General features: G+C 44.3%; 2 protein-coding genes across 5 annotated transcripts; one reads left to right on the top strand and one right to left on the bottom strand.

Moving 5' to 3' along the window:
• Positions 1 to 10,739: 10,739 nt before the first annotated feature.
• On the top strand, positions 10,740 to 50,938 carry tab2 (TGF-beta activated kinase 1 (MAP3K7) binding protein 2). 3 transcript variants are annotated; one of them, XM_069705794.1, is made up of 7 exons: positions 10,740 to 11,120; positions 36,259 to 36,446; positions 38,102 to 39,836; positions 41,916 to 42,076; positions 43,267 to 43,360; positions 44,548 to 44,643; positions 45,589 to 50,938. In XM_069705794.1, the coding sequence occupies exons 2-7, from the start codon at positions 36,345 to 36,347 to the stop codon at positions 45,726 to 45,728; spliced, it is 2,328 nt and encodes a 775-aa protein (XP_069561895.1). In that variant the 5' UTR covers positions 10,740 to 11,120; positions 36,259 to 36,344; the 3' UTR covers positions 45,729 to 50,938. The 3 variants fall into 3 exon arrangements, with proteins under 3 accessions (XP_069561895.1, XP_069561896.1, XP_069561894.1); XM_069705795.1 differs by having other exon boundaries at positions 36,256 to 36,446; positions 44,548 to 44,628; XM_069705793.1 differs by having other exon boundaries at positions 36,256 to 36,446.
• Positions 50,939 to 51,216: 278 nt separating this feature from the next.
• Positions 51,217 to 59,568, bottom strand: LOC138625099 (probable ribonuclease ZC3H12D). 2 transcript variants are annotated; one of them, XM_069705799.1, is made up of 7 exons: positions 59,513 to 59,568; positions 59,298 to 59,350; positions 57,776 to 58,158; positions 55,383 to 55,522; positions 53,861 to 54,095; positions 53,435 to 53,541; positions 51,217 to 52,481 (listed from the first exon to the last, which is right to left on the bottom strand). In XM_069705799.1, the coding sequence occupies exons 3-7, from the start codon at positions 58,135 to 58,137 to the stop codon at positions 51,598 to 51,600; spliced, it is 1,728 nt and encodes a 575-aa protein (XP_069561900.1). In that variant the 5' UTR covers positions 58,138 to 58,158; positions 59,298 to 59,350; positions 59,513 to 59,568; the 3' UTR covers positions 51,217 to 51,597. The 2 variants fall into 2 exon arrangements, with proteins under 2 accessions (XP_069561900.1, XP_069561901.1); XM_069705800.1 differs by lacking the exons at positions 59,298 to 59,350; positions 59,513 to 59,568 and adding an exon at positions 59,050 to 59,105.
• Between the last annotated feature and the right edge of the window lie 6,333 nt (positions 59,569 to 65,901).

Below are 65,901 nucleotides of genomic sequence, written 5' to 3'. Positions count from 1 at the left end.
AGATAAGGTACTGAAATGTACAAATTTAAATTCAAATTTGGAGAACTGAAGACAAACGTATTGCTGTCACTGTCCCACTGATGTTCTGATGTTACACACACACACACACACACACACACACACACACACACACACACACACACACACACACACACTGCAGAGGGAAGGTCTCAGGATGATCTGAGCGCTTGTATCAACCATCAAGACATTCCTGAAGATGCGTCAACTGAGCGCTACATTCAGGTCTGTTTATGGGCTGCTGGAGGGACAAGTGAGACTAGTGCAGGCAAGCTGAGACTTGGCATGGACCTCACGAGTCCTGGCAGAGGTGCTGGATCGACGGATCAGCCTGCGGTATTGCTGCCACCACTTGAGGGAAATTTATGTCTTGACTTCTCAGAGCTCAGCAGAATGTGTTCTTCGAGATGATCCCATTTCCTGCTTCAGGTGCTGCTGCTGCTGCTGCTGCTGAGGAACGAGCTCAACTCACACATGGAGACTGGATTCCTAACATGGGCACTGCTGCACTTCTGGAGCCTCGGCATGTCAAGAGTTTGCAGCTGATTGACATGTGATGTGAGGGCCCAGCAGGAGGTGGGAGGAGTCCTTTGGTCTGATTGGAATTAACAGCATCAACTTGTTTGGTAGCTTTTGTCCTGAACTCGATGCAGGAGCTCGGATCTCTACGTGCAGGTACATGCAACTGACAGAGACAAGACACGTTGCACAACCCCGTCTGGAACCAGGCCTGATGGAAACATGATCGATATACAACACAGTTTGGCATTAAATAAGCATAAAATACTTCAACTTCAACTCAACACTGAAAGATCAGTTCATCAAATAGTCCAAACCAGTCAATAACTAACAAAACCACCAGAAGAGCTGTTTTCTTTTATTGAAAATGATTTTGATTTAAAAGATGTTAGTCCATTTGAAAGGGCTTCTGATTAAAACATTGACCAGCTTCAGCTGCTCATTTTAACTTCAAGCTTTTTACTTTAGACTTTTTACAGTTGCTAATATGAATTTTAACAAGTTATCCATTACTTTGTTGTTCATTAGCTAATTAAAGTTTTTTTCTTCTTTTGAAATTATCATACAATCGCAAAACAAACTTGTGTCAACATTTCAGTCAAATTAATATTTATATTATTTATACCTCTGCAATGGCCACAGCCGGAGTCATCGCGTTGTTGTCTGTCTGTCTGTTTGTCTGCCTGTCTGTCTATTTTGTAAGTTTGCCCACTGACAAAGAAATGAACGGTCTATAATTGTAATGGAGGTTTATTTGAACAGAGACAGATTATTTTAAAAAAAAGATCCCAAAAATCACATCATATAAAAGTTATAAATTGATTTGCATTTGATTGTGTGAAATAAGTATTTGATCTCCGACCAACCAGCAAGAATTCTGTCTACTACAGACGGTTAGAATCGTCCTCTCGCTTTAAGAAAGTTCTCAGAAACTCGTTACCTGTATAAAAGACACTCATCTCAACTGGTCACCTGTATAAAAGACACTCGTCTCAACTGGTCACCTGTATAAAAGACACCCGTCTCAACTGGTCACCTGTATAAAAGACACCCGTCTCAACTGGTCACCTGTATAAAAGACACCCGTCTCAACTGGTCACCTGTATAAAAGACACTCGTCTCAACTGGTCACCTGTATAAAAGACACCCGTCTCAACTGGTCACCTGTATAAAAGACACCCGTCTCAACTGGTTACCTGTATAAAAGACACCCGTCTCAACTGGTCACCTGTATAAAAGACACCCGTCTCAACTGGTCACCTGTATAAAACCGTCTCAACTGGTCACCTGTATAAAAGACACCCGTCTCAACTCCTTACCTGTGTAAAAGACACCCGTCTCAACTCCTTACCTGTATAAAAGACGCCCGTCTCAACTCCTTACCTGTATAAAAGACACCTGTCCACAGAATCAATCAATCAGATTCTAACCTGTCCACCATGGAGACCAAAGAGCTGTCTCAGGACGTCAGGGACAGATCGTAGACCTGCACGAGGCTGGAATGGACTACAAGACCATCGGCCAGCAGCTCGGTGAGAAGGAGACAACTGTTGGTACGATTATTGGAAAATGGAAGAAACACTAAATGACATGGATCTCCTCGGCCTGGATCTCCTCGGTCTGGATCTCCTCGGAGATCTGGCCTGGTGAGGTATCGATGATCATGAGGAAGGTGAGGGTTCAGCCCAGAACTACACGGGAGGAACTTGTTCATGATCTCCAGACAGCTGGGACCACAGTCACCATGGAAACCATCGATAACACACGACGCCGTCAAGGATTAAAATCCTGCAGCGCTGCGAGGTCCCCCGGCTGAAGAAGACACATGGACAGGCCCGTCTGAAGTTTACCAACGAACACCTGAAGGATTCAGAGAAGGCTTGGAGAAGGTGATGTGGTCAGAGGAGACCAACATCCAGCTCTTTGACATCAACTGGACTCGCTGTGTTTGGAGGAAGAGAAACGCTGACTAGAACCCGAGAACACCGTCCCACCGTCCAGCATGGAGCTGGAGACATTCTGCTTTGGGGGTGTTTCTGTGCTGAGGGGACAGGACGACTTCACCACATCGAGGGGAGGACGGACGGGGCCGCGTACCGGGACATCTTGGGGGACGACCTCCTTCCCTCAGCCGGGACACTGAAGACGGGTCGTGGACGGGTCTTCAGCACCACAATGACCCAAAACATACGGCGAGGCAACGAAGGAGCGGCTCAAGAAGAAGCACATGAAGGTCACGGAGAGGTCGAGCCGGTCTCCTGACCTTCATCCCAGAGAACATCTGTGGAGGGAGCTGAAGCTTCCTGTTGCTGAGCGACAGCCTGGAAACCTTCAGGATTTGGAGGATCTGCAAAGAGGAGTGAACAACATCCCTCCTGAGATGTTCAAACCTGGAGACCAACTACAATAATGTCTGACCTCTGTGCTCGCCAACAACGCTTTCTCCACCAAGTACTTATTTCACGAAATCAAATACAAATCAATTTATAACTTTTATATGATGTGATTTTCTGGATTTAAATTTTTTTTTTTTTTTTTTTTTAATATTCTTTCTCTCACTGTTAAGATAAACCTCCATTACAATTATAGACCGTTTCTTCATCAGTGGGCAAATTAAAAAAAATCGGCAAGAGATCAAATAATTATTTCCTCCACTGTAAACTGTTTAATCTCTGCTGGTTGGTGAAGGCACACAGCCACAAGGCGGTAACCCAGTTTTACATGAATTGAACTTGTGTCCCACAAAAATCCTGGTATCTGCTGTCGTAGTCTCCCCCAAAAACATCATGTCTGCTGCTGTCGTAGTCTCCCCCACAAACATGCTGGATTCTGCTTTCGAAGTCTCCCCCCACAAAGATCCTGGCTTCTGCTGTCGAAATCTCCCCCACAAACATTCTGGCTTCTGTTCTCGATGTCTCCACCCCATAAATCCTGGCTTCTGATGTCGTAGTCTCCCCCACAAACATCCTGACTTCTGATGTCGTAGTCTCCCCCACAAACATCCTGGCTTCTGATGTCGTAGTCTCCCCCACAAACATCCTGGCTTCTGCTGTCGTAGTCTCCCCCACAAACATCCTGGCTTCTGCTGTCGTAGTCTCCCTCCCAAACATCCTGGCTTCTGCTGTCGTAGTCTCCACCACAAAACAAAACACCTCAAAAAGACACCATCTCTCCATTTTTAACACATCAGCAGCATTAAAGTGACTTGCACTGTATCTGACAGACAGACGCCACCATGATAACAGAATATCCTGCATATCATATGTTTACCTCACAAGACATGAATATGGGTATTTGTACTGATGTATGGGATATTTTCTGCCCAGTTTCATTCCAGAATAAAAATTTGCACAAATTATGACAATGTCAGTGTTTTATATTACGTAATGAAAGATTCACGTGGATCAACTTAAATTTAAATTGTGTTATTTTGAGCTGGATTCACACTGAATAACTCTTGTGTCTGTAAAGACCGGATTACTTCCCGGGTCATCAGTTACTCTGGCTTTGATGTGTCTTTACAGAGACACAAAACCAGCAGCCAACTCAGCCTTTGCATCCACTGACTGCTGCCTGGTGTAGGATGTTTGGTTGATGTCTGAGTGCTCTTCCTCCCCCTCCTCTTCCTCCCCCTCCTCTTCCTCCTCTTCCTCCTCTTTCTCGTCTTCCTCCACCTCCTCCACCTCTTTCTCCTCCCCATTGAGGGAGGAGAACTACAGAAACAGAATAAATAGACTGATCTAGTCATTGTGTACTCACTGTAATGTCACACATTCTTTCATTTCAATTTCTTTATTTCTATTAGGTGTTGGAATTAAAGAGGTTGGTTTTTTTTCCAACCTTGTAGTGACCTTGTAGTGACCTTTACTTTATCATACTGCAACACTAAGATAGTTTAAATAAAGGATTTAGGAAATGTGAAACATAAGCAGTTAGCTTCAACAATTTGATTGGGGAGGCAAAACAAGAAGGCTCATTCATTAGGAGTTTAAATGATGTGGTGGTGAGTGGAGTTTTCATAGTAAATATTACTTTGAAGGATTATTGAGCATTAAAGTGATACAGTCGATAAGAAACAAGCGTCTCGAGCCACACTAACAGCTTTATGAGGCTGTAACAAGACACCGCTATGGTTTAAGCCAAATGCCAACATCAGCATACATGGGCTGAGATGTTAGCAGGTAGTTTATCATGGTCATGATACTAATTAATTTCTCTCTCTGCTCTCCTCTCACCCTAACCGGTTGAGGCAGATGCTCCGCCCACCTCTGAGTCTGGTTCTGTTTACAGAAGCTCCGCCCACCTCTCAGTCTGGTTCTGTTAACAGATGCTCCGCCCACCTCTGAGTCTGGTTCTGTTAACAGAAGCTCCGCCCACCTCTGAGCCTGGTTCTGTCGGAGGTTTCTTCCTGTTAAAGGTTGGACCAAAGTACTCACAGGTTCAAGCTTTGATTTGGTAGTGCTCCATAAAAGGTCATAAAAAAAAGATCACCAAAGTTATTATAATTTCATCCTGAATGGGACACGAATGTCTTTCCCAAATTTAATAGAAACATAAATTAATATTTTTTTAAATGAGCTATTAGCCATTTAATAGCTGTTATTGCATTATTCTAGAATGCATTTGTTAATCTAATGGTGGCGCTACAGTCGACACCAGGGGACCATCAATGTCACTACTGGAAAGGGCTGCGGAGAATCTTTAAACTTTAACTTTAAAATGACTGTGAAGACATTTTCCTGATAAAATTTCTTGATAGGGCGGCACGGTGGTGCAGTGGTTAGCACTGTCGCCTCACAGCAAAAAGGTTCTGGGTTCGAATCCGGTCCTGGGCCTTTCTGTGCGGAGTTTGCATGTTCTCCCTGTGCTTGCGTGGGTTCTCTCCGGGTTCTCCGGCTTCCTCCCATCATCCAAAAACATGCACTTCAGGTCAGGTTACCTGGCGCCGCGGTCGTGGCAGCCTGCTGCAGCATCTCCCCCCTGAGAGCCCCCCTGCTGTAGTGAAGAAATTTCCCCTCGGGGATTAATAAAGTGTATGAAAAAAAAAAAAAAAAAAAAAAACATTTGATACAATAAGTCTCATTAAACAGAAAATTCAAAAATTCAGATTTCCATGTGGCTCTCTGTAAATGTGATTGGCTAACTCATTTGAGATTAGCATCAATTCAGAGATGTTTCTGGCCAATTTAACACAATTTTGCTCCTTTTAGAACTATTTGGTTTCTAACGTCTGAATATAAATATCCGTCTCTTTAACTGCGAAATTTTTCAGTCTGTGCAGAAGCTAGCTGCTAATGGTTTTACCCTGACAGCTAGGTTAAAGTGGGTTTATGAGTCCTCTCAATGACAATTGGTGGGCTGGAAAACCAAAGCACTGAACTAAAAGCGATGTATCTCTATAGAAAATCCCTTAAATCTGACACAGTTATTAGAGCCATTATACTAATATTGATTAGTGCAGACAAGTTTTTAATATACTCTCATATAAAGCTCATAGCAGCCGTCTTAGCTCTGCCTCGGTATAAAGCTGCGCTGCGTATCCTTTCTATTCACTACAGTTCTGGTTGGAAAGTTCTGGGCCCATCCACAGTGTCAGTTTGACCTTAAGGGTAGGAGATCGGTGTCTGGAGCGCCGCCATCACACCACTCACTCCCAGTCTGCTCTCAGAGCAGCCTCCAACCACAGCTCCACAGACCTTGACATTTCACTTGCCTCTCTGTAAAAAAAAAAAAAAAAAAACCTCTCCACTGTGCTCGAAAAGGGCCGGGTTGCCTGTCTGTTGTTATCTGTTACCTCCTACTGAGTTCTGTGCAGTGTTTGGATTTTCAGAGCTAAATATGCAGAAAAATGGATCTAAAGGCTAACTTTTTAATAACATGTGATGCTTTCTTTAGTCTTCCAAGTTTTCATGAAGTTCATTCAGCTTATCGTCCTAGACTCATTTATTTTCAGATTAAAAAACCTTCTATTTCCAATCAAACGTTGTCTCTTTTCCAGCAGCAGTCGATAGGCTGAAGGAGAGTCTGGGACTCTGTACTTGTCTGTTGTTTTTTTTTTAATTATTATTTCTCAAAAACCCTACATCTTTTGAAGTTGAGAAATACGTAAGTAGCCCAATACTTGATCCGTAGCTGTTTAATCAATACACATTTCTTTCTGAAGACCCCATACAATATAATTCCTTTATAGAGTATAGACTGAAACTAAAGGAAGTTACATTCTTTACAGTGATGAGACAGCTATTTTTGAGGACCTCAGCCCTGCTAACACAAGCAATATAACGTCCTGCAGCTTAACAGTGACAAAACAAAAACTCTTGCAGGATTTTGCCTGTTTGTTGCTCCCTGAAACATTTGATCCAGTTCCCTGTATCAGGCGCATTCATTACATTACATTACATTTAGCTGACTCTTTTATCCAAAGCGACTTACAATAAGTGCATTTCAACCATGAGGGTACAAAACCCAGAACAACAGGAATCAAGAAAATACTATTTCTTCAAGAAAGCCAAACTACAAAGTTCTATCAGTAAGTGTCATTCTAAGTGCTACTAAAGTTCTACTGTTCAAGGTAAAGTCTGAAGAGGTGTGTTTTTAGTTTGTGGCGGACATTCATGTGGCATTCAAAAACATCTATTCAGTTTCAAATCAATTTCAAGAAATGTTTTGGGAACACGACAGGTAGTGTTGATGAAGGGGGACATAAGCTCAACTGATTGGGCAGTGAGGGGTGGACAATAGTTTGTCTCCACTGCAGGAGATTTCCCAGGAAGACAAACCTTTTAAATAACTAAAATTAAGCTCTTATAGCAGTTCTTGCTAACGGGCTAAAACTTTCCATAATTTTCAAGTTGAGACTTGCAGCACTGAATGTTACTGACTGGTAAAACATTTTTTTAAAACCTATAATTGCAAACAGGTTGTTTTGCTTTTAGTTTTAATCAGAATTTGTTGTCTGAGCTTTTGAGACCGTCTTCCTTTTGGGACATCAGCTAAAAGTAAAGTTATGGCAGCTTTTGATCTAAAGGTACCTAAAGTTCCTCTTACTGATCTACCTAAAAACAAATGGGGGCCAAATGCAGCTAATTCAAAATGCCGGAGTCCCAACAGCAAAGAACAAATCTGATCACATCACACAACCCGCTATCACGGCAAAACGTGAAATAGAGAAGCCGGTCCACTACAGCAAAATGTGAAATAGACACGCTTTGGCCTGCCTAGTCTTGACAGTATATAGGATGCAGTGTCTTGCACCTGTGAATAATCAAAATTGGACTATTAAATGTCCCTTTTATACATTTGAGAGGAAAACAACTTCCTGCTGCCTCTGCTCCCCCTGTCCCTGACAGCATTGCGTCGAACTCGTTAGCACCGGAGCGGCTGCGTGACCGTCTCCAAGTGGCAAGTGGACAAGCACAGCAGTTTGCTTAAGAGGAGAATAATGACTGGAGACCCACTGCAGAGCTAAATCTAAACTGCTGACCCATGACAAGCTGTCCTCAGACCGTGAGAAACGGGCCTCTTTCCATGCCAAGAATGTGGGTGGCCGGCTTTCTTGCTCCAAAAAGCCTATCAGAGGAGTGTGGCCATGTGCAGCAGCACATTTCTCCCAGGCTGCGGCTGCTATGTGCACATGTTATCCTTTTTAAAAGTTGTGCACCTTCGTTGTTGTAATCTGGGTCCAAGTACAGCGTGTACGCACACAGGGAAACGGAGCTGGTGCAGTGTATGCGGTTGAGTCCACTTCCACTTGTTAGGCAGCTCCTGAAATGAGACTGAAATCTAAGAAGAAATAAATTACAGACACACTCAGGAGGTTACTTTTTTGCTTATTCACTGGCCTGACACAAAGCCCTCCAACACAGCAGCAGCAGCAGAGTGTGGAAGGCATTGTGTAAAGTAATGAGAGCAGTGGACAGAGAAGATAAGAGGCTGTACTGTGCTGTCAGCTCGCTGCTCGTACTGAAGGGGATTTCAGCTACCCGGGCTTCAAACCCGGAGTCAAGAGGTCGCGGTCTGTGCGAGATAGCAGGGCCACAGTTTTGTGTGTGCGCTAGTGAGTCACTACATTACGCCGACACGAGATGCCATATGTTTCCACCCAGTTCACTGAAGAACAAATGCGCCGTCTTTTTCACGAGGGTTCCCACAAGCGTCTGTTTTCTCACTCACCCCATGTGTGGGTCAGAGGCAGCGAGCAAGAGGACGTGGTCCACGTCAATTATGTTGTAAAAGAGAAATGAAATGGGCCACCTGTTTCTGGTGTCCACGCAAAACGATTAAAAGTTTCTAATTTACAAAAAGAGGAGGGAACGCTGCAAGACAGAAGTGGAGGGCTGTTCATGGAGGACATGACGGTTTCTTTGAAGTAACAAACGGTCATTTGAAACAAATGGAATCCCATAAAGCCCTGAAGGGATGGTGGAGCACTTTCTCATTAAAACACAATATGTTTAGTTTATGAAAATGTTTCACAAATTCTGTTTTTACACACAGATTCCCACTGTGGCAGCGTGACTCTTGTATCTTATAACAAAATGGTGATGATGGGACTTCGATGTTGACTGATTCACATCATCCTTAATTTGTTGCGCCATGTATTTTAAATATAATATGCAATAACATTTAAAACGTAAAACAAAATTGGCTCATTTGATTTTGAAAGTTAAATGTTGAGCTTGGAAATCTTGAAAAGTAGTTTCACAAGAAAAATTTAAACTCAAGGTCCACCAACTAGTTTTTTTTTTTTTGTCTTACATTCACAAATCTCATCTATTTTCTGAGCAGATAAGAGTTATAATGGAGTGTTGAATGGCAAATTAACAAAATTAATATAAAAGTAACATGACAAAGAGTCTAAAGTCATGTATGACTGGTTTTGGGAAGGTTACTTTTGAAATATAAAAGATCACAGATTACTTCATAAGAGTAAATAAAATAAATTAAGCAACACGGATTAAAGTCACACTTTTATCAAAAGTATTTTAAAATAACCTGAAGCAAGATAAACATCAAAATAAATCACAAGTATCACAAGCACTGAAGGAAACATTTAGTAATAAACTCAAACCGAGTCCATGCTGAGTGATGAATCAACAGTTCCTGAATGACTCTTATTGAGATGTTTTACTCAGAACCAAAGCAGTGAACCAGCAGCGTGACTTCAACACCAGATGATGCACCTCTAAAAACACCCTCAGCGGGTTGGCAGGCCTCCAGGAGGCCCGTTAGCTCTCCACAGGACCAGTTTAACGTTCAGCTTTTTGTCCCATCGGTCCTTCACACAAGCGTATCTGTGTGACCGTTTACACTATTGGATCGATGAAAAGTTATCTAAAAAAAAAAGCCTTTCCACTCATCCCCTGCCCTTTTTCCACAGTTGGGTTTTAGTTTCAGATCTTTAATTTGGGGCACTCAACACAACACGTGCTTGTGTTTTATTGTTGACTTTTCTTTTTTTTTGCGTAAAAATTTGCACTAATCTTCTGCTGCAGCTGAGAGCTGTTGTCTGTCGTTCGCACTCGAGTGTGAAACGTGAGGTTTCCACTGGGTAGAAGTGTTCATGCCTGCCACCCAAAAATGTATGTGAGCAAATTGAGCAAATGTACAGTGTTGTCAATAAGGGATACGAGGAAGCTGCTGTGTGTTTGGGCTGCTGAGAACCAAACGAAGAGGTCCAAACTAGATGGTTCCAGCTTTCCCCTGATTAACCAGGGGGACAGTTTGTCCTGTCAGATCCTGCAGAAAAAGAACTGTTCACGCTATTTAAATAAAACGACATCACTTTCCTGTTCAGGCTGTAAGAATGAATCAGGTGGAAAAGCCCATCTTTGCTCAGAGCTGCTTTGCATCGGATCCTCCAGAGTTCAGTCATCGACACGTCCTTCAGCAGGACAATGAACCACTACAGCTCTCCCTATGAATAAAGATCAATGAAGATGAGATTTATTATATCACTCATATTATTGTCACGGTCTCATTTCATTTAAGAGTCGAATAAAAAAAAACGCAATTCTTCAGCTCTACTCCACTTTTCTTGCATAATAGTTATTCATTCCAGAAACCTTGAAACCATCCAAACGGTGTTTTCTTTCTCCGCTCGCATCTTCTGCAGAAGCAGCTCGGGCTATTTTGCAATCACAACTTTCTCCTCCCTCCCTACAGCTCGACTTTGGGAAACTGAAAAAAGAAAAAAAGAAAAACAAGTGTTCGTCTCGCGATAGTAGCTCGCTCAAGCAGCCGCCATATTCTGTGACAGTATTTTGATTCGTATCTGCTGGAAGTGAGGAAAAAGAGAAAAGTGCAGGGCCGTCGAGGGGAGGGGGGCCACGAAGAGGAGCTGTCAAAGAGCTGTTCCCGAGTCTCTGTCACAGACGCAGGCCGCGGCTCGCTATCCCTCCCCGGCGCTCCTTCGAGGACACAGCAGGCCCGGGGCCTCGGCGCAGCGGCTCCTCGTCTCCCCGGTCGTAGCGGGACCCCTCGCGGCTTCTCCTCTCCCAGCTCCGCGGCCCTGCGGAGGTCCGGCGGTGGTCTCGGGTGCTGAAGGCGGCCCGGGGAGCGGCGGCGGCGGCGGAGCCCGGACGGTAGGTTACACTTAATTAACACGGCTTTTTTTTTTTTTTTTTTTTTTTTTCTTTTTTTTTTTTTAGCAGTTAAGCTACAGCCGGAAGAAATCGCGTTTTAACGGCGTTACCGTGAAACGAAAAGGCGTCTGAGCGTTTCGTGCTTCTGGACGCGAGCTCGGTCTGTTTGGGAGAAAATGGAGAGAAAAACTGTTCAGATGTGGAAAAAGTTTTTTGTCTCCAGAAAGAAGCTAACTGGGTTAGCTGAAGTTGGTGTTTGGAGGATGTTCACATCCCGGCCGACTCAGCAAATCTCTCTCTAAAGTTTCCAGCCAGCTCGTTACCGTCTCCTGGTCATCTTCCTTCACATCGCGGCCTGGAGGACTTATGGAAGTCTTTTTTTTTTTTTTTTTTTTTTTTTTTTTTTTAATTTCAGCACCATGCAGGCTGCCGTTGCATGTTTCGTAGCCCGGGCTAGCTCGGGCTAGCTCGGGCTACTTTTTCCATTGAGCTCCGTTGAACCGTCGGATGGAAACGTTAAATCATGAAGCTCCTCTGGACGGTTCAGTCTCAACATGCAGCTGCACCGGAGCAGCACTTTGTTCCCCTGCAACACTCAAACCTCTCTGTGCTTCATGACTTTTAATTAATACATATATATACATATATATATATATATATATATGTATATATATATATGTATATATATATATTAATATATATATTAATAAACCAAATGGAGCTCCTGAGGAGCAGTGGCTGGTTTCAGTGTTAAACTGAAGCAGACACGTTCAACATTGAGTGACTTACCTGTTTCATAACTACCTGTTTTCAACATTTTCCCCAGTGATGTGATGAAGGGGATGAAGGGGATGAAGGGGGCTGAGCCTCCTGGTTCCTGTAGTTCCTGTGTCCATCCGGAGTCAGCTGGACTGTCAGGACGTTAACTTTCTGTCTGTATTATTGAACCTGTGAAGCCTCCTGAATGATGGACGGCCTGCTGCGTCTCGCACGTTTTGAAAAAGTTGTTGAAGTTGTTTCAAAGTTGGGCGTGGAAGTGAAAATCTTATGTTTTCGCAGCAGATCTCTTGACGCGGTGTCCTCGTTGGTTGTTTTCACGCAGCTCAGACCTCTTTTAATTTGCGGTGATTGCGTCCAAACGTAAAAGAAGTTTTGCTGTTCGGTGACAGGAGGTCCAGCGGTGTTGTTGTTGTTGTTGTTGTTGGTTTTTTTTTTCTCGGACATCGTACCGTTTGTGGACGTCTGCTCATGAAACCTCCTCCGGGTGTGTTCGGACGCTCCACTTCTCCACGTTGTGCTCCTCCAGGCTGGACTTCATATTAACATCAGCCACCAGTCAAATGGTGCAAAATGTTGGTTGTGGCTGGAAAGTCTGCCGGCTCTCTCAGCCGTTTGGAGGTAATCAATCTGTGTCCAATTAGTGTTTTTATTCCACAACTGGCAGCTAAGAAATGAAATTCCCCTCTGAAATCCTAAATCGACTTTGTGACTTGGAAGTTTTGATTTTTCTTTCTGCTGTTGTTGAGTCGGAGCACAAGCCCACCTGACTGCTTCTCATTATCCGGGCTTCTTATTTTACTCTGGTTGACTGGATCTTTTACTTCACTGCTTTGAAACGTTTACATTTATTCAAAACTCCTAAAGAGCTCCGAATCACTTTTCTGTCGCTATCTAAACCTCCCCGATGTGACCCGTGTTGTCAGCTTGTCTGTCAGAGTCTATCATTCATTAGCAGCTTGTGCCTGTCTTGACTTGCAGTCAACATTGCACTTCCTGACCAATAAGCTGCCATGGCCAACTGTTTATAGGTGCAGACCCCTAACTGAAACCATGTGTGCCTGTAGCTGGGCAAACATGTTGCTGGGAGACCTTGCTGATTTGCCACTCTTTGGAGACTCGGCAATGAACTCTCCAAGCCTGTATGATAAGTGCTAAACCAGGATTTCGGTCCAGATCGTGTACTTGTACAGAACGGCAGGCTGCTAATTGCTTCATTTGGATGTCACCAGCGATATATGCTGACAGAGGGAAATGTGCAGATTGGGATGTACATTCGGGGAGCCTCGTTTACTGTTGATGGAGCTGAAGATTGAGGCTCTTTCTTTGTGTTTGCTTCTGTACAAGAAGCCAGCAGAATGACCAGTCGTGTTGGAGAACTTTTACAACCAGCTGAGGTTGTGGCGTGTTGTCGCGAAGTCTCTGCCAGCACTTAAATCTTCTTTCCTGAAAAACCTGTTTCGTGATTTATCATTTGCAGTTTGCACAACAAGTTATCACCACAGAGCAAAGGGGTGGGGGAGCGTAGTTTTCCCCTCTGAAGGAGGAAGGATAATTACTGCACCAGTACAAATGCTGGTTGTTTGGATCAACAGTTCAGTGTGAGTTTAATCCGGGACATGAGATGGGCTCGCCTCCCTCTGCTGAACTGAACTGTGTGGCTATAACCTGACATGTTCTCCCACCTGGCTCTCTGCTGCGTCCTCACTGCTTATTATTAATACAATAATAATAATAATAATATTATTATTATTATTATAGCGTGTGTGTGTGTGTTTTTATCAGTTAGTTACGTGTCCGTGTGTAGTAAGTAAAAGAGAAGGATCCATCACATTATGCCCACTGCTGCCGACTCAGGAAGAGGGCTTGGTGTTTCCAACCCTCCCCCTCTCCAGGAAGACCCCCACCCCACCCAACCCAACCCAAACACCCCCCATCCTGCAGCTCACGGTCCTCTCCGGTTCAAGGGTTAAATAGCATGCAGGTTGACATGGCACAGTCCACGACACCTTTCACTGCTCACTTCTCGGCACATGCTCATTTTTGCAGCGTGAATTTTGCCGCAGCAGTTTGTAGCTGCGCGTGATCGGGCTTTGTTTTGGTATCGTAAGCTTTTGTTCTTTCGGTTTTGTCTGCTCATTTGGGCAGAAGAGCTTCGTGAAATGACGAATCCACAGCTTTTACAAATGTACACATCCAGCAGACGCTTTCCTGTGGAGTTTAGTTTTTCCAGTATTAAGTCCTCTAAGCTCTCAACTGGTCTCCATCAACCCTGTGAGGAACATCGGGGTCTGTAGTTGCTGTTTGTTTGACCAGCTGGTCACCAGCCTAGTTTACCCATGCAAGTTGCTGCTCTGATATGACCGATACTTTTGGTTTGTTTGCTCCATGAAGCTGCAGAGTTTAGTGATGATAATGTCAAATCTTGACATTATGAGCAACACGGCCATTAGTTTATCTGCAAGAGAGCTATTTCAGAAAGGGAGCGACTTCGTCGATGTGGAGAAGAGTCGGTCACCAAAGATCAGATTTACAACAAGCCATGGTTATTAAGTTAAATCTGTTTTTACTGAATATTTGATGGCAAACTGTTTTGACTAAGTGAATATATACTGACTATAACCCTTATTTTGCTGCAATTGTATTTTCTTGAAATGAATAATAAAATACATGTCAGTACTTTATCATATTGTCAAGAATCTCATTATTTCAAAAATACCCTGAAATAATGATATTATTTTAAAACCATATCCCTACCTTTTATCCTACAATTATATTACTTTTGAATATTGTACTAAAATTCATATAGTTTATACCGATGTCAAAATAATACTTTTTTTCAATACTTTGCTTCACTACCTGCCAGAAAATGTGGACACAAGTAAAGTTCACAAAATAATAATGCCTCAGACTTTTGTGTCGCGTTATGAGGTAACTTTAATTTGCGCTTGAATAAAAAATACTTACAATGAATAAAGTGATATAAAACAGGCAAAAAAGTGATTAAGACTATAAGCAACGATTCATCAACTGTTTTCATGAGCAGTTGTGATGCGGTCCCGTATGACTGCTGTTAGGTCTGTTTCCAGAAGTGGTGCAGCTCTCCACCCGCCTTTTAAATCGCACACTCGTTCAGTGAATCGGATTATGAGCCAAGTTTTACATGTCAGACTGACTCGCTGCATAGGTGTGCACGCTGATAAGAAAATGAAGATACGTGAAGTTTAGGTAATGTCAACAAATGTTAAGTGTTAGCTAGCTGTGACAGATGCGGAGTGCTATAAATGACAGCAGTGATTTTTTTTTTTTTTTAATTTTTACCATCGCCGTTAGAGCTGAAACTGACCTCCTGAAAACATGTGAACAGTCTTCCAGTCCTGCGATGTGCGTTTCCATTTGATCTGGAAAACTAAGATAAGTGCCACTGACAGTTTCCATTTTAGTTTCTGGGCACGTTGTTGTTTCCCCAGAGCTCTTAGTGCCTTTGTTTGCTGCCATTTAGGGCTTTTCTGACATACGTCTAAATGTTGTGGCTCATATCATGAAATGACTGTTTGAGCTGCGGCTCACTCGGAGGGATGTGGTGCCGCCGCCCGGCTTCATGTCGTTTGACAGATCCACAGCTGATTATTTGTTTGTGCTTTGGTTGCCGTTTTCTGATTTGTCAGCACTTTTATAGCTGCGATTAGTAGATCCTTTGTGGTAAATCTATCTGGAGCGCGTTTGTTCATTTAAAATGTCAACTCCTTGTGACGTTTCATGGTGAACTTTGCCACACTTTCACACTTCAAGTGAAAGTTGCTTCTGGCAGCTTCACCTGACGCTGCTGTCGTTCCTTGTTTTTGTTCAGTGCTGCGCACTCCAGATTCAGTTCCACTTTGTTGGTCCTCTGAAGCCTTCAAACGCACACATCTCAAAGGCTTCAGAGGTGTTGTTGCCGTGTCATTGTTTCTGTTGTTCCCTGCATTAGTAAAGGACCTGCACCCGAACCGTCGGCCTCCTCCGTCCCGCTGCTGTTCACCTGCTTTCCGGCTTTCATCTCTCAATGTCTTTCTATTCCTCGACAATCACCGCTTCCCTAAACTTGCGCGCTGTGTCGCAAGCCGCACAAACTTTGAACGACTTAGGTGTGTCTAGTTCCGCAAAACTTGTCTAGAACTTTATTTTAACACACTTATAAAAAAAATTTTTAAAAAGTGGAGATGAATTGACATGCGTGTCGAGCAGTAGAGGGTTAAATGCTCCGTTCACCTGGGGGGGGGAGAGAGGGGGTGACAGGACTTACCTGGAAGCCTCCTGCTCCTCCGATCTCCATGTCCTCCAGATATTTACCAGAAACATCAGGAAGTAAAACGTACATGTACTCCTGTTTATTCAGGTCATTATTATGAGTTGGTGAACTCCAAAGCGTGCAACATGAGCAATGTAATTCAGCTGGGGAGATATTTTAAAGTGACTGTTATTCATTAGAACTTAGTGGAAGCTTGTCACTGGCTATAACTCCTCAGTGGTGAGAGTAAGAAGAACAGATCTTTAAATGCAAAAGCTTTCCCATGTCAATGGTATGAAGGAATGAAAAATGGTCGTCTAAAATTGCTAATGTCATAATTCATTAGCTTTCAGCGACGACAGTACTTAACTCCAGCGTCACCAAAATTTACAAACTGATGAATTGTTCAGCAAAATAAATGAACTCAAAATAGATATCCCGTGTAATAGCTCCTGTAAATCAGACTCGAGCGCGGTGGAATAATTAAAGAGGAGCTTTTCATGCTAATGAAGTGTTTTTCAAGTTTCCTTTGCTGAAACTCAGCTATGAAATAGGAGAGTAGCACAACCATCAATTAAAGGAATATAGTGGAGCTCCTCTGCTGGCTCCCTTTGGATGGAGCATTTAAACTAATTGGAACCAGAACCGCTGGTGTGTTAAACAGGCATGTTTGGAAAGACAGCCGTGTAACTCTTGAGACACTTTTGCATTGTTAGTGGGATCAGTGTTGTGCTTGAAGCGTTCATTTCCACCCATGGTTCTGTTTTATGATTTATTGGTCAATAGAAGCAGCAGGCCAGTAGGATTAAGTTGCCTTTTGTTCTGAATAACAAGACAATGTGTTGTTACAACAGCATCATATTAGCATGCAATCAGTTATGCCCACAGAAAACTTGTTTACTATGTTTTTGTTGTGATTTACTTTTATGAAATACCAGGTGCGAAAATCAACCAGTTCTAGGATTCAGTTTGACATGAGGGATTCAGAAAATGGCGCATTATCATCCGGTAACTTTGGTACAAGAATGATACGTGCATTGCTGTGCAGTTGTACATTTATTATTCAGTATCTTTAAAATCTAGCTATTTTGGTCTATAAGCCTGTTTAAGTTGTTGACGGACATCTCAAAGTTTTCAAATTAACCCTCCCGACTTTTCTATATTAATATTAGTATCCTCTTCAATTGTTTACTTTCTCTTTGATTCATAAATCACTCGGCCTCTCTTTTGGTTACGTGTCAGTAAAGTTCCCCATGAGCTGTGCTGTTTGAACCCTGGATGCTTTCTGAGTGGCAGCACACAGGAAGACGGTTGAGTGGTTATCTTGGCCGGTGTGCTCGGAGTCGTGCAGACGGTAACCTCTGAAGCAGGATATGTGTGTGACACAAACACTTCCTCTCGGTGTACATCGCTTTGAAAAAAAAACACCTCCGTTTACATTTTCACATCTGGCTCTGCTTAGTTTTACATTTTGGTGGTGGAAAGGAATAAAGAAAAAGTGTGCAGAACTAAATGCACTTCACACCATAGTTGTCAAGTGTCACGACAGACGTGATCACGTCACACTGCCCATCATATCGTTTATAGTCTACGGGAGCTTTTGGTGGGGAGACACAGAAAAGAGGAAACACTCAGTCAGCTGATCCGCCTGTAGATGAGCATATAGAGTCTCCTTAAGGTGTGTGACCGTGGGTTTATTTTGAAGGACTGATAGGATCTATTAAGACAGCCAACTTCTAATTGATGTACCTGCTATTGCAAGAGTGTCGGCCTAGTTTGGTCTCCTGCTGTGACTCCCCTTTAATCTTTATTATGGTCTTTACATTACTGTGAAATAAATAAGTGATTAAAACTGCACTGATTCCTGTCCCGGATTTCCCTGCAGCTCGTCTGTGAAACGCACTCCACCCCGCCAAAGTTAAAGCTTCCGACAATGGTGCATACATCCAGTTAAAGGGATTCCTCCAATTGTTTTTCCTCTCATTAGTTGCTGGCCACAATATATGGAAAACCTCATCTTTTTATTACACTTTTATTATATTATTTTGAACAAAACTAAAATGTTGTTGACTGCCTGAGCTCCTGAAAATAGTGTTACAGAATAAACTACTGTGGTTGAGTTGATATGAATGAAAGAATATGTTGGGCAAGTTCCCAGTCATGTCTTTTAACATTAAAGCAACATCACAGGTGCCAAACTCCCCTTGTACATTAATTGCCCTTAAAAAGTGCATTTAAATCAAACTTGACACTTTTCTGAGGTTGCTTCACATTTTCAACAAATGAAGAGCTTTTTGCTGCAAACTTTTGACTACACTGATGCTTCAGGTCGTGTTGTTAATTATTCGGATAACGGAGGAGTTCTCTGGCATGCAGGCAAGTTATTTCAGACTGTGGCTGCATGGACAACCCAGTCGGATAAATCTGGTTTTGATTTGGTGTCTTCAGCAGATGGGGCTCTGTGAATACCAATTTTGCAGTACATGCATGAAATTGATGTGTTGTGAGGAAGCAGATTGTAAGTTGACTTCTCGGCTGCTTGTTTTGTGCAGTGTTATCACTCGCTGCTCATCCTGTGGGCAGGTTCTGGCCCACGTCCCCTCCGACTCCTCCAACCTTTACTTGCAGAACCGGCACAGAAAGCTGGTGTTATTCCGTGCTGTTTGTAAATGCCATACTTGGACGGTCCTTCCTCATCCCCCACAGTCTGCTGATGGTCTTTCATCTCTCTCAGGTTTTTTTGTACTCGCTAACGATGGCAGAGGGCTTTGATCTGGTGTCCTATCAGTAATAGCGTGGGCCTTGGGCTCTTCTACTCCCTCGCTGTCTCACTCTGAAAGCATATTGTCGGGGTGTGGTGGACAGCCGAGTCCACCCAGCTGAAGCCTTTGTTTGTTGTGGTTCGCTGTAGCTTTGCCAAGGGCAACTGCCTGTGTGGCTCTCTATGAAATTCTTCGACTTGTAGTGGTCTATTAATTTAGACCCCATATTTGCCAGGGCCCGAATTTCACTGCAGGATTGTGGGTATTGCGCATAATTTCACCACTTCCCGCAAATCTAACTTTTTTTTAATACGGAAAATTCCCGCAGACATTTATGGTGATTCCTTCTAAGGTTCAGCCAACATTTGCTCCGGTGTGGATTCAAGAGCAGAGTAGGGATGGGTCCTTCAATCACCACTACTATCTGAATTCACTCTGAACTATTCCATTTTTTCTTTGAATATTCGCCCCTGACCGCGCACGCACACGCACACACACACACACACACACACACACACACACACACACACACACACACACACACACACACACACACACACACACACACACACGTACGTAAAGAGATAGGCGGTTTGCTCAGTGTTGAGGCTTGTACGCCAGCTTTACCTGCATGGTTGCACCTCCTCTTCATTAATGTCCTGAAGGAGTTCGTTGTGACGCCTGTAGTTGTCTTTGCATGTTTCCCATGTTCGCACCGGGACATCGAGCTGTTTGCAGGAGTCTTCATACAGAATCTCCACCACCAGTGTTGCGTGCATTTACGCACAACCCACAACATGACTTCATGAAGAGCCTAAACATACGTGAGATGGAGAGTGGATGAAGATCTATCGGTGGGCTGGAGTCACAGGTTATCGGCTCCAGTTACATTATGGATCCGCAGCGTCCGTCCTCAGCTTGAGGCGGAGTAGCCTATTATTACAGCTGTTGGGATATTTGTTATTTTACTAATGTAAGAATCTGATCTGTTTACTGAAGCCCAGCATATCTTCCTGTCACGTCAAATGTTTTATTCCAGAGGAATTCAGATACTGTCTCCACCACAGGTGGTGGGGAAAGAAAACCTTTTTTTAGGGGAAATATTCATCCTTTTTTGCCAACTGTACGGTACATATTAATAAAGCTTGTGGATCCATTGCATCTGTAAAATTCAAATCCATCCGTTTTCTAAATACAGAGGCAGATTTTGTGTAGCTAACCAACGATCCGGCGCCAAGTGAGGAGCATGTCAGATAAAAGCTTGTAAAAGAGACCTTTGCACCTTCTGGAAGAGACTCCGTCTCTCTTTGCTGAATATGTCTGATAGTTTCCCTCTTAGTTACTGATCTCTGGAAACTCCCCTTCAGGGGAGGAAGGAGGTGGAGAGCTCAGTGCAGGGACTCGCTGGGTTACCCGAGTCCACTCCTCACTCTGTTCTCTCTCTCTCTCTCCCCCCCCCCCCGCACCCTTTCTTTCCCTTCCTCCTCCATGGTGCCCTTTGACCCCCCCCCCCCAAACCTACCGGCCTGCGTCTGCTGCTGGAGGTCAGAACAGAGCCGCTCTGCTGAGGTGCTCCTGAGAGGAAGCTTCTGCCTGGCTTCTGGTGTGAGAGTGAGAGAGAGGGTGTGAGAGAGAGAGAGAGTGTGTGTGTGAGAGAGAGAGAGTGTGTGTGTGAGTGTGTGAGAGAGTGTATGTGTGAGAGAGCGTGTGTGAGAGAGTGTATGTGTGAGAGTGTGAGAGAGGGTGTGAGTGTGAGAGAGAGTGCGTGAGAGAGACTGTGAGAGATTGTGGGAGACTGTGTGTGTGTGTGTGTGTGTGTGTGTGTGTGTGTGTGTGTGTGTGTGTGTGTGTGTGTGTGTGTGTGTGTGTGTGTGTGTGTGTGTGTGTGTGTGTGTGTGTGTGAGAGAGAGAGAGAGAGAGAGAGAGGTGTGTGTGTGTGTGTGTGTGTGTGTGTGTATGGGAGAGGGAGAGAGAGTGTGTGTGTGTTGTGTGCTGTCTGTGCAGCAGATCAGGCCCCCACCTGTTGATGCCGGTGTCAGTAGGACCAGCGCTGTGTTGACCTTCTCTTCCTACTTGTAGGATCCTTACTGGTTGTGTGGGTCCAGAGAGCCATTCGTCCATTAAAGCTGGCGTTGTGCTGCACAGTTCAAATGATCCTTCAAACAGCAGAACGAGATGTCGTAGAACGAGATGGTGCAACATCCCTGAGATGAGCAGGATCTGTGGAGAATTTAGAGGAACCAGTGACTTGATGAGCTTTTGAGCAGTTGCTGAGATGTCTGGCTTCCAGTTCTCATTTTGCAGACAACATTTTTTTTTTTTTTTTTTTTTTAGGAACAAAACCTTGAAATCTTTTTTATCATTTGCATTTTCAGAGATACAAATGATTAAATCCTTCTTAAAGACGCAGCAAAAAAAGGAGTATTGTTACATCATTTTAATGATACAAGATTTAGAAAGAGTTCTAGTGAAGTGCTGCTAACAAATTCTGACCCTCCAGCTTTGGGTTCAACATATCACATGAGTGCAGCACTCTTAAAATGAATCCACAATTCATGATGGAACTACTTGACCAATGCCTGCTGTTCCTGAAACCAAAGTGTCTATAGCAAAAATATTTGTGATGTGCATCATGCTTACTATTATAGATAGTATTACATATTACTTTGTATGATTGAAAATGCTTCTTTTTTTTCTCTCTCTCTCTCTCGTCTTGCAATTTTTGCTAATTCCTGCAATTTCTCTGCTAAAAACTCACTTAAAACTGCAAATTCCATCCCAATATCTACGAACACTGCTTCTGAATCAGGTAGTTTTTGACTGCAACAAACACCAAAAACCTGCAAAATCCTGCAGGGACTAATATAGGCATTAGAAACAGACCACCAAGGCTTAAGCTACCTATCTGTGATAGTTATGACGGTATTAAATGGCTTTTATTACAAGTCAATTACCCTGATATAGGTGAAGAGAGCTCAGTGAAGGAGACAAGTATGACTTGAATGTTGAAGAGGGCTGCAATAAGACCGAATGGCATCTGAGCAGCAGAGGAGTCACGTGACTTGGCTGCTATTTGTCTTTTGGTTGGCCTCAAGGTGGGGAATGATACTCCTAACAGCTGCGGGAAGCATTTCCGGTGGAGGGTTTTCTCCTCAGCCGAGCAGAGGTCCAGCAATGCACTGAAGCAGGGATGCATATACAGGAACAGTCGTGAATTTGTTAGTACCCCGAACAGTTCATTAAAACAATACTTCGCTCCTCCAGAACGGTGATGAAATTTGAAGCATTCATTTCTTATATTTGTGCCTTATATCGTAAAGTAAAGCAAACAAAGTGAGAAAAAGGTTGTTATTGCTTCTCCTACAAAGATCACTGTAAAATGGCCTTAACGGATTTGTGGGTCCCCCGAGAAAAGACTGAATAACTGGACTATCAAAGTGGTCACTGCTGTTTGATAGCATCGAGTGAACACGCTGAACATGGACCAGAAAAAGCAGATAGCTGTTGGGACGAGCATGTTGAAGGTGACGGCTAGAAGATAGTCGGCAGGCTGCTTCGTTTCAGCGTGACCACTGCTGTAAGTGTTGTTGAGAGGTTTAAAGTGCGTGGGACTGCAGCCAGCCTCTTTGGACACAGACACGTGAGGAAAATTGACCCCAGATTTGGAATAGGAGCTCGAGAGTCGAGGCAAACTTTCAGAGACCGACTGAAATTTCAGCCCAAGGTACATCAGTGTGTGATTGCACCATGCGTGGCTTTCTCCACTCTAAACAATGGACTCTCAAGACTATCGAGGAGCCAAACTTGCTGCCCAGTGTCAGAAAGTTCTGTCTCAGTCACAGGTCCTGGGTCCTCTAACAGGATAATGAACTGAAACACCCGAGAATGGCTCGGAACAAAACGTTGAAGTGACCTTCTATGAGCCCGAAACCGAATCCAGCTGAACATCTAGAAAAGAGCTGAAACATGCAATAATGCACCCTTCAAACCTGAGAGTGGATGGACGTACCTTCGGGCAGGTGTCTCACTGAGAGCTATAGAAATATTGCCCATGCCATTTTCAATTTATTAGTATTAATATTATTTTGTTGAATAAAAATCAAACGCAAAGTCCGATTTTGATTAAATATGGAATAAACAATAATGGATGGCAGGTACTTTTGTGAGTTTTAAAATATTTCAAAGATAATTGCCTGTTTCTCCTTTTTTTTTTTAAATGGAAGAGTAGTTTGTGTTTGTTCTGTGAGGGAGGGGGTTTCCTTGGAGGAACCCGGCCCGTCACGCCATGAAGGAGGAACAGTGGAAATGTACCGACAGCGACTGCACATGGTGCCTACTGGTTGTTGGTGGCACTCTGGAAAATGGATCCATACATTTTATTCCTCCTCAAGGAAATCTGAAGTCTTCATGCTTTTGGAAAAGCCAACGGAGGCTGTCTAACCTTCCATCCTACATTACAGATTTGCTCTTGTTTTAGCAGGTGTAAGTATGCGATGCCCCGTTTTGGCCTTAATGATAATCTGATGCAGCATCTGTAATAAGAGCCGATTGGAGGTTAAAAAGGCTTCAGCCGGGCCTTTTCCCTGTCTTAAGGACCCAACAACACCACCAGTGGTGGAGTGAAGTGATGGAATGAGCTGACCAAAGACAGAAGTGCTGCTAATGTCCTTCTGTCTGGGCTTCAAAGAGCATGATGACATACAGTAAGTGCATTTGGTAAGGTAATAAAGGGGGAAGATTTGGCGGTGCATACTTGGCATGTCATCACTAAGTGCCTGAGTGCCAGCAGGCTCATTGTGTTCAATTGCCTTGCAGCGAGTGTTGAGAGACGGCGCTGCCACCCAGCTGGCTGCAGTGGACCGGGAGGTCACGGGTTTGAATCCCCGACCAGCTGAGCCTGGGAGGGAGAAGTGGATGAGAAGTGTTTTCCTCCTCCAAGACGTGGATGGACCTTTTCACACGGCCCTGCCCGGGTTCTCCCCAGAGTTCTGCAGGGCCGGGTGGTCAAACAAAGCTGACAGTAAATGGCCTTCTCCATTGGTCAGGTTAAAGTTTGGTTTTATCACCTGCTCTGAACGATGGCGGCCGACAGAATAAACGTTTGTGGTTATTCTTTACTGCGGTCGATGCTGACAATGACCCCGTTTCCATTTGGCTACATCCATCCGGACATATGCGACCTGGCCGGGATCCACATTTGGAGGTGGTCTGGCAGCATGTGGCCACTTTTGTTTAGCAGTGCGAACACATTGAAAGACCGCCTGCTCAGCTGATGTCCTCTGAATATCAATACAAATAAAAGCAGCTCCACGTTCCTGTGTTCATATCCGACGTTCATATCCAGGGGAGTTTCCGTCACGGTACAGCAGGTCCGTTAGTTTTGGATTTTTGTTTTCCTCCATTCAGTCTTTCACCTGATCTGATCTCTGCCTGCTCTTCTTTTATTTTGATTTAATGTCCTGTGTGATTCTGCTAAGTCAGCTGACCTGCAGCCGACTGACAGCAGGAGGAACTTTCTGCAGACTGACGTCATGAAGCAGCTGATCAATGAATTAAAACACATGACGCTGGTTTCACTGACGCCTCCTCTGGGTTTATCTTTTTATCTTTGAGTAAATATTGTGTTATTCCGACATGCATCCCCCACAGCAGTGGGAGAGAGGCGCTGTGGATCAATAATGACTTAATAATCAATTCATCTAAGGAGCCGAACGTTTCTGGCTCAGACGCGAGTTCAGACATTTTCCACCGTGACATCAGTCCTCGTCCTATATTTCTAACAGACGGCGCATTAAACAGCTGACCCGTTAAACTCCTCTTCTCATCCATCTGTTTGTCTTGTAGTTTATCTCCTCTTACTTCTGTCACACATCAGACCCACAGCTGAGAGGCCCCGCCCCCTGGGATCCACAGCCCCGCCCCCTTTGTTCCACTGCAGCGGAGACACACTGGAACAATTAATTAATCTGACCCGGATCATTGCGGTTCTGGTGTTCAGGTTCCTGTTCTTCTGCTTATTTACTTGTCTATTTTTGTAACGTAGCCAACATGTTCATTTGCAGAAACAGCAGGTGAAGTGAGATCTGATCTCAGGTGGTCACTCAGGACGCATGTTGATGGAAACACTCGGCCTAAAGCTGGCCACTTGTGATGTGATGAGGGCCACATGTCTGTTGAAGTAGCCAAATGGAAACGGCCTCAATGTTCGGTGCTGCAGGTACTGCAGGTCTTTTGCATGTAAACGCTGAAACACGATCAATCTGTCCAGACATCCAGTGAAGGTCTATTGCAAAGTGTCCAACAGCCGAGCTCAGAGTTCCTCTGTCGTGCTCCAGCATGCTGGAAGGTAAGCGTTGACGAGCTGGCAGCTGTGGGTGTGAACATTATTCAACCTGAAATGGTCAGAGTCGTCCCGTTTCAGATCACAGAGCGGATCTTTAGTGATGGGGAGGCAGTAAAAACCGTCAAGGAAAATGTCCTGTTTAAAATAATGCTGTTGCAGTTTGCTACTCAAGAATATGGATTTATATACAGTACATGATGTGGCGTTATTTTCTTTTCAAACAAAACCCAAAATGAACCAATTAGAGTGCCATATTGGATCGATAAGCAGTGCAAGTAAGAGCAGCAGTTTCATTAACATCTTGACAACATCCATCCCTGTTTCTCCTTAACCGTGTTTACAGGAAACTCCAGAAGCAATTACACTTCTTTCACTTATTTAATTGTTGAATCTGAGCACATCATTTCATGTTATGGCTTTATTTTTTGCACCAAATTATTAAGAGAAATATCAACAAAGAGTATGAATACGTATCAGTTTCGATCAGTATCAAAGACACGTTATCGGTGTTGATAATATCGAACAATACCGATCTAATAGTAGCAATGAAATGACTCATTCATTTTGCTAAAACGCTTTTAGTCACCTTTTGCTATTTTTAGTTGTTCTCAATGGGAAAAGCATAAATATGTGTTAGATGTTCAAAAAGTGAAGGAAAAATGATTGTATAATTTAAAGATGACTTCAGATTTTGAAATAGAAGTGACAAATATCTGCTGCGTTGTTTTGCAGGAAATATTGGGTGTGATCTTAGAGGGGGGTGCCAGGCTCTGTTTGACTGGTGTCTGCATTGTTGCACCACAGTAGGACGTGTGTGTGTGTGTGTGTGTGTGCGTGCGTGCGTGAGAGAGACTTCCTGTTGAAGGCGGGGCTTTGGAATGGGATTGATGTGGAAGTTGTGTGTTGTATTTATGGCCTTTTGTTTGTATCTGTTATCTCGAGGACAGGGCACCAAGGGCTGTTAAGGTGCTCGACTATAAACCAGGTATCAGTCAGAGTGCAGCCAATACCTGACTCATACCTTTGTAGCTGATGAATTGAAAGCAAACCTATCAAGACACACAATTTCACCAATTTCATGGGCGCATAACTGTTGCTGTCCATATGTAAATACTTACTGCAGTGCCAAAGCTCCAGCTGATAACTTCTGTCAGATGCAGATTTGTGCGTGTTTGATGTTAAGCTAAAGATAACCCAATGAGTTCCCGAGCCCCCTAATGAGGCAGCCAGCAGCAGACATGTTATGAGAGGTTGTTACTGTGGCTCTTAAACTGACAAATAATCTGTAATTGTGAATCGTGTAGTACAGGAACCTGCTGCCATGCAGCTGGACAGCAAAAAAAAAAAAAAAAAACTAAGTGGTCTTTGAAACTTCTGGCAGAAAATCTATCAGAACCAAGTGTTTGCGAACCTTTCTTTAGCCCAACCCCCCACTGCAGTCCATGCAGTCGCAGCTCCCTCTGCTATCAGATCAGTTTCACATAACTTGGGTTTCTGTAGGTTCACTGCTGTCTGTGTTGTGTGACTAAAAGCAGCAGTCGTGCTGTCTGGAGGGGAACAGCGGTCGCCTCTCCTGTCGTCTACCTGGTGAATGTAGTTCACCGGCTGCTGGTCCACCGAACAGCTCAGCTGGTATTTAGTTGTTTTTAGCAGCGGCCAGCAGGTTGTCGGCCACATGTCCATGAGTCACTGATGACTCCTTGTTGTGGACTGAAGACTGAAGAGCTCCTCTTCGGTGAAAACAGAGCTGCTCTGTGCTTCTCTGGGCACCGTCAACCTTCCTCTGTTCCACCACTGGCTTACTGCCCGTTTCATCTCAATTTAATTCAATTCAATGTTATTTATACAGCACCATGTGATAACACAAGTGATCAGGGAACTTCTTCCAGTGAGACTTTACGATGTAGAATCCATCAGTATCCAGCAACACACGCAGCGCTTTCTTTGTGATTGTTGTCGTCAAAAATGTTTGATTTTGTGGCAGATTTTCTCAAACATTGTGATGTCACTTGCTGAGTTTTAAGCAAGTTTTTTGTGTAAAATTTCGGGAATTAGAAAAAAAAATGTAGTCGAGAAAGAAGAAAGGGAGTTCTTTTATATTTATTTTATAAAGCGAGTTTTGTTACGAAAGACCTACTTTTTGCCGTTATTACTTTCAGCACAGCTTGTGCTGATGACAAAAATTGCAAGCTCCCCAAATATTGCAGATTTTGCTTGAATTTGTGTTAATTATGGCAATCGCAAGACCCTGATTTCCTGGAGGGACTCTAGAAATACGGTAAAAGTCTACAGCTTAGAAGTTGCTCCGAAATAAATGTTCCTTCGTGTATAATCACACACAGGCTACTGAAGGGATCCTGATGTTCAGGTTTTGATGAATTATGTTTTTCTGGCATTTTTCAAGGCTGTGTTTCCATTGAAGAGCTTCTGTAATCTCTCCCATCCTCTGTATGTCAACACATCGTCTTCAGAATCGCTATATAGTAGGTGTTTGTTGGCTTTGTTTTTGGCAAGTAGATGTCAATCACCGTGAAGACTAACCTGCCTTCATGTGTTATAAATGTGTATATATATGTATATATATGTGTGTGTATATATATATATATATGTATATATTTACTACTTACTATTATTAGATATTACTACTTATTATATATATACACCTACAATGACCTAAATTTACCAACAGGCAGGTTTTGTCTGGTCAGCTTCTCTCACTTTAAGATTTGAGTCAGGCCTGTGATTTAAACTCCTCAAAAGAAGTTTGTAATCTAAAATGATGTTAATGATGAAAACTACAATTTATTATCTTTAATATTCAGTTTTCAAGTAATCATGTTGGAATATGAACGTTGTCTTGATAATATACTGCCCCAACTAGGAGTTGAAATGATTGGTGAATAGACAGAAAATGAGTTGTCCAACACTTGTGAAGTGTTTTGTTCTGTGTTTAGTGTTCACGGTGTGCAGCGGTCGGGTCGGGTAGAACAGACCTGGGAACCGTTGGGCTTAAAGCGAGAGGAAGAACGGGGGCTTTTTGTGACCGAGTTGCATCGGCCTTCTCGGAAGAGACAGGAAAAGGCATTTATCTGTGCTGTCACTCCTTCCTGATGCTCAGCAACAGAGATGTCCCCTCGGCATCCTGCACTCACACTCCTCCAGCCTTTTGCTGCTCCACACCTTGTTGTTGCAGCTCGTTGTTTTGGAAGAACAGCTGACGGGTTTTAAGGTGACTCAGCGGTTGACACGGAGTGATGGGAATAATGCAACCCGTTAATTCATTTGGAGCAGAAAATAACAATGTGCTGATCTTGGTCCGACCAGAGCTTCGGTGCTGTAGTCTGCTGGATCTGGGCTCTCCTGTGAAACAGAAAGTGTTCAAACATGCATCCAACAGCTTTATATACCCGTTTTAAAGGTTTGCATTGCTGTGTTTTTTGGTGGGTTTTTTTCTCCCATCATCTCCGCTGTGATTGGTTGGTTAAAGTCTCCACCCTTCTCTTGGCCTGTGGCAGTATTTGGATGAAAACTGCACTTCTCGCACTGAGTGCCAACAGTTTGTGAAGCGTTCGCCTCCTTCCAAGCACGCTTTCCCAATAAGGTGCGAAAGTAACGTACATGGTCACGTGGTTTGGACTGAAGGGTTTCTGGGTGGAAAAATAATCCCTATCACACCCTACCTTTCCCAAGACGAGGGTTGGAACGTTTAGCTTATAGATTATGCCATACCTGTTCAATGAGAGTCTGTGTTGAGGCTTGTCTGTCAGCTGGCAACGGATGTTTCCACAATGTAAGGAAAAGCACTGCACGGTGCCCTGCTGGCACGTCATTATTTCACAACCTTTATCCTCTTTTTGGCTCATGAACTTTTGCTTTGCACCGTCCTTATTAATTCACACTCTCTTGGAGCAAACCAAACAGAAAGATTCGTTTTGTAAGATAAGGCTCTTCATGCAGTTGAGGTTTCTGTGCCCCAGGAGAGTAAAACGAGGAGCTTCCTCGGGGAAACCGTCTCAGCCTCACTAAACACCTGCACCTTCGGGGAAATTCAAACCTTTGAAAAAATTGTGATCAAGAATGTAAATCCTGATTTTGCAAATATTTTCCAGCGTTCACTTTTTATTTACATACTGTGTTCTTGAAAGGACTAAAAACAAATAGTCAGCTAGAGATTGTTAACTAGCCCACAGAAACTCACCGAGGGATATGTGGCTATCTGGCTATTGGCACACAGTCGACACGGCTCCAGTGAAACCGTTTTTGTTGCACATGCAAACAAAAGTTTGTCTAGTGCAACTAAACAATTTTATTTGTTGCACCTGAAATTTGGCAGATCTGCGTGTGCAGACATTTGCCTTTGAACAAATCTTCTAACATATTTTCTGACATTATTTGAGGTGAATCACAACACAGATAGAGAGCAGGTCAGGACTCCAGGTGTGTTTGACATTAAGTTGAAGACAGAAAGTTTGGTTTGCAGTTGTGTTGAAGAACAAGAACTCCCCCATTCATGCAGTCTTGTCAGTTACAGGGACCACAAGCGTTTTAGCTGCAGCATGCAGGCTAACAAGCCGATAGAGTGAGTGGGCGAGCGAGAGTGAGGGAGCTCCATTTATTAATAGCGTGAATCTTAAATAACAGTTTACCTACACAAAAGTCTACAAAGTGGCTGTGACTCGTTCTTCAAATAGCTCAATGTTCATCTCTGATCTGCAGGCTGCAGCCTTTTAGCAGCACAATCTTATGATGAGAAAAACTGCTGTTACCAGCAATATAGTCATAGTTTTGCTGAACTGTTTATAAAAATGAAATTATAATTTTGGTAAGTGAAATGTATTGTTTTTTTTAAATTAAATATACAAAAAGATAGGCAGACACCCAATGAAAAGAATATTCTGCTGCCCTGTTAGGCCTCCATTAAGAAGAAATCCATCCATCCTTTCATTATCTATTCACTTTATCCTACACAGGGGGACAGGGACACGGGGATAGAGAGACAGGGGGATAGGGACACGGGGTCACATGGGGACAGGGGGACAGGGACACGGGGTCACACGGGGACATGGTCACAGGGGGACAAGGGGACAGGGTCACAGGGACACGGTGTCGGAGCCTGTCCCTGCTGCCACTGGCTGAAGGTGTGGTGTACCTTGGACAGGTCGCCAGTACAAGACATGCAAACCAGGAAAAATGTTGTCTGTGTATCGGGCAACAGTTCAGTTCCAGCATCAGTGTTAAAAGCTGTAAATATTGTGAAAGCTCTTGCTAATTACCTTGGTCAGTGGTTTCTTATCTTTCTTTTTCTTTCGATGTCTCCACAAACCCCTTAGTCTCAGGTTGCATCATGAGTGTGAGTATTGTGCTCATGGTCGAGGTGGCTGCAGGTGAAACCAGCGGTCAGGACGCCTGATGGAAAACACACATTTGTACTTGCTGGTAAATGAGCTGGGTATGTGGTTCACAGTAATTCTGTGTCGAAGGAGTGGAGGAGACCTGAAGGTAGGAGGGAGGTCAGAGTCAACTAGTGTCTGAGCTAAGCACGTATTCTCACAAATAGTTTTCTCACCTATGCAGCTCTTTTAAATACTTCTTCCCTTTCTATTTGCCAGAGATAGGCACAGCCAGCCAAGCAGCTTTTTCAGCCTTTATTTAATGTGTTTACAGAGGAAAACAAAAAGTTGGAAAAAGCTGGCAGTCCATTGATTGCACGGAGAGGCCTGGAAAGAGGCGCTTCTCTGTTTCGGAGACCTCCCAGTTTCCCACAGTGCCTTGGGAGGGGTTGGTCAACCTGGGGAGCTGGTGCCCTCGCCTGCTTCCAATCATCTACCATCTGCAGGCTGCGGTGCTGAAGAATTTTTGATTTCCTGCACACACACTCCCCCACCAGGCACACGCACATGCACGCTCGCACACGCACACGCTCGCACACGCTTTTCAAAACTGGGCAACGAGAAACCGAGCAGGCCGTCTTAGTGAGTTGATCCCAGCTCTGCGTGCTCTGAGGCTTCATGGCCCAGTTGAGTGCAGTTTGGGTTCTGCACATAATGTGTGGCTTGTTTCTGTTGTGGAGCCTGGAACAAAAGATCGGCCTCATCCTGCTACAGCTCGTGTGCAAGCCTCACACACTTAAAGTCAATGTGTTGTCTCGTAGTTTTGGCATTAATACGATGAATTTAGACTGAAGAAGGGAAAATATTGTCGAATACAATTTGATGTCAATAATTTGGTAAATCTTTCATTCTGAGTACATAAACTGGTAATAACTTTCTGACATTTCAACATGAAGTTTCAGGATGTTTTAAGATGCACAACTGTTTAAAGTTTCCATTGATGACACAACTGCAGTTTATCTTAAAGTTTGTTTTAGTCAGTCTCGTAACATTTATTATGGTGAAATGGCAATGATTTAGTGGGTCATCACTTTAGTGATGACTTGTCTCCACAGTAAAATGTTCATGTGTTCCTGCGCTCTGTGGGGGCCTGTGGTTCTTCACACTCATTGAATCTGAATTAAATGTACGAAAAGAGAATATGAATCAGAATTCATTCTTTACGAATGACAAGTTTATGAATAATTGAGGAAAGAAAATGAAGACAGATGACTTGTGGCAGTCTGCAAGTTGCACCGCTGAAGCAGTCTCCATTACATCTTAGCAAAATGATCAGTATTACAACAAATTACATCTATTGAAATATAAACAGCTTTGTGTTTGGTGCATTCTTTGGATTCTTTGGTGAAATTAATCCACTGGTATTTTGAATTATCTTTAAGAGCTCTATGTTGCAAACACTGGTGCAACATCACCCTCTTTTAAGTTATTAAGTAAGCAAGTAGCTTCATTTCCTGTTGTGCAAATATGACCTCTTGATTTTGATTGTCTATTGGTCCTTTAAATACTTTCAGCAGTAGCTGGTTGTGCATGCTGCTAAACAGTGCAGCATTCTTGTGAGTGTGCACGTGTGTGCAATCAACGCACATGCATACATGTGCGTTGATTGCTTGGAGGCGTGGGGCGCCGGCCAGCAGCCTTTAACGGCATCCTCTGCCAATTAGGCCCTTCATTGGTTTCAATTGTGATGCAGCATCAGTTCAGTGGTTCATGCAGGGCTGCTGGACGCCTCCTTAAAGCTGCACAGGATGTTTCTGATGAAGTGTAGACGGGACCCCTGCTGTTTCCACTGGATTTAATGGCTTTCGTATTTGAACTATCATTTTCTGCACAACACAGATTATTTGAAGATTTGGTTTGAAGAGATCAGCGCTGTCCCAAACAATCATGGTCAGACATTCCACTCTCTAGAAGCTGAAGAATGGAATGACATTTTGAGTGTGTGTGTGTGTGTGTGTGTGTGTGTGTGTGTGTGTGTGTGTGTGTGTGTGTGTGTGTGTGTGTGTGTGTGTGTGTGTGTGTGTGTGTGTGTGTGTGTTCGTTCGTTGCCATGTGTAGCCTCTTTGTTTGCATCCACTGGTTGTGTCACACCAACCAGTGTATCACACCAGCTACAGCATCAGGTACTGGGCAGATATTTCTGCCTAATGCTCCTGTTGATTACTTATTCCCATTTTATTTAGGCTTTAATTGGTTGGGACGTTTTTAGGTGCATTCGCTCGGGCAGAGTGAATAAGTCCATTGATGGAGCATGGCAGGCGTGCTACCTCCAGAAGTGAGTGTGAGGCTGTGGGTCAATGCTTTGGCCCGTTGAATAACAGCCTCAGCAATGGAAGCTTTGTCTCTATCTGTGCTGGCAGCGCTGCACAGCCTGCGGCCCCGTTTCCACCACCTTCTTCAGGGACAGCCAGGACTGCTCTGCCCCCTTCGAGCCACCCCCACACATGGGCGAGCTGCAGACCTATAATTACCGACAGTGAAGAGGTGCGGATCTTTTTGTTTTTGAAGCGGGGAAACAATCTAACCACACTGTTGACCTGTAACTGGGTCGGCCGCCAAGCACCGAGTTCCCTTTCCCACCACGGTGCAGCTGCCCAGCCCTCAAAATGTCTGTGTCTGGCCTGTAAATCAGACAGGTACATGTAAACCGATAATGTATTAGGCTCCAGAGTGGTGTGTGGAGTTGGACACTTAAAAGGCTTCATTTTCTGACAGCTTTATTCGCTTAATCTGCTGCAGGAGATGGAAAACATTTTTACTGGGAGCAGCAGGGCTTTACTCAGAACATGTAATCTGAGATATGGATGCTGTTTTCCTCTGTGATGCATTTACAGGCTCTTTAAGCTGCATTTTTGTGCTTCTATTTTTGATGCACTCAAACTGAATGTCTTGTCATTGTAAAACTTAGGATTTTCTTATATTTCAAAAGACGATGGAACTTTTTAGAGCCTCATTTATTAGACGCTTCTGAGGTTTTATTATACAGAAATTGAATGTCATTAAATGGTTAAATTCTTTTTATGTTAACTTGTGACTGAATCTATTTTGGCAGCCCAGAATATAAAATCCATCTCCTCTGTTCCACGTTCAGTCACTGAAAGCTTCCTTGCGCTGTTCCTCCCCACCGATGTTGTTGACAAGCTCTTTAGCGCAGAGCTCATCTGACTTTAGGCTCCTCCCCCGCTGGCAACCTGCTATTGACAGTAGCCCAGTAGCTCCTCCCCCTGTTATCAGCTGTAGACGGATGTTTTGCACCTGATTTACAACTTTTCAGTTATTACATTACACATCCTCATGACTTGGATAAGACAGACACTGTTGCTCAGATAAATACTTAGTTTTTTTTTGGGCAGAAATACGAGTCCAGTGAGATTTAAAGGGCACTCTTGAATTCCCTCATCATTAAATAAGTGTGTTTAAGTGTCTGTGAATGTTGTTCTGGATTATTTCCCCTCCTCAAAACTCACTTACTCTGTGTAAGTATTAAGATCTGTGTCAGGAGACTTGTTCCTTTCCTCTGCATCGCAGCATTGATCAGTGCAGAGCAGAACAGGGTGGGTTTCGTGTCACACAATGTTTTGATTGGCATGTTTGAACCTCCCACAGGAAGATGTTTCGAAAGAATGCGGTTAGAAGAAAAGTGTTGGATAACACAGAACATGGCTGTCATGCACTTACACGTACAAATTCTCCTGACTGATGTGTTGCACGACGCTTTTGTCTGTTTCTAGTTCCTTCACGCAGAGGCAACGTTTGGAGGAGATCAGATCAGTTCCTGGACTCGCTGTTTAAAACCTGGATCGATGCAGCGAAGGAGACACGACTCCACCGTGCTTTGACTGATCTTGTGAAGTTGCACAGTGGCAAGTAGTAAAACTGTGGTTGCCTTGGCCAGCTCCCCCGGTATGAGTATAGCTTATGCTGAGAATGAGAAGAGGAAACAGCCGAGCACTGTTGGTGAACGAACACCCCTCCGGCCAACGCGCTTCTCTCACCTGCCAGCATTTATAACCGAGTCCGTGGCCAGTTCACTCAAATCAGCTAAAGCCAACGCAGTCTAACACCTCCGCTCCGCAATACATCAACAAGGTTCTAATGTTTCGCTTCTGATAAATGTTTTTAAAAAGGTTTCTTTTCAGTTTTATTGCCATTTTGGAACGTGAAGCCTGTGGTGGTGTTGAGTCTAATTGTGAGAAATACAGAAGTGTTTCTATGGCAACTCAACAAATCAGAAGGCTATTTTCCACTTTCCCGTCTCGGACACTTCTTCTTTAATGAATCGCATTATTTAAAGTCGATGCCTCATCTCCACCGGCTGCACCGCGGTCCGTCTCGCCACAACCGGGTCGCCGAGGAGCAACCGGTCTGTTTCTGACCGAAGACGCTCGCAGACCGCCGCAAGCTCAGCAGCTGCATTAACTTTTACTGGAGGCTGCAGCACAAAGTAGGAAACAACAATAACCACGAAACGGACAAAAAGAAAAACCCATCCAGTCAACAACATTTACTCACCGTAGAAGCACAAAACTACGGAAACGTGAGCAGATCAGGAAGACAACAGGTTCTGCTCCCGGGACACGAAGCCGTGTAGAGGACGGATTAAAGCTGCACACGGTGCCAGACCGTCCAGGAGAACATGCTCCTCCAGAGACCTCACGATGTGGGAGCGGGATCATTTATGGTTTCTCAGCCAGTTTACACGGAACCTGGTTTCAACAGTTCAGCGATTAATAGCTGTTTAAATCAAATTGATAATAAGAGCATAAACATCAGAAGTCATCTGTTTTGGGTTTGGTTTTCATATATCATTGCAATGAGAATCTATAACTAAGCATTTTGGAGAACCTGAAAGAGAAATGTTTTGTTATTTTATGCTGCTGTTCCACGTAAGAAATGAGCATCATCTTAAATATGGAGCACACGAAGCTGACGTGGCCTTGTGGGTTCATTCAGGGTTAATCAACAAATAAAGAGTCCCTTAGATTTGTGTGTCATTGACAAACAGTGTATGGGGCCCTGCTGCTTCATGTCTTTAAACAGCAGCGGGATTCGCAGGAATCAAGTTCTGCAGAGCTGCCTCACGTAGGAACGTACCAGACCTTCATGAGGAGATTTGAGTGGAGACCAGACTGCTGCTCGGCCCTCTGCTTTCCTAAAGAAGTGAACGTTGACGTTGGGATCAGTTGGAGAGGCTGGTTTCCTCCCTCGGCTGCTCTTGTTTTCGGGAGCTTTGTGGTGAGGAGGCTTCTGAAATGAATCCCATCTCTTCTCATTGAGGACCTCTGAAATTTTGTTTTGAAAGCTCCCAGGCATAATGAAATGGACAACCTGAAACGGCTGAGGGATGTTTGGTCGAGCAGAGCTGCAGTACACCACATTGGCTCCCTCGCTGCCTCTTGGACCTGCTTATTCCTACATTGAATGTTAACAAAACACACTTCAAACACTTAAACGGCTCGTATGACGAAGTGTAGATTTCCCTCCAAGTAGACCGAGATGGGATTCTTCATGTATCTTTATTTCTGTACAACAGTCACATTGAGACAGCATTGTTTTTCTTACCGGACGTTTTGTTTTCTTTGTTTCATTTCAGAAGATGTTCAAAATGAAGGCGGTTTTCTGCCACGATTGACGCCCGAGAGCGCTGAACAGAACACACAGTCCTGACCTGGCAACATACGAATGGCACAAGGAAGCCACCAGATTAACATTCAGGTTTTGCATGACCTGCGCCAAAAGTTCCCTGAAGTCCCCGAGGGTGTTGTCTCCCAGTGTGTCCTACAGGTGAGCAGCTTTACACCTCTGACGCTAAAGAAGTACTGAAGTGTGATTGATAAGTAACAGGAAATTCCAGTAGAGATGTCAGAAATATGTTTGTGGTCATGTAGAAACCGTCTTCGTTACATCCTTTATTGGTTAGTTGCTGTAAAAGGTCTTTAACAACATAAATCTAATGGAAAATTTCAGGGATCAAAAATTCCACCTTATGTTCATGTAAAAAAAAAATATATATATATAGACATCGGTGTCAGCCTTAAAAGAAATCCAGTGTTGGCGAGGCTCCACTTCTAAGCATCTTATAATAAATATAAATTACCTCACAGATGTTACTACTGGAGAGACAGAAATTAATCTACACAGATTTACAATTAAATACACGATCATGAGAAACAAGCTTAAGGAAATATGTGAAGGGAAAATTATAAATCGGTGTTAACTGAACATAAATTTAGCAGTGTTGTGTTTCAGGTCGGCCTGTTTTGTGTTAGCTGTCATTACCTCTGTGTATTAATGTCTCAATGGCTGGTGCACCAAATTAAACAGCCATAACTTTAGCTGCTTGCTATGTTTCCTAAATCATAAGGATTTGTCAGTAAGACAAAATGTCTCTGATATGAGCTGTACACTTGATAAAGAAGCTACTTAAGAATGTTTTGGTTGAAGCATGCAATAAAACAGTACACTGAAAAACAGGATTATACAACCAGTAGCTCCGCCCCAGAGATCTGATTGGTCAACTGAGCATGCGGAACAAATCATGATGACATCACACCCTGCTCATCACTAGAAACCTCCCACCTCCTCAATAGGAATATATAATTAGAGTTGAGTTTCATATAATACAAGTAGTTCCTACTTGTGGTAGATCTATTAAATGACCCATTTGGTGAAGTCGGGTCTCTTTTGGTCCTTTTTGTTCGCTCCAAGCACCCGTACCGTAACACCACGGATAGTCACGCACTTACAATCCTAGCGGCGGCTAGCTGGACCGGTTTGGTTTGAACACATGACACGCTGCTAAAATGTTAAAAACACATGAGTCCATGGATATCTTTGTTCATCAGATATCTTTGTTCATCAGATATCTTTGTTCATCAGATATTTTTGTTCATCTGATATCTTACTTCATCTGATATCTTTGTTCATCAGATATCTTTGTTCCAACCAGACTGAGCAGTTTAGTGTTTCCATGTTCTGTATTTATTCAGTTGGAGACTAGAAATCCTCTCTGTTGCTAGGTGGTTGCTAAGGGTCGGACTACTTCCTGGAGTAATAAACATTACATACGTTACATAAGTCTACTGATTTTTTTCCAGTTCTTAGTCATACCCTGTCTGTTGCCATAGAAACGGGGATCACACTGACAAAAAGTTTATATTTTCAGAGTGAATTTCTCCACAATATGAAAACATTTCGATTACATGTTTTATTTAGTTGGTAACTTGTTGTATAATCACTATATTATACAGGAGTGTGTTTTAAGGTGATTATTGGCTCGACAGTGATGCGGTCAGTGTGTCTGTAAGCTTTAAAACGCCCCTCACGTCTAATATTGCTCAAATATATCATTTTCATCTTTGTATCTTCATCTGTTAAGAGTTCCCATCTGAAACATAAATGTTGCAGCAGTTTATTTCCTGTCTCTGTCTTTGCTGCAGAACAACAACAACTTAGACGCCTGCTGTGAATACTTGTCCCAGGTGAGTCCGGGCTACCTGTACAGTGAAGAAGGGAACCTGAGCTTTTCTGACGACCCCAGCTTCAGCAGGCTCCCCAATCACATGACTCAGCTGAACCTGGGCCTGCAGTCTCAGAATGTGCACGTGGCCCCGGTTCGGGACGGCCTGAGGATGAACGGCAGCCGGACTCTGTCCCACAGCCTGAGTGACGGGCCCCTCCAGACGCGCCAGGCCCCCAACAGTGACTTCTTTCCGCAGGAGCCCCAGTCAGCCCCGGTGCAGGTGCCCTCCGCTATTAATGTGTTTGGTATGATGGAGCCCTCGCGTAAGCCGCAGCCTCCGCAGCACCTCGGACTCTTCCCTCTGGGTGTCAAGGCAACGAGTCTGGGGGCCCAGCAGACGCCCCGCTTCAACCCCATCACCGTGACTCTGGCCCCCAATATCCAGACGGGCCGCAACACCCCCACGTCTTTGCACATACACGGCGGGCCGCAGTCGGGCCTCAGCAGTCCACAGGGTAACTCTATCTACATCCGGCCTTACGTTAGCCAGTCCGGTACGACCCGGCAGAACCACCAGCAGGGCAGGGCCCAGTACAGCCCCACCTCCCAGCCCCAGCAGCAGATCTACCAGATCTCACATCCTTCCTCCCTGTCCGGTTCCTGGTCTGGCCCTCAGCACTCCTCTTCCTCGCATACCTCACAGCAGCAGACCCAGAACCAGACCCAGACCCAGAACCAGACCCAGACCCAGGGCCATCAAACCTCCCATGTCTACATGCCCATCAGTTCCCCCACAAACTCCCACGCTCCCTCCATCCTGCCAACCGGAAGCCAGGCATCTTCCTCCGGTGTCTCTTCGTGCTCCTCCTCCGCGTCCTCCTCCTCCGTCATGCCCGGCTCGCTGTCCACCATCAGCCAGTACAACATCCAGAACATCTCCACTGGTCCACGGAAGAATCAGATTGAGATCAAACTTGAATCTCCTCAAAGGAGCAATTCCACCACAGCTGTGCTGCGGACGAGCAGTGGGCCCCGTTCATCCTCCACCTCCTCCTCCTGCCCTTCCTCCTCCTCCTCCTCCTCCTCCTCTTCGACCGGGGTGGCCCCCGTCCCCTCCACCCCTCTGTCCATCGGAGGCCCGGGTCTGAGTCGCAGCCAGCCCACCGTTTACATCTCTGCCAGCCCGCCTACTGCTGCTCCCGCCGCCTCGGAGGAGGCCATCGTGGCCTCAGCCGGCTCCCGCTCTCAACCCAAGTTTTACATTTCTGCCAACGCCTCCAGCGAGGATGGCGGGGGCAGGAACCCTCCCACAGTCTACATCTCAGCCAACCCTCCACTGCAGGGGCCCGCGGGGGCCAGGAACATGGGGGGCCAAGTGAGCATGGGCCCTGCCTACATCCACCACCATCCACCTAAGTCCCGTGCCTCTGTGGGAGGGGGGGGCACAGCTTCTTCCCCTCGCGTGGTTGTGACTCAGCCCAACACCAAATACACTTTTAAAATCACCGTGTCTCCTAATAAGCCCCCAGCGGTGTCCCCCGGAGTCGTGTCCCCGACTTTTGAGCCCAACAAACTCCTCAGCCTCCCCTCAGACCACCATTTTGTGGAGCCAGACCCCCTGCATCTGTCAGACCCGCTGTCGCCTCACAGGGAGAGGCCGAGCGAGCCTCGCAGACTCAGCATGGGCTCTGATGATGCAGCGTACACACAAGGTGAGCAGAGCTGAGCGCCGTCGCTGTCACACTAATCTGTTCTCCAGTGAAAATGAATGGAACAGAAGTATGTAGGCAGTCAGCACTGTTATAAAGTCCTTCTGACACTGAAAAACCTTTTGCACAGTAACTTTTCTGCAGACTGCTATCGGGTGTTTTCACAGATCAGCTCGTCTGCTAACAAGTTTGCAAAAACCTTCTTTAGATAATGAGTTAACGCCTCAAGACCAAATAGACAGAAATGTTTCCACTGGGAATCTTCCTTTCATGTCTCGGTCGGGCTGTTTGCTTCTCTGTTTATTGCTTGTTTGAAAGGTCAAGTGGGGAAAGAGTGCGCTTCCTCTGCAGCCGTCTGCACAGTGACGAGGATTGTTTTAACAATGAATAAAAGTATACAGGTTGGTTTTTTGCTTTGCGAGGCCTAAATGCTTTTTCCACTCCATTCTGCCAGGAAAGTCATTTTACTACAAAGTAACCTGTGTGATTTTAAAAGTCTCTTTCCATAACATCTCCTCCAATCTGTTTCTTGAGCCAAACTGTATCCTTGCTGTCACCATTGTTCAGCCGTGGTGGAAACACTGCTGCGCCCGTTCAGCTCCACACGGTAGATAAAAGGTGAGTGGAGGACCGGCTGGATGACGGTGGTGTGAGTCCTCCACACTAAACGCTGTGTTTCAGACCAGCAGATTCCGTCGTGTGAGTCAAACATGTCAGAGCGCACTGCTGTTTCCTTTTTTGGGCTTTTGCCTGTATTATGAGTGAGTCACCGGCTGTGGCTCCTGCACTCTGGTGACTACCACTAAGAGGGGCTTCGCCCGGCCACGCTGCCTCTGCTGATGGCCCTCAGCAGCTCGGCTTCACCTTCTTTATCTGCTTTGGTTTGGAAAGCTGGATCCTGACCGCTGCTGGGGTGCTCGGCTGAGTCTCATTCAAAGCTGCACCTGATACACACTCACCTGTCGTTAAGGTGTCACCAGGACCGTGTCTTTTACTGTTGGCAGCAGAATAACATTAGCATAACGCATAACATGACATGCTCCAAATATTTCGGAAGCTTTACACCGATATGGTAAAAACACTGTCAAATTGCATATTTCTACCTGATAAATGTAGAATTTTCTGGGAGATGACCCCAAAACCTCCAAATGTGGGCGACCACATCTCCCACAGACTTCAGGAAACACCGACAGTCATCTGTTGCACAACTTACTTAAAATGACAGAACGTAGTTGAAGGGTTTTGCCCTGAAAATGAAAGTTTTAAACAGTATTTCAGAGGAGACGTCATGGTGTTGGAAGCAGTAGCCTCTCATCACACTGAATGGAACGAATGAAAGGGTGAAATAATGCAAATATTTTTATCTAAAGGCATGTTTCCTTTCATAAGAATACAGCACAGCAACACATCACCACATCACAGTACAACATGGAATCAGTAAATGTCAGTAGATCCTGCGCTGGCTTCTCTGCACATTTCTTTGGAGCTGCTGGTGTTTAGACTGGCGATGGAGGACGGTTTCCTCCTCAGGACAGACAGAAGGGAAGTGGCAGGAGAGACAGAGTTGGTGAGTCGAAGGTGTTACAGCTTGTCAACAGATGCAAGAAGTACAATGAATTCCTGGAAACGTGCTGCAGAGACTTGAGATGTGCATGGGAAAGGTTCGGCTTTGGAAATCGTTGCAGCAGAATTTGCCTGCAGCGGTTTGCTAGCCGGGATGAGTCGGATCTCCTCCGGTTACCACAGCAGGTGATGAAATGCAGACTGACGAGTCGAATGTCGTCTTCATGCTCAGCAACTTCTGCTCAACTGGTTTGACCGTCGGATGCTAACATCTGTCAGTAGACAACAGCCTTGAGTTTTGGTTTTGTTCCCTTTTTAGATACAAGGAGTTTCTAAATATGATAATAGCAAAAACAACACTGAGGGTTATTATTATTATTTCTAAAACTATTCCTTGTATTTCTTCCCCTCCTTTTATTAAGATTCAGCTTCAGTTGTGTTTGTGTTTTTCATTAAGTGTGTACAGCTCAGAGGGAGCTGCTGCCGAAACACTGAACTGCTTTTCTGTCCTCTGAACAGCACTGTTGGTGCATCAGAAGGCCCGCATGGAGCGGCTGTGGCACGAGCTGGAGATGAAGAAGAAGAAGCTGGAGAAACTAAAAGAGGAGGTCAATGAGATGGAGAACGACCTGACCAGGAGACGGCTGGAGAGATCCAACTCTGCCTCCCAGATTCCTTCAGTAAGAGCATCTCAGAGATCCAGAAAGATATGAATGTGTCCTGAACTTTGCTTTAATGTGACAGTAAGAGCTGAAATGAGTTGGTGATGCTTCAGAGAGCCACAGACTGAACCAGACGTTCCAGTTCGATGTGTTTATTCTTCCTGGTCCTTGAGGCCCGATAGATACCACTCATTAGACCGTTTATTGTTGTGGACAGTAATAACTACGGAACAACTCTCCTCATTCAACCACCTTTAAAAGGGAAAAGTCCAAAGGTCATTTGTGAGGAACGGGCGGACGTGATTCGCCGTAAATGGATCAGCTGACCTCCTAAACACCTGAAAAACTCAAGAAGACAAAACAACCTCCCTTTTGCTTCATTATGATCTCAACAAGATTCATAAAGAAACAAAAGCTTAAAAAACTCCAATTAGGACACAGCAGGGACACGTATACACACACACACACACACACACACACACACTATATCGGGATATATTGTGAAATAGCGGGATGTGCTGTGATATATCGGGACATATTGTGCTATATCGGGATATATACACCGTCTAACACCAGCCACAATAAAACCATGTTGGGATGTTTGAAAAGGAAAAGTCAAGACACTCTTAAGCAACAATTTTAACTGGCATCTGTTCATTCATTTCCAACTATGCTTATATTCAACATGGTTTTGAGGGAGCAGTTGAATGTGATGAGGAGTCCTCAGAGTTGATAAAAGGCTGATCAGACCGAGTCGTCCAGGTCAGAGTTCCTGCTCGCAGCACGTCGGCGCTCCGACGCTCTGAAACTCTGCTGATTGCAGCGTCTGTTTCTGTTTTGGGCGATATCGCTCCACGTTCTCAGGCTGACAGAACACACAGCTTCTGTCAGATTGATTTCACAGCAGCTTGTGCAGATATTTGTAAGAGAAGTGTGCAAGTTAAACGAGAAAGCATGAAGTCACCACAAATATTTCATGTTTATTTTCTGCACGGCGACGGGTTACATTTCCAGCTGGGCTGTCGGGGTTCAGATGAAGTGCTGCTCCTCCTGGAGTCGGGCCATTCGGTCCACTTCTACATCGAGTTTCCAGAAGGGGAGGTGGTCCCACAGGCTGATTGGCTGGTGTCGCTGAGCTCAGCTGTTCCTGGGTCAGTGTTTACCGAGACCAACCCACTCTGATCCCTTTCTCTCCTGTTCTCTTTCAGATCGAGGAAATGAAGCAGTTGCGATGCAAAAACAGGTCACTGCAGATCGACATCGACTGCCTCAGCAAGGAAATCGATCTCCTTCAAACACGAGGTATCGACCCGTCCGTCTCTGACCTCTGGGATTGTGTATTTGTTGGCATTCAGCCGGTGGACGTGATGAAGTTAGCAGAAGGTGGTTAGATGTGATCGGAGCGCCGTAGCTGCAGCACATCGGTCACATCCTCTCGGCACACGCTGTCAAGGTGCTGCCTTTGTGCTTTAACTAGCAGCTCTTCCTGGATTACATCCTGCTGCTGGTCGGTAACGAGGGATTTATTGGCCCCCTGGCAGCCCAGTAACACGGGAGGAGGACATTAAACAAGCTCCAGCCGTCTGATTCAAACATCTATCAATTACAACAAGGGATTGTCTGGATCAGTCATCTCGTATCATTTAGATTTGTATTCATTATTACTTTATTTATCTTTACTTTTATTGTCATGAGGAAAAGTAGCGAGCGATCTGAAACAATGAAGGGAAGAAAAACTGATCCCAGATTTGAAATGTGCAGATGTGTGCAGTATAATCCAGCGGTTCTCAGCTGGTCGGCCTCAGGAGACACATTTCTCCTTCGTCATCAGATCACAACCTAAATGTTTGAGCCACTCAAATTATCTTCACGGACAAAAAGTAAAACACATGAAGGAATCTTCCTAAAAACCCATGAAGTCAAAATATTACGTGTTCACAGAGCAAGATGCTCATCAAGGTTAAATAATCGACATCCAGCTGCATAAAATCTGATGTTAAAAGGCCTGTTTACAAATGCTCCAATCAGAGCTAACTGCTGCTGAGATGGGAGTCATGGTCATCGCTGTCATGGCAACGCTGGCAGCAAACGGCTACAGAGTTGTGGCCAATGTATGTCCTTCAAAATAAAAGTTTGGCTTTTTCCCTGTAACTTTTAACACTTACATCTGCGAGCCAGAAGTGAGTCTCAGCAGCTGAGAACCATTTTCTGATCCGTGCATCAATTCAGTCGATCTCAGCTGTTCATTAAAGAAACTTCAGAGTGAAACTTCCTGTCAATCGTTTCATCCTTCGAATGTGTTTTTTCAGTTTTAAAGTAGGACAGTTCTGTTGTAAATGTTACATATTTGCATTTATCATTATGTTCGTAGCCATTATGAGTTAATAATGTAAAAAGGCTTCGCATAAATGAACACCGGTCACATCTTTAGATAAACATTCATCCAGTGTGTGAAGTCTAAACCCATCGTTGTGTTTCCATCTGTACAGGACCACACTTTAATCCCAGTGTCATCCATAACTTTTATGACAACATTGGATTCCTCGGTCCTGTCCCTCCCAAACCCAAAGGTACTTTATCCGTTGGTAAGTTCACAAAAGTTTGCATGCTGCTGTCAGACGTTTGCCATTTATTGGATGCACTGCATCAGCGTTAGCTCCTCGTGAAGTCAGCTCAGATGTGTGGCCGCGATTCGGTCCACTCTGTTTTTATAGAAATTCATATATTTTTGCCCCGTCATGTTTTCACACTGTTTACTGATGTACTAACTTCACCATCAGAGAGAGAGAGAGAGAGAGTGTGTGTGTGTGTGTGTGTGTGTGTGTGTGTGTGTGTGTGTGTGTGTGTGTGTGTGTGTGTGTGTGTGTGTAACAGTGAGTTTATGGAGCCTTTCTGACCACTCATGTCTTCATGTCTTCACTTGTCCTGTTGTACCTGCACTCTAATCTTTGTCCGTCCCTGTCCACCGTCCCGGCCTGACAGGATGTAGATATAATGTGACCTCTGAACTCATGGTGGAGCCATCCGTTTGACCTGATTGGTTACACCTCACTGGTGATGGCCAATCACAGCTGAAGGCTTCAGCAGCCCACAGGACTGTTTCAAAGGAGAGATGGCAGATATTGTAGAAGATATAAAAACAGTCTTCCACACTGAAGTTCACAAACACTACAATCATATCACATTACATCTTTTTAGCAGTTTAACGACACACGTGGTGTTTAATAAGAGTTCGTCTCACCGTGGCGACTCGTCTCGCGTCATGTTTTGTTAGTTTAACAGCTCACGTTACCGTGCGTGTTTCTGTTGACGTTGAGGACGTTGAAGAAAGAAGAAGCTGCACAACACTATGAAGACTGCAGACAGAAGCTAACGGCATTAGAGGCGCTAGAAGGGGGTCACAACAACCAGATGAATGCTTCACCACACTAATATGTCAATCATTTTGATGTCCACGTGACCTTTGGCCTCCAGGGTCACACCCCACTCTGACCCCCCCCCAACCCCTGTCCTTCTCCTCCTCCTCTCAGACTCGGGCGGGAAGACGGCGAAGCCCATCGCAGACCAGGAGGAGGACGAGGGGACGCAGTGGAGCTGCACCGCCTGCACCTTCCTCAACCACCCGGCCCTCAACCGCTGTGAACAGTGCGAGTTCCCGCGGCACTTCTGAGCCAACGAGGCTGCGACTTCCTGTCGTCTCGCAGACCAGAATAGACGAGGCTCCTTTCTGTTTCTCTTTTGTTCCTAGATGTATGAAAACTCGGAGGGAGCGTCGTCATCGTGCGTCGTGCGGCCTGTGGTCCTTCATTGTTTCTCTCCTCTCTAAGGTTTGTAGACGGCTGTCCACCGAAGGCGTGACTGGATAGTGTTTACAGCTGGAGTTTCCTCCCTAAAGGCCGGCAGAGTCACATGATACCTCACCTCAGACTCTCTTCTGCTCTTCACCCCGGGGAACCCTCGCTGCTCCTACTTACAGTATTACTAGCGTGGCCCTGCAGTGTGACGGCACACACACACACACACACACACACACACAGACAGACACACACACAGACAGACATACACACACACACACACACACACACACACAACACAGGTGCCAATGTGCCTTTTGCTGATTGAATATTTAGGTTTTTTCTTCTTCTGTGGTGGCGTGAGCAGCGGGATTGGGAACTGTGTTCAGCCACTTCTCTCCATCCGAAGGGAACTAACAGACTACTCGTTTCTAGAGGATGCCAAACGGGGCGGTCGGACCCTCGGCCTCCCTCTCCTGCATCTTCAATCACGAGTTGATAAAAAAAGAACGTTGCATGCTTTGTGTACAGTACACGGAGGCAGAAACTCCCCTTCAGCTTTTTACTGTACATAATTGTAGAATGTGCCTTAAAAACCTTCTTCCTCACACTATGAATCACTTGTATTTCCTGTAAGTATAGCTTTATAGACTTTATTAACTTTTTTTTTTTTTTTTTTTTTGTCTTATTTTGTTTCCCTTTCTTTCAAACGAATAAGCACCGTTGCTCCCTGTTTAAGCTTTTGACTTGATTTCTGTGAGAGTTGAAGCCTTGCAGAAGGAGGAGCGAGCAGTCACATGAAGCTACGTCTACCCGGTCCGTTCTTCGCTTGTGGAATTGCTGAGTTTCCTGTGTACGATCTGCAGATGCAGCAAAGTGAAAGGCAGTGGAGGAGGCTTTTTTTTCTTTTTCTTTTTTTTTCCTCTCTCGTGTGTGTGTGTGTGTTTTTGTTTTCCAGGACACCAAATATGTTTGGGACTGTTCGGGGGGGAGGGGGGGGGGAGTGGGAAACGGGTCTAAAAGCAAAAATTGCAAACTGCCACCATCTTATCTGACAACTGGAATGTAGGTTTGATGTTTGGGGACAACCACACCTCCGTGCAGAGAGTACAATCAGGACGGATGTCAAAGTGCTCCTGGAACAGCTGATGGAGTTACAAGGTTTCATGTTGCTGTGCGCCTGGATTGGGTTTCTGAGGTACCACACAGAACAGTGAATACGTTTCTGTGGATGTAAAAATAGTCACATGGGTCTGCCTTTTAAAACCGGTCAGAACTGTTACAACTTGGAAGCAAACAAGGCAAAACAAACAAACAAAAAAAAAGTCCCTGAAAGTGAAAGCACAACATGGCTGTCCACTCTGTATTCTCTTATTCTCATTTGGCTCCGTTCATCCTCCTAAGCTTTTATTCACGAGGGTGTTTCTAAAGTTTACTTATTGTCATTAAGTTACCTTAAATGTGGAGTAGTTACTTTGTTTTGTTTTCAACATTTGTGAAATGTTGCATTAGTGCCTTTGAATTTGTATTGATAATCTATCCTGTCACATCCAAGTGCCATTTTTAAAACCAAACTCTTAGTATTGTTTAAACCCATCTATCAGTAGAAGAACAATTATTGTCTCTTAAGCACTTACATCATACTTCTTTTTTTTTTTTTTTTTTTTTTTTTTTTTTTTTTTTTTTTTCTTTTCCAGCCCAAAGAAACCAGTTTTCAGCTTTATCTGCACCTTGGTGTGAAGAGGCAGTTTATTCATGTTTTATTAAATGGAAAAAATAATTTGGATATCTAAAGTGTTTTTTTGATTTTAGCTGGGAAAACTGTCTTTGTAACAGATAAGTTATTTGTAAAAAATAATTAAAAAAAAAATCTATTCTTAGTTGGTTTAAGCGCCTGTGTGATGCTTGGTTCAGGATGTTCTCTCCACTAGGTGGCAGTAGAGATCAGAAGGTTTCAGTGTGTCTGTCATGGAGATGTTTCCAAGTCTTTCCACTGCAACTCATTGCAAACATCTACAAATACAGAAGTAAAGCGGCATGCTGCATATTGAACACCAGGATCATTTAACTCCTGAAGAACTCGACCTTTGGAAGTGGATTAAGTCTTCTGAGGAACTTTATCAAGTCACACTGCTGATAAATGAGTCACACATGAGTACGACATCACTTCCTGCTAAGATTAGTTCAACTGTATCAGCTGAAATAGTTTTATGAGCAAAGTTAGCTGAAAGGCAGGAAATCAGTGTGTTGAGCCACCGAAGGATTTTACAAAGTTACGCAAACACAACATGCGCGCACACACACACAACATGCGCGCACTCACACACACACACACACAACATATACACACGCACGCACACACACACACAACATACACATACACACACACAACATACACACACACAAACACATACACACACATACACATAAATGTAGTGTAGTTAGGTCTCTGGAGGCCGGGGTCACTGAATTAGAATCGCGGCTGTGCACCATGCTAAATAACCAGCTAGCCGTAGGAGCTAATCAGGTAGTGGGTGTGTAGTTGCTCAGGGCTACAGGCTTAGTGAGCCGGTCCCCCGCAGCACCCGAACAGCCGGGCGGCTGGGTGGCAGTACGAAGGAGGCATAGTCCCAAGCAGAAGCCCACGGTTCACCACCGACCCCTTCAGTCAGATGTCTTCCCGGGGCCACAGTCAGATGTCTTCCCGGGGCCACAGTCAAATGTCTTCCCGGGGCCAGAGTCAGATGTCTTCCCGGGGCCAGAGTCAGATGTCTTCCCGGGGCCATAGTCAGATGTCTTCCCGGGGCCATAGTCAAATGTCTTCCCGGGGCCATAGCGGGCGACATTGAATTAAACCTTAAACTGCTGACTAAGGCTAATTGTAAATACAGTCAGATTGTTATTAACGTCGGCAGTAACGACACCCGGTTACGCCAATCGGAAGTCACTAAAGTTAATGTGGAATCGGTGTGAAACTTTGTGATGGAAAAAAAGATTAGTCTCTTCCTCTTGTTTTGCATTGTGCCTCCGGAAAGTTTCTTGTCAAGCAGGCTCTGAAAAGTCTCTTTTGTTGTCTGTCTTATTTGCAAGTGATTCCTTTGTTGTTTTACTTTCCGCATCTAATTGACGACTCCCCTGTGTCCTTATCTTGTGACCTACAACCAACTCAGTATTACCATACGAAAGCAGATACAAAGGGAATGGGGGTGACTGTCAACTGTTTGTCACACTGTATAAAAGCTGCCCTACGGAGGAGATCTGGGAGCACTGCTGGACACCTCTCTTTGAGGGTGCAGGTAGTTGCTCCTTCTTGCAAGAATAAAATGTCCGATGTGTTTGATTTTGAACCGAGCCTCTGAGTAATTTTTCTAACACTTTGCAAAAACAACGTGGGACTCCGTAGTTTCCTCTGGACCCCTTCCTAACCGGACCAGTGATGACATGTTTAGCCGTACGTCTTCACTTCACCGCTGGTTGTCGAGGTGGTGTCCCGCTAACAATGTGGGCTTCATTGACAATTGGAATACTTTCTGGGGAAAACCTGGTCTGATCCGGAGAGACGGCATCCATCCTACTTTGGATGGTGCAGCTCTTCTTTCTAGAAATATGGCCATGTCTCTTAACAGCCCTAAAACATGACACCCAGGGTTGAGGCCAGGACGCAGAGCTCCTCTGCAGCTTCTTAGGAGCTGTCACTCACTCAAAACCTTCAACATCCTATAGAGGTTGTGTCTGTACCCAGACCACCTATATTTAAAAAAAAAAAACTCCAGGAAAGATCTATCAATAAAAATGTAATAAAAATTGATCCTACCAAATTAATGGTTCAAAACAAATCTCTGGTCTAAATCTCTGTTAGTAAATGACTTGATAACTGATCATCAGATTGATTTACTCTGTCTCACAGAGACCTGGCTGCAACAGGAAGAACATGTTAGTATTAATGAAGCAACTCCTCCCAGTCATATTAATTATCATACTCCTAGAGAGTCAGGCCGAGGAGGAGGAGGAGTGGCAGCAATCTTCCACTCAGGTTTATCAATTAATCCAAAGCCGAAACTTAGTTATAAATCTCTCCATTGTGCAGAGCAGCAAGAAGAAAGGTGGAGGGATTGCAGTCTATGTGAACGAGAGGTGGTGCAAACCCGACCATGTGTGTGTGAAGGAACGTTTCTGTAGCCCGGACATTGAACTTCTAGTCGTGGGGATTCTCGTCTGCCATTGTTATCGCTGTGTACGTTCCTCCATCAGCTCACGTAGAGGCAGCAGTGGACACCATCTACTCCACTGTGTCCAAACTTCAGACACAGCATCCCAGTGCATTTTTGGCAGTTACTGGAGACTTTGACCAGTCTGGATAAAGCTCTGCCAACTTTGCACCAGTATGTGAACTGCCCCACCCGGAGCAATAAAACCCTGGACTTACTGTATGCTAATGCCATGGATGCATACAGTACTACTGCCCTTCCCCCCTTTGGTAGGTCAGATCACAACCTGGTCCTGCTGACACCAAAGTATGTTCCTCTGGTACAGAGGCAGCCTGTAACCACCAGGACTGTGAGGAGGTGGACACAGGAGGCTAAAGACGCCCTGCAGGACTGCTTTGAGTCCACGGACTGGGATGTGCTGTGTGGACCACATGGGGAGGACATCAACAGCATGACGGACTGTATCACAGAATACATCAAATTCTGTGAGGAACACTGATGAGTCTACCTTAAAGAATTTACTGAGACCACATCAGAACAGGAGATTTAATCTCTGGTGTATTACTGGATAATATTCTAATATTACAGACTGTGTGAAGTAAAGATCTATAAAAGTGTACAAGACTTAAACCTGCTACGACTGCTGTTTCCACTACTTCATATCATGAACTGAATCCTAGAGAACGACCCAAATCATGTTTACTTGTATTCGTTTTTATGCATTTTATCTGTATCTCTCATTTCTTTTATATATTTTTAAATGTTCCTTTATATCTGTTTTTATGTGAAACACTGCATGTCATTTTCTTGCTGTTAAAACACTTTGAGCTGCATTTCTTGTATGAAAGGTGCTATACAAATAAAGTTTATTGTTATTATTATTATTATTATTATATGTGTGTTTAGTTTTAGTTCACTTCAGGTGGATGTATGTGAACTTCAGCGATCTTTCGGCTGCGGCTGCTCTGATTGGTCCACACTGATTCCGCGTGCTGCAGCAGGTAATGAGGGCTTTATATGTGACAGAAACAAACCTTCTGCTTCATCACTGATCAGCAGCACTTTAAAGCTTTTACCACCAGGGGGCAGCAGTAACACATCTGTATGAGCACATCTGACTAATATCTGTAACGTAATAAAGGTTTGAGGGCTTTTATTTCACTTTCGTTATTTGTATTTATTCATCTTTACAGAAGTACAGAATATAGTGTTCCTCACTTTGAGGCAACATGAGAAAACAACACATGCTGCTTTGTTAAAACATCTGTCGGCTACAGTAAGTAGCTGTATGGAGCGTAGTGCATTGCACCTTTACACTGGGATAAAGAGAGCGCATTCGGTCTGCTACATGTTCCAGACTTCATCAGAAAGTCACTTTATAATGCTTCGTATTAAGGGTGAGTTTGTATAATGTGTAAAAAAAAAAATTAAAAAAATTCACAGTCTTTTAAAGAAATGTTCTCTGGTTCAGTTCTTACTTTGGGATGACAACTTTAACGTGGGCTCAGTTTAAATGAACCCAAACAGCCCGTGGACTCTAAAAGGAGACGTGGCTGGTTCTGTAGCTCTGGATGAGAGAAATCAGTTCGGATATGTCCGAGACCTGTGGGTAAGTGTTCATGACCTGCTCCACCATGCTCTGCGGGAAGAGCGTGCTCAGCTGGCTCCTCAGGCCCTTCCTCTGCTCGCTGGACGGGCTCTCGGTCCGGTGGCTCAGCCTTGCGTCGGACAGGCGGCCGTGGGCCCACGGGTCCCTGGGCAGGCTGTGAGAGTGTCCGTGGGACGGCTGTGCGAAGGGCTCCTCTGACCAGTGGGCGTGATTCTCCCCGTTATGTGGAGGCAGAGCTGGGCAGGAGTTCCACTCCGGCTGGCGACGGTGGCGGTTTGGAGACAGTCGGCTCTGCTGGTGAGCACACCGGCACCGGCTGCACACGGGCGGCTCACAGGACACGGATCTGCTTTGATGTGGGTAGTAACCTCCACACGGCCTCTGGGTGTTCCCGCCATACGAGCCGGAGAGGGAGTAGTCGTCGTGGCTCAGACTGTAGCTGGCCACCCCGCTGCTGTAGCTGTGCAGGAGGTGCTCCGGGCAGTAGAGCTGCTCGTGGATGTAGAGCCTGGACAAGGAGCTCTCCATGGAGCTGAAGGCTTCATCCACACCGGGGCTCGGGCAGCGGGGCAGGCTGCTGTCCCTCGGACAGACGGACTGCTCGCCGGGCGAAGCCCTGAGCGACGTGTCGTCTGTGTTTGGGGGTGGAGGGGTGGAGGAGCTGTACCGGTGCTCCGGCTGATATGCAGCAGGGGAGTAGTTCTTGGCTCGGTCCCTCAGAGCCCTCAGCTCATCGGCCACAGACAGCTGCGACTGGTTGGCCCGCTCTGGATGGTAGAACTTGCACTTCACTCCGTAAGTACATTTCTTACCTGAAAGAAGGATCAAATGGAACATGAGTGTGTTAATGAACAACTGTAAATCAGCATCCTCACTTCCTGTCACTGCTGGAAACACATTCAGCATCACAGATGAATGAACCAGATTCTCTGCAGGGCCCCAAACAGGTGTCTCTCAGCCCCGATCACTGACTGACAGGCAGGCCACTCAATCACGCTTCAGCTAACCTTTTCCTGAGCCCCTCCACAACTTCCAAGTTCTCCTTCTGAATGAAGGCAAACGAGAAAAAACAGAGTCCCACAGCCTCCTTTTCTTTTACAGTAAGAACGAGAACCTGGAATCACATTGTCTGAACATTGTGCTTTGTGTGAATGTTTCAGAGCTTTGTGTGAATGTTTCAGAGCTTTGTGTGAATGTTTCAGTGCTTTGTGTGAATGTTTCAGAGCTTTGTGTGAATGTTTCAGTGCTTTGTGTGAATGTTTCAGTGCTTTGTGTGAATGTTTCAGAGCTTTGTGAATGTTTCAGTGTTTTGTGTGAATGTTTCAGTGCTTTGTGTGAATGTTTCAGAGCTTTGTGTGAATGTTTCAGAGCTTTGTGTGAATGTTTCAGTGCTTTGTGTGAATGTTTCAGTGCTTTGTGTGAATGTTTCAGTGCTTTGTGTGAATGTTTCAGTGCTTTGTGTGAATGTTTCAGAGCTTTGTGTGAATGTTTCAGTGTTTTGTGTGAATGTTTCAGTGCTTTGTGTGAATGTTTCAGTGTTTTGTGTGAATGTTTCAGAGCTTTGTGTGAATGTTTCCCTGGTGGTGGACCATACGGTGTAGAAATAGAGCTGGTTTCCATCAGTATCACAGAGGCCGACCCAAACGCTGTGCGGTGAGAACCTTCGAGTCCTTAAACTGCTTCTTGTTCAGTTTTCCTGTTCCTCCCTGAGGAGAGAACAGGAAGTGTAACCTGAGCTGCAGGTGGAAATCAAACGTGAACCCACCGTATGGACAGTGCTGCAGCCTGTTGTCTGGACTCCACGGCTTCTTCCTCAGAAAATCCTCAATAGTGGGGCCGTTTCTGCCCAGCGGGTCGTCTGGAGGCATGAACCTGCAGTAGCACAGACACAGCGAGGCTGCGGTGAGATAAGGGGGATGCATGGTGAGGCACTTTGACCTCTGACCCCAACCAGTGGAGGTGTCCCCTTCAAATACAAGCCAGAATCACAGTAAAGCGTGAAATAGACACGCGTTGGCCTGTCGAGGCCTGATTACATGATACCGGATTGTTAAATATCCCCTCAGGATCTGCACACACACACACACACACACACACACACACACACACACACACACACACACACACACACACACACACACACACACACACACACACACACACACACACACACACACACACCAAGTCGTACTTGTTATTGGCGAAGGTGTACATCAGCAGGCGCTCCTCGATGAACTTCTTCCACTGCGGGTTCTCTGTCTGCAGGTCGCGGTAGTTGTCGTTGGACACGATGATGCCGTCCGAGTCGAAGGCCAGCTTGACAATGTAGCGGTCGTCGTAGCACACCACCCTCTTCCCATTGACGCAGCGGGACGGCGTATACACCAGGATCTTCCTCCTCTCCAGCTCGTGGAGGATGTGTTGATCTGAGGACAGAAGCAGAGACATCTTTAATGAAGGCTCTCGTCATATCTGGGAGGAAAAGTACTTTAGAAATGGTAGGCTGTGATATCTTCAAAAACTTGTGTTGTACTTAGAGCGTTTGGCCCAAACCACTTCCCAGGGTGCACTGGGGTCTTCAGAATCAGACTTGTTACGTTTGTGCTTCGCAGTAGAGCCCATGACATGAAACTGGAGGTTTTAATGGTCATTTCTTATATTTTCTTGCTGTGATCACTGGAGTCGATGCTCGTGCCCAAACAACGTGTTCACTTTGAACTGTGCAGGAGACTCTTGTGTTCAGTCAACAATCGAAAAGCTCTTTCACAGCAGCGCTGCTGTTTATATTGTTGGGAGGTTGAAGAGCTGCATTTACATCAAATCTTATTTCATTCACACTGTGAATCTTTCAACACGCAGCAAGAAATCTTAACAAGTGCAGCGGGAGAACTTTACAACTAAAACTGTTCCTGCCAAGGACTAAGACATGTAAATAATAGTAATTATAAAAATGGGACCATTAAAAGGGTGATATGATGAATGTGTCCCAGCATGCAGCACAGGGCCGTAACCATGACACCAAAAACAACAACCAGCATTAGAGCTGTGAAAACAGCGATGAAGGCCAGCTGTTTGGGTGTTTTGGTCGTTCATTAAATTTATTCCAAATGACGGGTGAACATCAGGAGACGCTGACTGGCAGGTGATCTTTCCTTCATCTGAGCCTCCTTGTTTTTAAAGTGACTGTCAGAGCACCAACACACAGGTGTGCAGTTGTACTTGGCACCGATTGTGTTGTTTTTTTCAACTGCTAATGACAGCTTTCAGGAAAGGAGCTATTTTTAGCAGACGTGAACCAACATGAACGACACATTCTGTTTCAGTAACTTCCTCGTTGTTTAAGAAGTCTCAATATGTGCAGTTTGATTCTCTGTTCACCGTGAAACGTGTTGAGAGCTGTTGGACGGAGTTCACTGAAGCTGCTGTCAGTTCAGGTCGGCGGCAGGATGAAAGGAATAGCCGGTGGCCATCAATTATTAAAGTTAAATCTATATCAATAAGTATGTATCAGAGTAAACAGGTTCCAGCCCGGAAAGATGATAGATTTTCTTATTTCCTTGATTTTTGTGACGGTTTTGTGATTTTAGATATTTCCAGTTTATGAAACCACTCAGTGTTGTGACTTCTACCTTTTTTTCATTTTATTGAAATGATTTTGATAGTTTTGCTTCTGTCGCTGTAAAATGATTTGAGGCGCGGTCAGGTGAGCGTACCTGTGATGAGCGTCTCGGGCCGCGGCTGCTCCTTCCTCCACAGGGGAACGAACACGGTGATGTCGCGCAGCCCTTTGTCCCAGAACCAGCTCACTGCCAGCTGGAGGCCCTGGCAGGAAAACACCTTCTTGTCGCCATGGCTACAAAAAAATAGAAAGCTTCGTTACAAAAACAAAAAAAACCACTTTCTTTGAGTTCCTGAGCACGTTTAGCACACACACACACACACACACACACACACACACACACACACACACACACACACACACACACACACACACACACACACACACACACACACACACACACACACACACACACACACACACGTTTTTGCAGTTTTGGCAGCAGTTTGTTATCATACATGTTGACAATGTCGTGAGAGACACTTATTATAAATGAAACGTTCCCTTCTGGTCCTGATAGTGAACCTGAATCACAGACTCATCATGAACATCCATGGAAGTATGAGTACTAAATTCCCGTCAGAAATTTCATCACAGACTCAACCCAGATTTTACACACACACACACACACACACACACACACACACACACACACACACACACACACACACACACACACACACACACACACACACACACACACACACACACACACACACACACACACACACACACACACAGATATCCCGTTGGTTCTTTTTGAATGTCCAACATCCTGGTTAGATAAAGAAGCATAAAAAGTAGCACACTTCTCCATTTCTTTAGGGTACTGATGGTGTTGCAAGACAGATTCAGATTCTCTGGAACAGAATTGCAAAAGCACATGGATGACTTTTCATGTGCACTTTGTCTGGTAGGGGGCGGGGGGATGTGTGGGATTTGATACGGTAAAACAGTCAGTTTTCCTTCATGAGTGAAAAAAAAGTTCATTTGTGAGTGTGAGTGTGTGTGTGTGTGTGTGTGTGTGTGTGTGTGTGTGTGTGTGTGTGTGTGTGTGTGTGTGTGTGTGTGTGTGTGTGTGTGTGTGTGTGTGTGTGTGTGAGAGTGTGAGTGTGAGTGTGTGTGTGAGTTCCCCTTCTTTCCAATCGCAGATATCAGAGACACTTTTTCTTTGATAGTTTACACTTTTGGAGTCGATCTGATCTGAATAAAATATTCAATATATTCTAATATATAGAAGAATATATTAGTTCAATCACACAGACTGACTGCGGCACACTACCTGTCATGCACAGTTAACATTATGCAAGTGAAACCACTGAAATTAGATCGTCTGAGTAATCTTGGTTAAGAAATTACGAGTTTGTCAAAGGAAGCATGTGATAATGAAAGATCTTGCAAAAGACGATATGAGTTGCATAATTGGAAATATAGGATCCAACTTTTGTCTTTTTTTGGGGAGTCTGAACCTTATTAGGGGCTCAAGATTTCAATTTCTTTGTTAGTTTCTTGGAAGTGAAATTTTAAAATGACTTCCTCTTTGAATATCCTAATAAACTGAAGAGCAGGACGACTTTACAAGGCAGATGTGAGTGACGGGTGGATTGGAAGAAGTCCAACTGTGTCACAGCAAATCAGGAGAACTGAGAAATCTGGGATTTCCCACCTGAGACACTGCCTCACCTGGAGGCGAAGCTGTGTCAGTAAATACTTCTTCCTCTTTCTGCTCACCTCTTGTTCTTACAGGAATGTGTTGTGAAACATCTCTTTTGTTGAATTCAGATAATGTCCTCCACCTACTCCACTTATTTGTTTGAGCAAATTTGGACTCAGAACTTCCTGGTCTCCTGATCCAGGTCAGGTACAGGTACCAACCATGATGCAGCAGTTTTTGGTGAAGCCTTACACTGAATACAAGCATCACTTCAACATGTGATACGATGAAGAACAGGGGAAACCGTGAACGTGTCACGATGCCTTCAGGCAGCACGTAGTCTCCAACTGAGAGGACAAAAAAAAAAAAGTGTGGGCACAGATCATGTTTTCACTTCCCACATCTTTAAAGAGGAAGTGTGGTGCGATCAAATCTGTGAACTGAAACCAGGTTTGACACAAACAGACGCTGATATATAAACTAGACTGAACTTTTGGACTAAAATAGTTCCGTTTTAATGTTGTTTTCATACATTTCAGTCAGTCAGAGAAAGAATGAACAGACCGGTTCTGCTTTTATCGCCTTAAAGTAAAAAAATAAAATAAAAAAATTTAAAAAAAGTATTTTCCCAGTTTTTAAACACTCTTTTCTGCATCACTTTGTTTGGTTTGGTCAAAATACGAAATGTCAGCTGGACTGTGGATGAACTGGACCTCAATACAGTTTAAGATATTTCCACTTTGTACTGAAACAAGATATTTTATACTGCACTGCATAATCAGACAAAAAGTGAAACATTGGACACGTATACTTAATAAGTTGAATGGCCTCACCTCATGGCCACATTACTTCCATCTATCACCACCGGTCTGAAGCCAGCCGCTGGTTCCCGGTCCGGTCCGGGTCTGGCCGGGCTGGGACCGGGGCTGCAGCCTCGGGGCACCAGCTTGGGGCTGTCCGGGACGCTCTTGCTGCTGTAGGTGCGCGTGTGGCAGGTCTTGATCAGCTCCTCCAGGATGTCGTTGGTCTGCGCGTCGTGGCGGAGGCTCTCCAGCACCCTCAGGATGTCGCTGTGAGAATATCCGAGCTTCAGAAAGCGCTCCACGTTGGCGTGCCGCTGCTGGTGCTCCATTGCTGCCTTCCTCTCACCGTCTGTCCGGGAAACCCTCGTCCTCGCCTCCTTATTCTGTCTCATCAGCGTTTCCACGGCGACGCCCTGTGTTTTGGAACGGTTGACAGGTGTCAGAGGGGGCGGAGCCAGAGCGAACCTCTGTCACTGTAAACACAGGAAGTGCAGCTGCGGTCTCGCAGGGGCTTTCGGACAAATTGCGGTGGTTTAGTGCGAGCTGATAGAATCTGCTCTGCTCACCACAACCTCATGATTGCCAACGCAAATGCAAACACTGGCTGACGTCATGCCGGTTAAGAAAGCCCCCATCACACACATACATACATACATACATACATACATAGTTTTACCTCCAGTGTCTCCGAGTTCAGCGACCAAAACATGAATGAATGGACGGTGTGAATGAGTATTAATATTAGAGCCTCATTCCACAGCACTCCTGGAAACCCCCTGAATTTCATGTCCAAAGAAAGATCACCCTGAAAACTGCAGAATGACTCAACCCACTTCTGCAGTTTTTCCTCCCACAAACCGAGCAACTCTTTCTCTTATTTTTTTTATTTTTTTTAAAGATAATTTCTTTTGCCGTTATTCTGATCACCGTGTAGACAGACAGGAAGTGTAGGGGATGAGAGCAGCAGAATGACATGCAGTAAATGTAAAACCATGCGGCCTCCTGACAGCATCTGCTCTCGAACAACTGGACAATCGGCCCAAAGATGAAGACAAAAATGTGACGTTCCTTTTGAACCACCGCTGTTACCAACTGGCTGTAAAGGTGTGTCAGCTTTAAAAGAAATCCCAGACAAAACAAAGCTATCGTACTTTCATTCATTGTGCAGTCTTTTACATCCTCACCATGCAAGGTGGGTCAATTCGTTTTCTCTGTATTTGATGCCTTAACTTGACATTTGAAGTATGAGGAAGTGTGATGCACTTATTGTCAAGTTTGCCCAACAAAAGTCATAAAGGTCTCACCTGAGAAAAGGTTTTCCTCTGACACACTCTGCAAGGGGTTTAACTTTGCACAAGCTGCACCAAACCACATCCTCTGCTGCTCGGTTGACTTTCAGTTAATCTGCAAGTCTGACAACCTTGAGTCTTTACAGCTCTGCGCTCAAGAGAGTCACAATCTCACAGCAGTCTGAACATGACCGAAACTAACTCAAACAGCAGGCAGAGCTCCGACGCCACATGACTGAAGTGGTCTCTTTTTTTGAAACGACACACTGAGCGGGTGGAGAATCAGAGGAGTTCCTCTCGCTGGCTGCTCCGCCGTCTGTGTGTCAAATGTTCTCAGTCAAACACACAAGCTGCTCTTATTACTCATGTGAGAAGGAGGAAGTGAGCGCTGCTGAGAAAAAAAAAGAAAGAAAAGCCTGACAGGAACAGAGCTCTGTAAATGTGGGATTATACTTCCTTATCTGCAGCCGGTTCTCACCTGTGAGCTCGGCGGATTCAATCTGTCCTTTCTCCCCTTTTCTGAGCTCTTCCTGGTGTTCTGCAACCTGAGTGTCTGTGACTTCAGGAAGGCTGCCGAGGTCGACTGAAACATCAGCTTGTTGTATCATTAGTCATTCAGACAATACATTTGTATTTGATTATGCTTCAGAGGGTAAACTTGTTTCCCAAATTGAACAGGTGTATTCAGCGTCTCTGTTACAAAAAAAAGGTTGCGTCATGTTCCTCAAAGCATTCACAAATTAATTCAGACTATTCACAGACTGTGAAGAAATAGCAGTTTGAATTGTGTTGCACAGATGTCTACTAAAGTTAGTGCTAACCAGCTTGCTCAGTCCTGTCCTGTCATGTAATACCACCTTACACCTCAAGAGGCAACCGTGAGGCACAGTTGCTTCCAGTCGGAACCTCAGTCCAACATGACCTGAAGAAGAATAAGTACGTTCTAAACACAGACTGGATATAAAAGAGTTCGTAGCTTCAGGTCTGTAAAATGGTTCTGATCCAGAAGTGTCTTCCGCTGCAATACCACCGAGTGCCACTAGAGGTCGGCTCCAAAAAGCCTCCGGCTCCATAGACTCCCATTCAACTTCTCTCATCAAATCCAAAGTGAATAAAATGTGTCCATCAGTTATCTTGGTGTTGTTAGCTAAAGTCACTGCTTCTTATTAGTTTTCTGGAGGTCCATCTGAAAATAATCCCTCATTCATTAGAAAAGAAGATTCAAAAAGACCTGTTTTGGGGGGGCGTGTCTGTTTGATTGACAGGCCTGTGATGCAGTCAGGTTACAGCTATCGGTGGGCGGGACGTAGTACCGTCAGGTTTCCAATCAGATCGGTCAGATCCAACACTTGCGCCTCCTCTGGTTCCGAACCGCTCCGAACTAGCGAGATGGTGACGGCCAAAAAGTCAAACTCGAGGCTTCACAACGGCCGTTCACGAGCCAACTTTAAAACACTTTTAATGCTGTCATACAGGATTAACCAATTACAACAACAGCTGCAGCTTCCAAGACTGCCAATTTCAGCAGTTCGAAGGCGGGTGGTCCCTCTCCTTCCACTACGTGGCCAAGATGGCAACCGTAGAGGAGTGTTCAGCATTTTACACTCAAATTTGGTACCATCAGCACTATAAGTACACCGTGTGGTACTCATGGTGTACTGCAGGTTGCCATACTAGTCGGTGTAAACGCAGCAACTATGCACTGAAAAAGGTGTAAGTACATAAGAATGCAAATTGAAACACAGCTCATGTTTGAACTAGCTGGGATGAAGCGACAGGTTTCATCTGACCGAGAACCCTGGCTGAACATGTGAAGTGCAAATGTCTAAATTTAATTTTAAAGAACTTCAAATCAACACAAAAATACCCCCAAAAATTATTTTATGGCATCATGATCAAACATTTATATACACATGAATATGTTAAATACCAGATAATATAAAACATTAGTGTCAATAATAACATTTTAAAAATAAAAGACGTGGTGACATTTTTCAAAACCAAAGTGACATTTGAATCTCTGCTGCATCTAAAGAAGTGTGAAACATGATGTGAAGAGTTTCACCCTCTCAGCGGCTCTTCAGACGCACAAAGACAACGTTCATTCAGGGACTCGCGTCAAACGACCATCAGCTGACCGAACAGATCACAGTCGGCTAAAAACAGCAGCCGGCTGCTCTTTTAGGGAAGCAGAGGTTGGAGCTGATATTTACAAGGACTGATGATATCATGACATTCACAGTATTAGCGTTATGTCATTTTAATTTTTTATAAATGTGTAATTGGGACTTAGTTTCCCTGAACTGTCTCTAATTCTGGGAACTGCTGGGGTCAAAGTTCACCGATGATGCTGATGGTGTCACAGTGGATCTCCAGACACAACCAGGTTTTCTATTATGTATCTTCATATAAAAATGATATGTTTACAAAGAGGTTAATGACTGCATGAAAACCTCGTGATGACAACATCAGTCAGCATGAGAATCCGATGAGGAACAGAAGTTACTTAGACTTCTCACCATGAAACAACATTTTGATGCTGTCGTTAATTTTTATGCTTCTTTATCTAACCAGGATGTTGGACATTCAAAAAGAACCAACGGGATATCTGTGTGTGTGTGTGTGTGTGTGTGTGTGTATGTATGTATGTATGTATGTGTGTGTGTGTGTGTGTGTGTGTGTGTGTGTGTGTGTGTGTGTGTGTGTGTGTGTGTGTGTGTGTGTGTGTGTGTGTGAGTGTGTGTGTGTAAAATCTGGGTTGAGTCTGTGATGAAATTTCTGACGGGAATTTAGTACTCATACTTCCATGGATGTTCATGATGAGTCTGTGATTCAGGTTCACTATCAGGACCAGAAGGGAACGTTTCATTTATAATAAGTGTCTCTCGACATTGTCAACATGTATGATAACAAACTGCTGCCAAAACTGCAAAAACGAAAAAAAAAAAAAAAAAAAAATTCCCCAGACTCTGTGGTGAGATTGCAACATCACGATCCATTTTCATCTTGTTAAACCAAAGCTTTCTCAGTGTTAAACACCAACGTACCTTCTACGAATATTTGCTATCGCAACGATATTCGGTCTTATTGCATTTCAACAAACTTCCCTGATAACGGGACATGTGCTGGCAGTCGTTACAACGTGGATTTCAATGTGTTACTGTGGCGACAGGAAAATCAGATGAATGCCCAAGCACTGAGACGAAACCAGCTAACTTTGTCCTGGCATTCATTCTCTGCTGTTCTTTGTTTATTAATTAGCAAATGTTTGCATGCTAACATGTAAAACTGAGACGGTGAACATGCCAAATATTAAAAATGTTAAACAACAGCATGTTTATAATACCCTGGTGAGCGTGCTGATGTTAGCATCTACCTCCAACCACTGAGCTCACAGTCTGCCATGTTTGTGTCATGTAGTTCCCGCCCACTTGGAAATAACGTTTACATTAACATCCAATTATGAAGGCGAAGGTTTTTCTGGATGGATTAAACAAAGTACCGAAGTAACGGTCCAAAACCAACCGGCAGGCATCAGTGAGGTCATCAACCATCAGTGAGGTCATCAACCATCGGTGAGGTCATCAACCATCAGTGAGGTCATCAACCATCGGTGACGTCATCGTTGGTTTGTGAACTTTATGAAGCCTCCAGTTCAGATTCTATCCGTCACCATCTTTGTTAGTTCGGAGTGGTTTGGAGCAGGACGTGACCATATTTGGACGAGCTGGGGGAGGAGCCAGCGGTGGATCTGACCGATCTGATTGGTAACCTGAATATGGATTATGGATAGGTGAGGAAGGTTATATTTACACAACAGAGTATAGAAAATGCCAATAAGACAGGACATCAAAATGTTACGTGCATCTTCTATTTTAGTGCATGGTTGATTGAATGAATGTGTTTCCAGTCAACAACAAATCACTTTAAAGGTAAATTGCTTGTAAACTGCCGCAGCAGGCTCGTGGTTTCACAGGCAGCTGTCAGTCAACTATTCAGCTGCCACAAAAACAGGAAAGACTGTAAGATGTTGTGCAGTTTCAGTGTTACATATATACACACACACACACACACACACACACACACACACACACACACACACACACACACACACATTACAAAATTGTACTGGCTCACCCAGCAGAACAGCTGGGGATGTCTGCTTAAAACCACACAATTTCACTTTTACGACAACATAGCAATTTAGCAGATTAAGTTTTATTTTTGAAAAACTAAATAAATGATCATCTTAGCAAACATGGTACGTTGTGTGTGATTGTGTGCACTGTTTTTTGGTTTTTTCTGTGTTTCTATGCTACTGTGACGACTAAATTTCCCCACTGTGGGATTAATAAAGTCGAAACTGCCAAAATTTATATAAAAAACTATGTTCTATTTAAACGAGCTGCAACATTAAAAAGCTGGCAGCATATTAATGCATTAGTAGAAGGAAGGAGACATTTTGCACAAGAACACATTTGAATTTCTTGGCCTTATATTCACTTGAGTAATTCTATTGTGTAGAATTGCTACTTACAGTGGGTACAGAAAGTATTCAGACCCCTTTACATTTTTTACTCTTTGTTTCATTGCAGCCATTTTCTAAAATCAAAAAAGTTCATTTTATTTCTCATTAATGTACACTCAGCACCCCATCTTGACAGAAAAAAACAGAAATGTAGAAATTTGTGCAAATTTGTTAAAAAAGAAAAACTGAAATATCACATGGTCATAAGTATTCAGACCCTTTGCTGTGACACTCATATTTAACTCACATGCTGTCCATTTCTTCTGATCCTCCTTGAGATGGTTCTACTCCTTCATTGGAGTCCAGCTGTGTTTAATTAAACTGATTGGACTTGATTAGGAAAGGCACACACCTGTCTATATAAGACCTTACAGCTCACAGTGCATGTCAGAGCAAATGAGAATCATGAGGTCGAAGGAACTGTCCAAGGAGCTCAGAGACAGAATTGTGGCAAGGCACAGATCTGGCCAAGGTTACAAAATAATTTCTGCAGCACTCAAGGTTCCTAAGAGCACAGTGGCCTCCATAATCCTTAAATGGAAGAAGTTTGGGACGACCAGAACTCTTCCTAGACCTGGCCGTCCAGCCAAACTGAGCAATCGTGGGAGAAGAGCCTTGGTGAGAGAAGTAAAGAAGAACCCAAAGATCACTGTGGCTGAGCTCCAGAGATGCAGTAGGGAGATGGGAGAAAGTTCCACAAAGTCAACTATCACTGCAGCCCTCCACCAGTCGGGGCTTTATGGAAAAGTGGCCCGACGGAAGCCTCTCCTCAGTGCAAGACATATGAAAGCCCGCATAGAGTTTGACAAAAAACACATGAAGGACTCCCAGACTATGAGAAATAAGATTCACTGGTCTGATGAGACCAAGATTGAACTTGTTGGCGTTAATTCTAAGCGGTATGTGTGGAGAAAACCAGGCACTGCTCATCACCTGCCCAATACAATCCCAACAGTGAAACATGGTGGTGGCAGCATCATGCTATGGGGGTGTTTTTCAGCTGCAGGGACAGGACGACTGGTTGCAATTGAAGGAAAGATGAATGCGGCCAAGTACAGAGATATCCTGGACGAAAACCTCTTCCAGAGTGCTCTGGACCTCAGACTGGGCCGAAGGTTCACCTTCCAACAAGACAATGACCCTAAGCACACAGCTAAAATAACAAAAGGAGTGGCTTCGGAACAACTCTGTGACCATTCTTGACTGGCCCAGCCAGAGCCCTGACCTAAACCCAATTGAGCATCTCTGGAGAGACCTGAAAATGGCTGTCCACCAACGTCCACCATCCAACCTGACGGAACTGGAGAGGATCTGCAAGGAAGAATGGCAGAGGATCCCCAAATCCAGGTGTGGAAAGCTTGTTGCATCATTCTCAAGAAGACTCATGGCTGTACGAGCTCAAAAGGGTGCTTCTACTCAATACTGAGCAAAGGGTCTGAATACTTATGACCATGTGATATTTCAGTTTTTCTTTTTTAATAAATTTGCACAAATTTCTACATTTCTGTTTTTTTCTGTCAAGATGGGGTGCTGAGTGTACATTAATGAGAAATAAAATGAACTTTTTTTGATTTTAGCAAATGGCTGCAATGAAACAAAGAGTGAAAAATTTAAAGGGGTCTGAATACTTTCCGTACCCACTGTAAATTAAGTTTTTTTTGCCTTATGAGAGTGAATGAGGGTGGTCGTGCAAAAAGAGACTTGTGCATGTTATTGAGAATGCTGTTACTTACTTAGATGGTGTGTTTTTAAAAAGATAACTTTATTCTATTCGTGCAAAAGAAATAAGATATTGTATGTTTGGACAACATGTCTTCACAACAGTAGATGAATGAGTGAGAGTGAATAGTAGAAGCAAAAACAGATGTGAATCATCACTGGGTGGAGGACTGTGTCAATATTCCTCAGAAATTCATATCATTCATCACATGTGCCACACAAAAGTGCACGTAATTATTAAAATGCTATATGTATATTCATACTTGTGATACAGTAATCAAATATACTGGGTTATCATGATCCTATATGTTAACATGCAGGTAATAGAAATGTGACAAAGATAAGCGTGTTTATCACAAATAACTTCTCATATACATTATGATAACACATGATGATTTTATGTGATGCATAAACACTGGCTTTCACTGACAGTTCAAATATATATATATATATATATATATATATATATATATATATATATATATATATATATAACTACTGAGTTACAGCTAAAGATTGAAAAAAAAAGTATGCTCTCATCCTACTCTAAATAAATCTCTCTAGTCTTTACAGACACACCGGATAGAAATTCCGACTCAACATTACGATAATTCCAGAAG

Source organism: Brachyistius frenatus, unplaced genomic scaffold (genome assembly GCF_029030835.1).
Source record: "Brachyistius frenatus isolate BFR_SWC_R1_liver_20210118 unplaced genomic scaffold, ASM2903083v1 Contig_59, whole genome shotgun sequence".
NCBI classification, from domain to species: domain Eukaryota; kingdom Metazoa; phylum Chordata; class Actinopteri; family Embiotocidae; genus Brachyistius; species Brachyistius frenatus.
The sequence above is the reverse complement of the archived record's forward strand: the minus strand, read 5'-3'. Positions and strand labels throughout refer to the sequence as shown.

What these genes read in the sequence shown, in the direction of transcription:
- tab2 (XM_069705794.1), top strand. Translation starts at nt 36,345, where the DNA reads ATGGCACAAGGAAGCCACCAGATTAACATTCAGGTTTTGCATGACCTG. An exon ending in CGATCTCCTTCAAACACGAG is followed by an intron (nt 43,361 to 44,547) that starts GTATCGACCCGT and finishes CCATCTGTACAG; the next exon opens with GACCACACTTTAATCCCAGT. An exon ending in CAAAGGTACTTTATCCGTTG is followed by an intron (nt 44,644 to 45,588) that starts GTAAGTTCACAA and finishes TCCTCCTCTCAG; the next exon opens with ACTCGGGCGGGAAGACGGCG.
- LOC138625099 (XM_069705799.1), bottom strand. Translation starts at nt 58,137, where the DNA reads ATGAGACAGAATAAGGAGGCGAGGACGAGGGTTTCCCGGACAGACGGT. An exon ending in GCCCGAGACGCTCATCACAG is followed by an intron (nt 54,096 to 55,382) that starts GTACGCTCACCT and finishes TTCTGTCCTCAG; the next exon opens with ATCAACACATCCTCCACGAG. An exon ending in GCTGCAGCACTGTCCATACG is followed by an intron (nt 52,482 to 53,434) that starts GTGGGTTCACGT and finishes TCCTTCTTTCAG; the next exon opens with GTAAGAAATGTACTTACGGA.